The sequence below is a fragment of the Vigna unguiculata genome, chromosome 11, assembly GCF_004118075.2.
Source record: "Vigna unguiculata cultivar IT97K-499-35 chromosome 11, ASM411807v1, whole genome shotgun sequence".
NCBI lineage: Eukaryota > Viridiplantae > Streptophyta > Magnoliopsida > Fabales > Fabaceae > Vigna > Vigna unguiculata.
The window spans coordinates 20,671,023-20,743,111 of NC_040289.1; the positions used below are offsets into that span (position 1 = coordinate 20,671,023).

Consider the following 72,089-nt stretch of genomic DNA (forward strand, 5'->3'; position numbering starts at 1 on the left):
TATATATATATATATATATATATATATATATATATATATATATATATATATATATATATATATATATATATATATATATATATATATATATATATATATATATATATTCTTTTACTCTCTTACGTTCTTAGGGAGTCTCATTGCTGCTCTTGATTTATGCTTGCACATCATAGCAAAGAGTAAAATTATGTACAACAACATAAATTAGAGATGTTAAAATGACCACTTAGTCCGATTTGACTCATCACAGGTTGACTATTTAATGATCCAATTCAATTCGACTCACTTATTAGCGAGTCAAAAAACTTTGAATCTGGTTCGATCCACCATGGATTGGTAGTTTAAATGTATTGACTTACTGACTCAATTAAAAAAATACAATTTCTTTTTCTTCCATCCCAAAAAACTAAATTATAATTTGTATTAGAATTTGAATAAACTTCAATACAATCGAAAAGGATGTTAAACTCCTAATACAAACCGATATCACAAAAATACAAATTATCAATGTGTTTGTTAAAAAAAACAACTCGACCAAATGAAAAACACTTGTGTAACCCTTTATCTACGGGTTGACTCACTAACTCGGCTTACTACGGATTCAACTCGGGTGAGTCGGGTTTTTGATGGGTCGGGTCAAAAATTAACTCACAATGAAATTTGTCAAAAAAAAAATTAACCCAATCCGGTTTAAACCCGTAGTGGGTTGGGTTGGCTCACAGGTTCTAACCCATTTTGACAACTCTAACATAAATAGATGAGCTAAAGTCATTTAAAACATTACTAAGGTTTAGGTATTATGACCATAATAAAGAGTTTTTCATATAACTATATAGATTTGAACATTATCGTCGCAACCAGGGTCACGACGGGATGACGAAAAAATTATTTTAAAATACAAAGGAGTCACCATCATAGTTTATTAAGGAAAACTATAAAAAAACCTTAAAGATTTTAGTCTTTGAAACCAAGTTTAGGTTCGGGAGTCGGTTATGTGTGGGGAAGAGATTAACACCCCACAACGTCCGTCCAAAAATGGTTCCCTTTAATTAAGTGTGCAAAATTAATGTAATTTTAAAAATATTAGATTTCCCCCAAAAAAGTCAAACGGACAAACAAATACAAATTGGTAAAATAATATTGTTGAAAATGTTAGTTGGGCCCGACAAGGATTGGCTTTGCTCATACGTGTCTCCATTTGCAATGGAGAATCAGGGTTACGTAGTTCTTAAAAACTATTTGGAAAAAGATTGTAAAAGCATTTCAAATTTTTGGGAGGTGAACCCGACAAGGACTTGGCCTCGCTACTACATATTTCCATTCATAATGGAAAATCATGGATCACGTAGTTCTAGATGAAAAAAATTATTGTAAAAGATATGATTTTTGGAAGGTGAACCCGACAAGGATTGACCTTGCCCCTACGTATTTCCAATCAGAATGGAGAATCAAGGATTACGTAGTTCTAGAATAAAATATTGTTTGAAAAAGATGGAAGGGTTTGTATACTCAAATTGTTTTAGAGAAGTTTTGTATGTTGTAAAAAATAGTTATCAAGCAAGTCCGAGACCCAAAAAGATACTTAAAAAGTATAAAAGCTAATGATTATCAAGTCAGTACGAGACTCGACATGATAATTAATGTTATGAAAAATAATCATTATCAAGTGAGTTTGAAACTCCACATGATAATTAATGTTATGTATGAAAATAATGGTTATCAAGCGAGTTCGGGAGTTGACATGATAATTAAAGTTATGAAAATTAATTATTATCAAGCAAGTTCAGGACTCGACATGATAATTATAATTATGAAAATAATGATTATCAATCGAGTCCGAAACTCGATATTATAATTAATGTTATGAAAATAATTATTAAGATTGTTTTCTATATATCAATGGATTTCCAAAATATTGCAATTTTTTTTTAAATTAAAATAAACATTTAAAGAAAAAAGAAAAAAGTGGCACTATTAGGCATTAACATAGCAATATTAAGGTTTTTATAACAGCATACTAAGCATTGGGATAATAATAATAATAATAATAATAATAATAATAAAAAATTATTATAACAAAACCTAAAGTTAATTAATGCTTATGCTAATAGGAAAAAACGTTTTCTAAATCTTCCGACAATAAAAATTGATTGGTGTGAAACGAATAAGGGGAAAGGGAAAAAGTGTCCCAGTGAAACCAACAATTGCATGTCATCTCATCATGACGGAACTCCAAATGCATGCATTAAGCTAAAAAGCTAAAAACTTAGGAAGAGAAATATACCTTTAAAGCGTTGCGCCATTTTTTATTATGCATTATTTAACACATCTTCTAATATGAATGGAATGATTCTTTGAAACCAAATCTATTTTGCTTAAATACTAAATGCACGAAACATACATCAATGCAAAATTAAAACCACCATGCAAAAGAAAGGTCACTCATTGACGACATGCATATACAAGTACCATACTGAAAATGAGAAACATCAATGGCAGAGAAAATAATGTAGTTGTGGACAAACACAAAAGTGATAATAACCTCTGCTCCTGAAGCCAATGCTTTTAATGAAGCCAAAACCAAAGTACCACAACCGAGGAATCCTATGAGTGCTTCTTGATTATTTTCTTTTATTGTTTTGACTGTTTTTCCTTTTGGTGCATAGTCTCTATTTTTCGCCCTCTTCCTTTTCTTGACGGGTTTCACTTTCCAATAAATGCTTGTAGGTGCCTTTGGGTTTCAGTATCATTCCTTTCTCCCTTAGTATGAGTTGTTCCGGCAATGTTGAGCAGACTCATGAGAGGCAAGGACAAATAATTTGAAGAAGGAAACGTCGATATTGCCAGCAATGGTTTTAGCCAATGACGTCCCCACATTCTAGCAACATCAAGTGGAAGCCATTCATTGCGAGGAGGATCTGACAGCATTTTAAATTGCCTCCACAAGCAGCATAATGCAATGGAGTGCTTCCAGCTGACACATTTAATGCAGCCATATGAAGGGCAGTGATACCAGCATCAGCTGTTTTATTTACAACCCTCGACAACACACTTTGTTCATGTGTGTTTTTCACATTTGATCCATCACCTTCCACATCCATGCCAGCATGTAAAGATTCAAAAGGAGCACTTGGAACAAAATCTGCAACAACAAGTCTGATGCATCTTGGAAACTTTGCCTTTGGATTGGGTGGAGAAGCTGTGTGGTGACGTGGCAACCTTTTGTCTCTCTTTCTCTCTCTGTTTATCTAATAACTGTATGAAACAGAGAAGGGTAAAACAAAAAGAAAGGAAAAAGCAAAGGTTGAAGGTGGTAGATAGGAATGTGCTTGAAGTCGGTGTTAATGGTGGTGTGGTGTTGTGGTGTTGTGTGAGAAACCTCTTTAATGAAGTGGAGAAAGAAAAAAAGAACTAGAGGAAGGAGGTCAGAGACTATGAAATCATGACATCTTCTTTTATTTTTTTTAGCATAGTCTAAGATATTAGTTGTGTGCAGCGGGGAGAGAATCTAGATCGTGGAAGTACAAGGAGAATGTAGTGGAGTAACGATAACATATAATTTATGATGCACCGATACTTCAACTTAGGTCACGTATCCGTATCCGATACGAATCTGTATCCGATACTGTAGGATACTTTATCGATAGTTATAAATGAAATATCTAATTTATAAAGTCGTAATACACTATAAGAAAATTTTAGTGACAAAAAATAATTACTCACTATATATATATATATATATATATATATATATATATATATATAGAGGTACCAATTTAAAAAATAAAAATTATTGGCAACTAAAATAGTTTCAAAAAAATATAATTGGTCTCTAAATTGATAATTTAAATAGTTTATATTATGAATTAGTTTCTAAATTTGTCACTAACATTAGCTACCAAGGTTTTGACTATTAAAATAATTTATTTCTAAATTGGTCATTAACATTAGTCACCAAGGTCTTGGCTACCTAAATATTAGTCTCTAAGTAGAAAATTGTTGTCTAACATATTTTTTAGGATAATGATATTTCAACAAAAGTTTTTGACAAGTATTTGACAAAGGTGACGTGGCAGCGATTTTTTTTAAATTTTAATTACGAAATGGTTAGTTCACATGTGTAGCGGAAAGAGAAACCAAAATAAAATTAAATGTAAGTTAGAGAGAGAAAGTAAAGAGAGAAAAGGGGGAAAGTGAGGCAGGGGGTTGCGAAGTGAGAAAGTGAAGAGAGAAAAGGGGGAAAGTGAGCCCGTCGGAGTTTGTGGTTTAGTGAAAGTGAGATTTCAACAACCATTTCGCCGGGTGGGGGGGTGGAGGATAGTTATCAGTGAAAGCGAGAAAGATAGAGAGCAAGAGGGATAAAGCGAGAACGAGAATGAGAGAGTGATCGGAGTTAAGCATTGCAGATTAGTGGTGGATAATTGCAGTCATTGACGCCGTTTGGGTGGGTTACCAGAGGCAGGTCGTAGAAGAAGTCGTCGACGACAAGGAATTCGTCATCCCGAGCGTACACAACTGTATAAACAGCTGACGCCGATGTGGGTAGTAAGGACGCTGTATGTGGGGAGTTGAAGCAAAGTTTTTTGAACAAAACTGCAGGACAAACCAATAAACCTAATTAAAATGTGGTAAATACGTTATTCTTATTTCATTACTTAAGAAAAATATTCGTATGCATAACCCAATTCCAATTCAAATAATTAAGTGGGAGTAGTAGCCTCACAGGACCCTAAGTATAAACCTGATAGAAAAGCGGGGAGTACACATGAACTTTTGCAATACTGCTTCAACATTGAATAAACATTATTCTTAAGTTGCCTTTTTCGACCATTGACCATCAAGTAACTCAATCACGAGGTCTAATGGACCAATTAAAATTGAATTAACGGAAGTATGTGGATTTAATATGTGCACACAATTGTATAAATAGTTGACGCCGATGTGGGGAGTAAGGACGCTATATGTGGGGAGTTGAAGCAAATTTTTTTGAACAAAATTGCAAGACAAACCAATAAACCTAATTAAAATGTGGTAAATACATTATTCTTATTTCATGACTTAAGAAAAATATTCGTATGCATAACCCAATTCTAATTCAATTAATTTAGTGGGAGTGTACCCTCACAGAACCCCAACTATAAACGTGATAGAAAAGCGGGGAGTAACTCGCAACTATGTGGGGAGTACACATGAACTTTTGCAATACTGCTTCAACATTGAACTAACACTATTCTTAAGTCGCCTTTTTCGAGCATTGACCATCAAGTAACTCAATCACGAAGTCTAATGGACCAATTAAATTTGAATTAAGTGAAGTATGTGGATTTAATATGTGCACACAATTTTATAAACAGCTCACGCAGATGTGGGTAGTAAGGACGCTGTTTGTGGGGAGTTGCACCGAAGTTTTTTGAACAAAGCTGCAAGACAAACCAATAAACTTATTTAAAATTTGGTAAATACATTATTCGTATTTCATTCGTTAAGAAACATATTCGTTTGCATAACCCAATTCCAATTCAATTAATTTAGTGGGAGTGTAGCCTCAGAGGACCCCAAGTAAAAACCTGTTACAAAAAAGGGGAGTTACTCGCCCCTATGTGGGGAGTACAATCGGACTTTTTCAATACTGCTTCCACGTTGAATAAAAACTCTTCCTAAATCGCCTTATTCGAGTAATGGCCATGATGTAACTCAATGACGAAGTCAATCACGAAGTCCAGTACACCAATTAACATTGCATTCGCTAAATTTTGTGCTTTTTCAACTACACAAACCAGTAAAAAATATTTGATGCAGATATGAGGACTTATGCATACATATGTGGGGCGTAAAGGCAAACTTTTTTAACAAAACTGCAGAAAAAGCAAACACAATTAATATAATGTGTAAACACATCATTTGTGTTTGATTCAGCCCAACAAATATTCCTTTCCATTATCCAATCCCAATTCAAGTAATTTGGTGGGAGTGTAGACTTACTAGAGGCCAAATTCAAACCTGTAATGGTAAGTGGGGAGTTAAGTACAACTACTTGGGGAGTGGAGTTCAACTTAATCAGTACTGCTTGCATATTGTACACAACTTTATTTAAATCTCCTTATTGGAGCATAAACAATTATGCAAATTATTGACGAAGTCCAGACCTCCAATTAACACTACTTTCACTGAATTTTGTGCTTTTTAAACTCCACAATCATGTGTAAAACATGTCACGCAGATGTGGGAGTTATGCAGATATGTTTAGGGAGTTTGGGCAAACTTTACTAAGAAAGCTGCAAAAAAAACCCAATACAATGATTTTAAATTTAGTAAATACATCAATAATATTCGATTCAGTCAGACATATATTGCTTACAATTACCACATTTTAATTAGGTTTATTGGTTTATCCTACAGTTTTGTTCAAAAAACTTTGCTTCAACTCCCCACATACAGCGTCCTTACTACCCACATCGGTGTCAGCTGTTTATACAGTTGTGTACGCTCGGGATGACAAATTCCTTGTCGTCGATGACTTCTTCTACGACTTGCCTCCGGTAACCCACCCAAACGGCGTCAATGACTGCAATTATCCACCACTAATCTGCAATGCTTAACTCCGATCACTCTTTCATTCTCGTTCTCGCTTTATCCCTCTTGCTCTCTATCTTTCTCGCTTTCACTGATAACTATCCTCCACCCCCCCCCCCGGCGAAATGGTTGCCGGAATCTCACTTTCACTGAACCACAAACTCCAGCGGGCTCACTTTCTCCCTTTTCTCTCTTCACTTTCTCACTTCGCAACCCTCTGCCTCACTTTCCCCCTTTTCTCTTTTCACTTTCTCTCTCTAACTGACATTTAATTTCATTTTGGTTTCTCTTTCCGCTGCACGTGTGAACTAACCATTTCGTAATTAAAATTTAAAAAAAATCGTTGCCACGTCACCTTTGTCAACTACTTGTCAAAAGCTTTTGTTGAAATATCATTATCCTATTTTTTATTACTAAAATTGGTCATTTTCTTGTAGTCGTAATTTTATGATGACCATAATTTATATTTGTTATGTTAACAACTTTAGTACACATAATTTTAATTTAGATTCACACAATAATAATTATATATTCGTTATATTTTTAAGAATTGCTATACACTTTTCATTATTCATATAGCATGTATCCATCAGGTATCATATCTTATTATTTTCAAAAATAAACGTATCGATGTATCGGATACGTGCTGTATCTGATACACGTATCGTATTCGTGCATCATAGCATATAACAATTTATTTTGAAAAAAACTTTCCTTACTTTTTGTAATTTTAATATTATTTCTTTACCGTTATCTTTGTTCATTTTTTTACAAATTAAAATATATTTTATAAAACTATTTTGATTATTTAAAAACTATTTTTTTCTATTTTCAATTTATTATTATTTTTTATTATAAAAATCTTTTTTTTAATTCTTATTCTAAATCATTAGTTTTATTTTTTTTTTGTGTTTGTCTTTTAAAAACTTATTTTCATTATAAAACTTATTTTCATTATAAAAGTTATTTTTCTTATTTTTTCTATTTAGTTTATTTTTCTATTTTTTTTAAAAAAAAGTTTAGTTATGTTATATTATATATTTAAATTAGTTGTCTAGGAAATAAGAAAAATAAGATTATTATTACTAAATTTTTTTTATTTTTTTTATTATTTAGTCATCTGGACGAAATTGGATGTTGACAATTATGGTCATAATAAAATATCTACCTTACAATCTTATAATATCTTTCATTTAACAATCAATAACTTATTCCATCACAAGCAATTTACATCACATATACTCAGCCTTTCATAGACATCCCAACTGAACAAGACCTCTGGAGGACTCAGTGTATTGATTAGACTTTAGGACCATGCACATATTATACTTACCTCCCTTTTCAAACCCTTTCCTTACCATCCCATGGCTATACTTCAATTTGAATAGTCTAACAGGGTAAATCATTAATATGTAAGTTCAATTACAAAGTTGAACTTACACACAATGATCTCCCTCAACTCTCACTCTAAGTATTTTTCTCTATATGAGTCCAACACTTAGTTGAGTGAGGATAATCCTAATACAAGTCATTCCATCAATACACTTCATATATTACTCAAACATTTACATCACCACCATTGAGATTTCTATCTCGTACTTAGAATCAAAATTCATGTAACATCATCAAATCAATCAAAAAAACACATCAGGGCATTGCCCAACGACATCATCCCAACTCCAACATCATCAGGCCACTAATTTCAAGAATCCTAAGTAATGTCCAACTACACTTCCAGGGGCCCAACGCCAACGACCCTTGATGTTCTATGTCAAGATGGCGTTACAATGGTGTTGGAGTGGCGCCTCGCATTACCTCCATTGAAGCTCTCTAACTTGGGATTTTAGAACCAGTGCCTAATGGTACTTGTTTGGTGCCTAACTGTTGAAGTAGAAACATATAACCTGATTTTTCTACATTAAGATATTCTAATTAATTTGTCTAATTGCTGCCACTCTTTTTATACTAAAACATCATTTTATAACCTAAATCATCTAATTTAAACAAAAGTTTTAGAGTATCACAATATAGAGAAATCTTTGCACATAAAGATTCATAGAATTAGATAATCAATTCACACATTTCACCATTCAATGTAACCATACATCTGATAGACTAAAATTAAACAATTTATCAAATTTAGTAAGCATGACAATATATTTCTTCAAAATCTTATACTTCAAATCCAACCATAAGACAATTTGATACAACATTTTTAACTGTAAAAATTTTCCCACTATAGTCCACTTGTCACGCGACTCTATGTACACGAAAATAACTTCAATTCAATTATATGTCCTTTCTACAAGAAGCACCAATACTCAAAAGACTCGGATAGAAGAAGATGGAACCACATGTAGCTTGTCAAGCTTACGTGCATGGACAGAAGAAATCAAATTTTAAGAGAGGGTAAATGAATAACTTACTCTAATTGATATTTTAATCAAATGGATGTGTAGAGTCCTTCGTCGTGAGTTCAAAGGTGGTCTCTAATTGAAAAACAAATAAGAGATGGGTGAGGAAGCTTAGAGAGAAGTTAGAGATGATATAGAGGAAATATTTTAGGAGGGATAAACAATATCTCCATATAAACTCTATATAATAAAAATCTATTTATAGCTTAGCATTTTTAATAATAAGTTATACATATATCATGTTATTAAACCTTCTATGATTTTATAATTATTCATTTTCTAGGTCTTCAGTTGTACATATAATTGTACAAAACAAATTTCATACAAATTAATTTGTACAAAATTTATTCTAATGTTTTTCCAATTTGTACAAAATTTTATAATCTATTTATAGCTTACAAAATTTATTCTTCACAAATAACATTTGTATGTGAAATATTTTTAAAAAAAAAATATTTATTAAAATTTATAAAATTAAATAATTATTAAAAATATTTTAAGGCTTATATGTAAAATATTTGTCTATTGAAAAATATTTAAAGAAAAAATTCATTGTAGATGATTTGTTGCTATTAATGTATATTTTAATAATTAAATTTTAATTTTACAATTTTCTATAATAAAAGTTTAGTCTGAATATTTGTTGAAAATGCCCATGAGTTAAGGACTCATTTTAAGTTAATCACTTTATATATTTTATAAAATGAAGATTGTTATTCTAAAACTTGATTTTGTAAGGGTGTTAATGTGCAATGATAGAAACTTTGTAAATGTGGTAAAAACATAGTTGTTGTAACTTGACTTTTCATATTTTAATCCTTATTTTTGAAAATAGTTTTTATAAATAAAGGGAGGAAGCCTATTTTGAAAAATACAATAGTTAAACAAGTTGAGTACCGAAAAACTCTATGTGGAAAAATTTTGAAAACAGTGATGTGGGTAGAGCGATTAAATTTCACTAAGTGTGTTCTTAGGTGATTAGTTGTTGTTGGTGTAACTAGATAAAGTTATTCATCTTTTGTGTTACTCAAATGAGGTATTGATCCTTTGTGGTAATCAAGGGAGGTGTCTTTCATCTTTTGTGGTTTTAAGAGATGTGTTTTGTATCCTAAAATATGCTTACTTGATTGTAATATTCAGTTTATTTTAATGTTTGGTTAATCTCTCTTTTAAGAGTGATTAAAAAGTAGACGTAGGATCTTTTGATCTGAATAACTATACAATAGTTTGTGCAAATTTTCTCTTTCATTGCTCTCTTTAATTAACTATTGTTCTTATAAAGAAAAATATTTGATTGTAACTCTTATTTTAAAAGGAAACTTTAAAGCATACGTTTTTATCACGAAACCAATTTATCCCTCCCTATGAGTTTTTGTCCAAAGTAAATATTTCGTTGTGCAATGATTATAAAAGGTTAGACTAAACTTAGTAAGAAACTTAAAGCAAAACTCTGTATATTTCCAACTAGGTATCTAAAATGTAAACTAAACTAGAATCAAACTAGGTTAACATGAAAAGAAGCTAGAATTTACTACTATAAACCAAAGGTGTTTAAGATTTACACTAAAAATGACTTATAAAAGAGCTAATTAAGCTAATTTTACAAAATTCAATTAAAAGACTCTCTAATCTAATTAACTAAAAACCAAATTAACTACAGACTCTCTAAACAAGAAAATTTTGAAGACTTACGAACTTATCAGATAGCCTCGAAAAATATTTTGTAATTCATTCAATTATAATCCATATTAAACTTATTTTTTCCTATGGAAGAAGATAGAAGGAATACAATCATAGATCTTTAAAATAAATAAATAAAGCACACAAAAAGAATATAGAGCATATATGGAAGAAGTTATATATTATGTATGTGTTTTTTCTATACTTATATGTGCAGACCGTAGAAGATAAATGGTTTGTTTAGTTGGCAATTGGAAAGATAAGATGAATGGTTGATATCAATAAAGAGGATCACTTATTTAAGTAATAGACAACAAAATAACATCAAACTCCATTAACATGTAATGAATGCACATTTATGAGTACAAATTAAATAACCATTATTTAGTTTAATGTTATTTAGATTATTGTTTAGTTGCAAATAACTTGTTTTCTATATTGAATGATTTTATTCTTGAACAATTATTAACTATACACAAAAGATTATTAAAAGAAATAGACAGAACTTGTTTAGTCAACCATGGTGCATTAATGTCTTTTTTCCTTAATTTTTGTAAGGACATAAAAACTAGCTAACAGTAAAAGTGATCTTTAAAATATGGAGTTTTATTAATAGAAGTCAAGCTTTTAAATAGAAAAATCAATTAATCCAATTTCATTTTATAAAGCCCATTATCTTTTTAAAATTATTTCTTTTTCTTCTTTTGACTGTTCTTTCTAAGATTCTCAAAGATTTGTTCATCTGTTTGAAGATCGGAATACACTATAGGAGCCTTAGAGTAGAGGAAACAATCCTATTTGATCATAATTTTCCGAGTAAGTTCACTTTTTATCCGTTTCTTGTGTCATTTTAGAAATTTGCTTACAAGGGTGGGTAAAGTGCTTGCATGTGACTCTTTTGTTTTCAAAATGAATCTCTTGTTGTTTGTGATCATTAGAATGTGTTTAAATCATTATTTACAATTTTCTTGGTACAAGTACAATATCTTGTATGGGATAAAGTTTGTGGAGTTTAGTTAAGATAAAAGCTCAAGTTTAGATAAGGAAAGCTTAATTCTTGAGTTACATTTACTAATTGACTTGGGTGAATGAGGATTTGATGAAATGTGTATAGTAGAGATGATTTTTTTTTTCGTTGAATAATGATTGAGATGTTTGTAGTATGGATGTTGATTGAGATTTATTGTTGAATCTAATGTATGTGATGTTGATTGTTTTGTTGATCGGTTGGTTAATGAGATGAAGTGGGCGATTATAGGTTATTGAGGAATTTTTATTGATTTATAATTTAAGCGATTTTTTAGATGTTGTGAGTATATAGATTTTTGAGATATATCAACCAAGTCAATTAGTTCCAATTGAGATAAAAATTTTAACAGAATATAACTATTTTGACAATAAAAATGAGAAAAGAATGCTCATTAGATCAAAGGACTAGTTGATAAATTTGGGAGGTTCTACAATTATGTAGAGAGAACTCTAGAAGATATGATATATAAGTGAGTTTGAAATTATTTGACTTAAGGTAACCTATTTTAGAATTGGATTATACCTTTTGTGACATGTATAATGGAGAAAAACATAATGGAAGCAAATAATACCAAATTAATATACTTATTTGTTTCCTAAGTTGATTTGACAATAGTTGCCAAATTACTGGTCGAGCCACAACTAGTTGAGTGAGAACGAGAAATTTAAAATTTATAGAATGCTCCATATGATATACTCGTTGGGTGAGTCATTATCGTTGGGCAAGCTTAGTGGATTTGCTTTCAGGAGTTTGGGTCGTTGAACGAGTGACATTATCGTTAGGCGAAAAATATTTGTAAAAAAACAAAGATTTTAGGGTGGTTGGGTCGCTGAATAAGGTGTGGATTTACTGGGTGAATTTTGTTGGATTTCTGTTCCAGGGCTTGATCGCTAGGCAAGTGATATTATCACTAAATGAAAATATATTTTGTATAATTCTAAGAGCTTAAGGGGGTTGGATTTTTAAGTGAGTTCTGGTTTTGTTGAGTGAGTAAGAGGAAAAATCTTTAAAATAAATTATGTTTAAAATATTAAGAGCTTCCATATGATATGCGGGACCGAGTAAAGTCATGACTTATGTCATAATCTGTAGAGAGGTATGTGGGCTTCAATAGAGCCAAGACTTACACCATAATCTATTGAGAGGTATGTAGAACTCAGTAGAGCCAAGGCTTATGCCATAGTTGTTGTTGATTATATATATGCATGTAATGTGGATGTAGTTATTTCCTAGGAGGAAATACTATGTTGTGTGATTTATAATATGTGTATTGAATAATGATGTTGAAGCATATTATCCTAACTTTATTAATTATCGAACTCGCATAGATAAAGATAATTAGCTTGTTAGAATTAATGGAGGTTTTATAATTTATAGAGGTGATATAAAAAAAAAGATTGTGTCTCACAAATAGAAGGAACTTATCCTATCATATGGAAAGGATATAATTTGTGATATAAGGTTGAGTAGAAAAGATCATATTCTACCAAGAGGTCATATGACAAGTGCAAAAGTACAACATGTTGACAATGGTGATTATTATTGTGTTGAATGATCTTTTGTGTGGTTGTTATATGAGGTTCAACAATGTTTTATTTTTAGGAAGGATGTTTTACCAAAATATGGTAGCTTACCCTAGTTTATGGTTTAGGTTTCCACTTTAATGATTGTGTGCTACACAAGAGCAAAACATATTGCAGGTGGAAGTACTCAACAATGAGGAGTTGAGAAAGGTTTTGTGATGTAGATATTTTATATATGTATATATTTATAGTGTGTGTTTCAAATGATATGTAAAAATATTTTGAAAATTTTTAATAAGAGGAGGATTGTAAACATATTATACGTATATGAATTATTTGAAGAAATGTAAGATGTTTAGTAAAGTTATTAATGGTAATATAACTTCGGGTTAAATATGTATTTAATCCTTGAAGTTACATGTGAAATTTGAATTTGTCCATCACTCAAAATTTGAAACATTTTGGTTCCTAACCTTTAAAAATGAATGAATATGGGTCTTTTAACTTAATGGTATTAATATTTTTGGGATTGTTAAATAATATTTTAGGCTGACATTTGGGCTGAAACATGTCAAAATAGTGAAAACAACTTAAACATTATCCTAAAATGGGTTTAACATGTCAAAAAGCTAAAATGCGTTTAAGATGTCAAAAAGATTTAATGAAGTTAGGTTAGGAGGACTATATCCATTCATTTTTTTAAGTTTGGTGATCAAAATGTATAAAGTTTAAGACATGGACTAATTTCAATTTCGTATGTAAGTTTAGAGATTAAAAACATACTTAACGATATAAATTGAAAGTATAAGTGTTACAATTTTTGTATTCTATGTTTTATCCATTGTTCTCTTAACTTTTTCTTTTTCTTTTCTTTTTCACCAAATCATGTTAAAAGTGTTTTAAAATGTTAGATATATCAATAAAAGAAAAGGTATAATTAATCTCTATTTCTTATATTTATAAAAACTAAATAGAAAAATTGTTAAAAAAATATTTAAAGAAAATAAATTAAGTAAATGTTGTTATTAATAAATGGATTAAATGTTTTTGGTCCTTTAACTTTCAGTGAAAATTGAAATTAGTCCATCTTCAAAACTTTGGCTTAATTTAATCCCCCAACTTCAGAAATGCGTGTCAAATGTGTTTCATGATAACATATGAGATGTTGTGAGTATATAGATCTTTGAGATATATTAACCAAGTCAATTGGTTCCAATTGAGATAAAATTTTTAACATAATATAACTATTTTGACAATAAAAAATTAGAAAAAAGATGCTCATTAGATCAAAGGGACTAGTTGATAAGTTTGGGAGGTTCTACAATTATGTAGAGAGAACTCTAGCAGATATGATTTATAAGTGAGTTTGAAATTATTTGACTTAAATAACCTATTTTATAATTAGATTATACCTTTTGTGACATGTAAAATGGAGAAAAACGTAATGGAAGCAAATAATACCAAATTAATTTACTTATTTGTTTTTTTAGTTGATCTGACGATAGTTGCCAAAAAAAAATATTTACTGCTCAAGCCACAACTAATTGAGTGAGAACGAGAAATTTAAAATTTATAGAATGCTCCATATGATATACTCGTTGGGTGAGCCATAATCGTTGGGCAAGCTTAGTGGGTTTGGCTTTCAGGAGTTTGGATCGTTGAACGAGTGACATTATCGTTAGGCAAAAAAATATTTTGTAAGAAAACAAAGATTACAGGGTGGTTGGGTTGCTAAACAAGGTGTGGATTTACTGGGTGAATTTTGTTGGATTTTTTTTTCAGGGCTTGGCAAGTTATATTGTCACTAAGTGAAAATATATTTTGAATAATTCTAAGAGCTGAAGGTGGTTGGATTTTTAAGCGAGTTCTGGTTTTGTTAAGCGAGTGAGAGGAAAAATCTTTAAAATAAATTATGTTTAAAATATTAAGAGCTTCCATGTGATATGTGATATGTGATATGTGGGGCTGAGTAAAGTCATGACTTATGCCATAATCTATAGAGAGGTATGTGGGCTTCAATAGAGGCAAGACTTACGCCATAATCTATTAAGAGGTATGTAGAATTATATATATATATATATATATATATATATATATATATATATATATATATATATATATATATATATATATATATATATGTGTGTGTGTGTGTGTGTGTAAATAATGATGTTGAATGTAACGTCCCATTTAATTTATAAACGCAATTAAAGGAAACGCCACACATAAGATAGAATAAAAACGTAGTCCTGGGGTTCTCAACATCACCCCCACAAAATTAGGCACACCACGATGCCAACAAAAGCAGGATAACGGTCTAACTAAAAGCTTACAATGTAATAACCACGAATACAGGGGTCATAGCCCTAAAGAAAACATGACAGAAAGAAGTATAAGGTACAGCCCAGATGGCTAGGTAGCGGAATCGCCGTTCCCTTGTTGACCATGAGAACCTCGCCCATCTGCTCCCATCAACCAAGTTGATGATCATCGCAAGGAAGAACAGCCACATACAACACAACCATGCAACAAAACGGGTAAGCTAGAGCCAACACATATTCATCATGAAGTTAAATATATTTTCATCATCTCATATCCATATAACAACCAAACATGTTATGACTCTTCATTCAATACCCTACGACTCGACTCGACTCATCCGGATACGTATAACTTAGTCGGATTCAGCGGATGCTTGCACTTGTGGTGGATACCTCTGCTCGAACCTGAGTTGCTCATCCCCGAGCTATGTGTTACAAGTGTTACGATGAATCAAATCTCCCTTACCACAAGGTTAGCCCTTAATGAATTTCAGGCCTCCTGCTACTCTCACCACAGGAGTCAGTCCGCTCTAAGTGAGACTAATTGGCCCCTTAGAGTGTCAGGATACAGTCCTTACCTTGAATCCTTACTTAGTTATACAGATGGGACACCACCATGGACACCCACTAACAGGGGCCATGAAATTACGTCCCGACCACTGAAGCGCGATCCCAGAGGTCTCACCTAGAGACCCCAAGGAATTTATGCGCTGACACGGACCAACATTCATAGCTCAGAAATAAATGAACGTAAAATCATATTTACATTTCCATGCCAACCCCTGAGATTAATTCCTCATACGCATCATATTTCGAATCCATACCTCTGATCATCACCACCCCATGAATCTAGGGTCTCATCTCATATTAATCACGTGTTCCTTTAGTTCCAAACCACTCATTCATTTCACATGCCAATATCATACCCAACCCGTCATACGCAATTCATGAATCATGCCAAACATACCTCATACTCCATTATATACATATCACTCATCATACAATCATACTCAACCAAAACAGATCGTTCAGGAACAAACAGACATTCAATCACAGCACTGTCTCGCCCAGCATCTCGCTCAGGCTGAGGGGTCTCGCTCAGGCGAGGCGAGCTCGCTCAAGCGAACCCCCCCTTCGCCTAGGCGAGGGCCCGAAAGGGCATCCAGAAACCAATGCGGGATCTCGCTTAGGCGAGACCCCTCTCGCCTGGGCGAGATGTCTGCTCGCTCAAAATTCGAGCGGGTCACTTGGCCGACCCTTCGCGCAAACTGGTTTGGGTGAATCCCTGTTTGTCTCGCTTAGGCGAGACTAGCTCGCTTGGGCGAGATTAACAGGTCTCGCCACTGTTTCACCTGCAACAGCCATTACTTTTCGAACCAACCAAGCATACAAAGCATTCAATCACAACAAATCGAAGGTTTTATCCATGCAATCAGTGAATAACTCAGGAACAGCCAAAACAACACCAAAAGACTGGAACCCTAACTTCCCGTACCTGGAAGTCAAGTTAGCGGGACGCTCCGACACGCACACAGGAAACCAAACGGTCCTTAGGGTGGTCAGCAGCTGGAACGGACGGTAAAACAGAAGAAAGAAGGCGGGTTATTACTAAACCCTAACAATAACAGCAAACATAGACCATGAAAATAGAAGCATGAGCCAAGGGACGACTTACGTGAGTAGGACTGAGTTTGAGCTTGAAGGAAGGGGACCTTAGGGTAAACCCTAGCAGAGCTTTTCGTGAGAGGGAGAGAGGGTTGACGGCTAGATCTGTGAGAATGAAAGTGAGTGTGGGATTAGGGCAACATGAAAGCTTTTATCCTATGGGTCGGCCTTTAGGCCCAATACTGTAGGACAGCCCACTAACTTTAGGGCAGAAAATAAAAAGGGGCCTTACATTGAAGCAGATTATCCTAACTTTATTAATTATCAAACTCGTATAGATAAAGATAATTAGTTTGTTAGAATTAATGGAGGTTTTGTAATTTATAGAGGTCATATGAAAAAAAAAATGTGTCTCACAAATAGAAGGAACTTATCCTATCATATGGAAAGGATATAATTTGTGATATAAGGCGTAGAGCAAGAGCTTAGGTCATAATCTCTGAAGAGGTCATATGACAAGTGCAAAAGTATAACATGTTGACAATGATGATTATTATTGTGTTGAATGATCTTTTGTATGGTTGTTATATGAGGTTCAAAAATGTTTTATTTTTAGGAATGATGTTTTACCAAAATATGGTAGCTTACCCTAGTTTATGGTTTAGGTTTCCACTTCTATGATTGTGTGCTACACAAGAGCAAAACATATTGCAGGTGGAAGTACTCAACAATGAGGAGTTGAGAAAGGTTTTGTGACGTAGATATATTATACATGTATATATTTATAGTGTGTGTGTGTGTGTGTGTGTGTATGGTCTTTCAAATGACATGTTAAAATATTTTGAAAATTTGTAATAAGAGGAGGATTGTAAACATATTATAAGTATATGAATTATTTGAAAAAAATGTGAGATGTTTAGTAAAGTTACTAATGGTAATATAACTCCGGGTTAAATATGTATTTAGTCCTTGAAGTTACATGTGAAATTTGAATTTGTCCATTGCTCAAAATTTGAAACATTTTGGTTCCTAACCTTTAAAATTGAATGGATATGGGTCTTTTAACTTAATGATATTAATATTTTTGAGTTTCTTAAATAATGTTTTAGGCTGACATTTGAGCTGAAACGTGTCAAAATAGTGAAAACAACTTAAACATCATTCTAAAATGCGTTTAACATGTCAAAAGAATTTAATGAACTTAGGTTTGGAGGACGACATCCATTCATTTTTTAAGTTTGGTGATCAACATGTATCAAAGTTTAAGACATGGACTAATTTCAATTTCGTATGTAAGTTTAGAGACTAAAACATACTTAACGATATAACTTGAAAGTATGAGTGTTACAATTTTTGTATTCTATGTTTTATCCATTGTTCTCTTAACTTTTTCTTTTTCTTTTCTTTTTCACCAAATCATGTTAAAAGTGTTTTAAAATGTTAGATATATCAATAAAAAAGGTATAATTAATCTCTATTTCTTATATTTATAAAAACTAAATAGAAAAATTGTTAAAAAAATTGTAAAGAAAATAAATTAAGTAAATGTTGTTATTAATAAATGGATTAAATGTTTTTGGTCTTTTAACTATCAGTGAAAATTGAAATTAGTCCATTTTCGAAACTTTGACTTAATTTAATCTCCCAACTTTAGAAATGTGTGGATTTAATCCTTTTAACCAAATTTTGTTCAGTTTATTTTACATTTCAAATGTGTTTTATGATAATATTTGAGTTGTTTACCCTGTCTGACACTTTCATCTTTAATGTTAGCTACGAAACTATCATGAAACACGTTTAAAATGTCAAATAAACTTAACAAAATTTGACAAAAATGACTAAATTAACATATTTCTAAAGTTGAGAGATTAAATTAGGCCAAAATTTTGAAGAAAGACTAATTCTAGTTCTTACTAGAAGTTAAACAACCAAAATATATTTAACCCTTAGTAAATTAAGCACGGAGTACACTAAAAAATTATTTTCATACTCTTTCAATCACCTAACCAAATTTCATCTCTTAAAGCAAATAAAAATGTTATCCTTTTCTAGTTGACCCTATAGGAATAATTTATAAAATAAATAAAAAAATAATTGGCATAGTAAATTATACATACCTTATTAGAATGTAATCATAAATAGCAACTAATTATTCTTGTAGTTCTCACGAAAGTAATAATACTAATGTAGTTTGAAGAACAAAGAGAGTAGACTATTGTTTTTGCCTTTTTTTTTTAATGAAAAGGAGCTAAATTTATTCAAGCCTTATCAGAATTACAATACTTGATTGGAAAATGCTCTAAATTATCAAGGACGAGAAAGGAATACTGGAGAAGAGAAAAGGAGTCCCATGCAGAGAAACAGAAGTAGAGAAACAAAACCAGAGTTCTGGATTAATTTGGGTAATCAAACAAAACTTTAAAACACCAGTAAACCATACTAATACTTGAATTTGAAAACACTGATTAAGTAAGCTGATACAATTCTGAACATCCACACACTAGACTGCCATGGTCTTTTCACATTCTTATAGGTTTCTCACAACTCTTTCGTAATTAACTCTTAACAATGCTGATGACAAAAACCGTAGCAATTCAAGACAAGAGAAGATTAGACAAACTTCAGCACCAAACTGAGATGACGTAAAAACAAGTTTTATATTTTCTGCATTAGAAAAGGATGAAAAACCAAATTCTATACATTATAAATTTCTTGAAAATTTGAAATTCTAAATAAGGATTGTTTTTCATATTCACTGATAGTCTCATCTGCTGTAACAGGGAAGAATATATTAGTGTGAGGGAGTTTGCTAAAATAGACTGCCACATGTCTAATCCAGACCAGAAGCTAATACAAATTTGGACGTACAAATTTTGTTTAAAATTATTTATAGTGCACCCTACAAAAATTCAAGCAGCAAAATGGTTGCTAGAGGTCAAAAGTATTGGCATCTTCATGCCCTAATCCATTCCATGCTAGAAAATTGAGAAAGAGGTTATTGTTGGTTCAGTAATCAGTAATGTACATGATGTCTTCCTCTGCAATCTGCATTGACCCTCGATCCCTTCTGCTACCCTGTTGGCTTTTGTCAGGTTGACCTCGCTGTGTCATTACATCAATAACCCCATTTCAGCTTTTTCTTTATTACCACAAATATAATCTTTTTTTGTTATTTTCTTTTAGTCCTATTATATATATATTTTGCATTTTACTCCTTATAATGTGTTGTTCCTTTTGACAATATTACAATAATACTAAAGAAACAAAATCAATATATATATATATATATATATATTAATAAAAGGGTTAAATATCTTTTTCGACCACAAATTATTTAAACCTATTTCATCTCTACACACTTTATTAAAGCAATGTAAAACATTCTCTCAACAAACTCCACATGGAATGTTTCATGTAACAAGGAATTCCTCAACCTCCATGTCGTTTGATAGAAACGATGTTTAACATGATTTTCATATAATGTAAGGACGAAATGAATATATAGTTTAGTTTAGAGATGAAACACAACTTTCAAAAATAGTTAGAGGATAGAAAACATATTTAACCTTTAGTAGAAAAGCCTAAAAAAACAAACCAGAACGTAAATCAAGAATTTTATAAGGGCTAAGAGTCAACAAAATTTAGGAATCAAAAAGCCAAATAAAAGCACTTGACATGAAAATGGTGGCACTATTATCAACATGCAAAATTTTAGTATTCTCAGTACTTGTAGTTTATCCTTTTTTATGTATAAACCACAAGTATCTTATCTTTCACTCAAGGCAATTTTGTTCAAATCAAACAAGAACGCTAGAGACATATTAATTTCGAGCATTTAACATAAAGAAATGAAATAAAGCAAAATAAAGAAACAGGAAATTATTTTAGCATTTGTTTTGGATGAAAAGAAGAATGAAAATAAATAAATTATATAAAACTCTAATACTAATTAAAAATAAATATATAAATAAATTATATAAAACTCTTATACTAATTAAAAATAAATAATTTAACCAAAAACATTCTCTTTACTATAACTTTTTCTTCTTACTTCTTATTTCTACTCTTTAAACAAGTTATGAAAATTTGGTATTTCTATCCTATCTTAGTTATCACACTTCCTTTCTGGAAGATAAAGGAGGATTGAAGTTTTTCTTTCTAAGAGGCAGCTCAAGTGCTTGCTACTTACCTTTCTCAATACAAATGACATGTATAAATATGCTGCCTCCCATTCATCAGCTGAGAGTGTACCTGAAATAGAAGTATGCACAAGTACTAAATTACTAGGATTACCACGAACCACAACACCTAAAAATAGGATTTCACATAAAAAAGACTGGGAAACGCATTGGTCAATGAAGTTAAATGGAAATTGAAATGGCTTACTATTATCTTGGTTTCCATCTCCCAATGCACCTAATCTTCGCATGAGCTCCACAAATTCCGGTTTTTTCATATATTCGTGCACAAATTCGTGCGAGTTCTTTGCGAAAACAAGCTCAAAGTCATACTGTAAATGATAAGTTTAAATAAGTAGTCTACGAAAACAAGTCATTGTAATCAACACTTACCTCAGAAGAGCTAGAAATTTGGCAGAGTATCACAGACAGTGTGCTACATACCTCTTCAGCTAACGACTTGAATATGTGGAAGGGAACAATCCATTCAGGACAATCAACAGCATCCTGAAACAAGACATTATGTCTTAAAATGGCGGGATAGAAATTAAAAGTATGGAAATTTAAAGTGAACTAAATAAGAGACATTGTCTTTGAATGATAAAATCATAATACTTGTTACACAAAGGTTCTCCATTTATGCATGCATAAAGTCATATATCGCATTGTAATTTGACAAGGAAACTGCAAACCAGACTTGTGTGATGAGAAAACAGCTACTTGATATTAAGAAAAGGAAGATTAGAAAGAAAGTATACCTCCAAATGGAACGTGTACTTTATTCCAAAGGGGCTGGAAGATTTAAATTTCTGAAAAACAGAAGGATAATTTCAAGTAAGTAGAATTCACAAAATCATTTCCATAATTAGAGGTTTCTGGCCTTAAAGATGACGCAAGGATCACGAGGACAAACTTACCTTGTCAGAAAATTCTTCATCAAAACGCACCCAATAGACACTGTTACCGAAAGTTAATCCTTCAGCTGCAAATCACAGTGAAAATAGCATCTCCAATCAAAATGAGGAAATAGATTGCCATACCCAACAAAATCCCCCACTTATACGCAAGAAAGGATCAAAGCGTGTTATTGGTGAAGCACATGTCGTGCAAAATAATTTATCAGTTCAATTCCAAATAGGAAATGTCGCAAGCAGAGAAGAAACACCAGAAGTGCAAAACTCTACTGGGGAAATGATCGTTTCTGTTCTTGTTGATAACATAAACATGTCAAAGGATGAAGATTTTAATATGCATTGAGACATTTTAAATGACAAAGGACCAAATTCCAACACATACTATTGTTTTAATTAAAACTATTAACATAAACATTAAACATACCAACAAGTCAATGTGAACTGTTTTAATAAATGTTATGAATCTCTATCAACTTTTTTAAAATAACAGTTATGATTTCTTATTTCACTACATGAGGTCAGTCACATGAGACAAAGGATGTCAAAGTACTTCATTAACTACTAAATTTATTTTAAAAGAATAATAATAGTTGAACATGCAAGAAAAACCTTCTCTAAGCTTCTTGACAATCACATTCGCATCAGGCATAGTTCCAATGAAAATGCCTCCTGGGCGAAGTAAAGCTGATACATTAGCTAATGCTTGCCGGGCACGGGCTTCTGTAGACCATGAGTAATGTAATGCAAACTGCACATTTAAAATGTTTATCAGACTAAATCCAACATTCGCTCTTAAAATGTAAAGTTCATAATTTATTGAGACAAAACAGTACGATGGTTTTGTTTATTAAAAGAAGAAAGGAAGGAGTAATCAAGAATATTTACAGTTGACACATAATTTAATTACATTTTTATTTTTTGTATCAGAGAAACTGCAGCAGAACAAGGGCTTTGCAAGAACAAAATTAGATGCCAAATAAATATTTTTAAATGCAATAAAAGAAAAACGAAAGGTAAGGATACAAAACAAGAACATATGGATCAAAACTCAAAGCAGAAAACATGGTAGTTACTGGAAGAGGCCACTTCTAAGGGTACTAGGTTTTGTGGCAGCACACACAAATTTCTCTTTCTGCATAAACTCAACAACTATATATAATTATTTTAAGAGTATCATTTACCTGGCAACTACAAATATCAAAAGGAGCATCATCCGCAAGAACTTTGTCCAAGCGAACCTGCAATTGCAAATAATATGAACAACTAGACCTTCTTTGAACATCTAAACAAAATTCAGAACTTGGTATTGAAGTTGAAGATCGCAATATCACTTTCTCTGAAGAAAATTTAGTGTTTAATTGTGTTTTGTTTTTTAGTTTTTGAAAAGTCTTTTATGATATATAACAATTTTAAAAAGATAATCTTTAAAAAATAGAAGTGGGAGAGGAAGACGAAATAATAAAAGAACACGAGCAATAGAAAACTGAAAACATAAAATCAAAACAACTTACAGATGTTATCAGGTCTATTATTTATAAAACTGAAAAAAAAGGTATTACTTTTTTAAAAAAGACAGATTTAAGAAGTTGTTTGCTTTTTCATTTCATTTAAGAAAAAAAAAACTTTCAAAAACAGGAAACAAAGACACTCTAAAAATTTAATCTACTTGATTAATAACTATTCTATCAGATTCCTATCTACCTAGGCAATTCAGTAAACAACTAGTCAACTACTGCGGAAAACATGTTACTTTACAATTTGAAAATGAGACAAAACATAACTGGAAGTAATTGTACTAAAGTTCCGAACCCATTGAAATTGAATTATAGTATGCTGAATACTTTTGCAGATAGAACAAAAACAAAACAAAATGAGAGGAAAAAAAAAAGGTTACTGACAACAAGAAATTATCAACAGATCAAAATCTTCTGCTTAAACTTTGTTTAGTTTGATTTTGAGGGAAGGAATCTGAAGGAAGAAAATTTAAAATTGTGGAATCCTAAAAGACCGAGACATAGTTGTCGTAGAAGTAGATCATTTTTAAAAACCTTGTGAATATCCCTCTAGTTCTGCCGATGTCAGTTCTTGACATATTCAAGATTTGCCTTTAGTTCTGCCGATGTCAGTTCTTGCTCACTAACCAATCTCTCTAAAGTTCCCACCCAATTCTCCATCATAATCAAATCCAGCAGGTCAGATCGATTGTTAGGAACCAAGAATCGAAAATCCTAATACACAACACCTACTCTGCTACAAAAACTAACAGAAAGAGTTGTATTCACGACACACACACACAGGTAAACAAAATTAACCCCAAAAGAGACACTCTCCTTAGAAAACACCAGTATATCAATCTAAAAAATAAGCTGAAAAACCCCCAACTACAACAGAGAGCCTATTTATTAGGCCAAACCACATACTAACTACCCAGTTACAACCAATTACAACTAAACCCCTTTTAAGTTTCTATTCATCTATAATAGACCTGTCAAGGTTATTCACACTTCCTTTCGGTTTTGTCACCATTTTTAACACGAATAAATAGACATGAAATGTGAAGTACAAATCAAAAATTTAGTAATTTAAATCTTACTTTTGGGATCTAATGAAGTAATCAATAAAAAATCATAGAACTTTATTTTAAAAGCATAGAAATGATAATCACCTCATAACAATCTCCACATATAAGGCGAGCAGGAAATGTAAACTTTTTACGTCGCTGATGATGGTCAGCATCACCATTGTAACGTGTTCGACAGTCTTTGATCTGGAAAGATTGTTGAATTCAATGAGAAAATAGTGAGGACACATACATCATAATAACAATAGTTTGACAAGATAAGGTATACAGTGTTTCACCATGTAATGGGCATGGATTTGAGCAATAAAATATAATTATAAGTTATCACCAAAAGTTGGGGAAATACATAACCAAAATTAAAAATTTACTACCACTTGCAAAGGGATGATCTTAGGATCTAACTGCAAGGTCCAACTAGTGGACTACATGAGGAAGTATTGGAGTTTGATGTGTGGCTTATGAGCTCTTGAGCTCTCCAAACTACAATGAATAGCTTTTGTCTATGAATGAAAGAAATGGGAATAATATCAATCTCACACCACCTTCTTGAGCATCATCCATAAAGAGCACAACTTCCATTTTTGGTTAATCAAAAGACAATACTTCTATGTTTCTTATTCAAGCTTCTATATCTCATATTTGGCTACAGTTTTTAATAACTATTTCTTTGGATACATCATCGATACATACTAATGTAGTATTGGAGAGCATAGTTATAAATCTCAGATGGCAGTGGTAAACTCTGAAAGTGTTATGTCAAGAGGCAGGATGACTTTATTTTAAATAGTAGAAAAAAACTTAAGAATTCATACTAAACATGATAACACTAAAAAAAGGAAAACCAAAATTAAAGAAATTCGTGATAAATAATAGGTGACAAGTTTTATACACAATTACCACCAATCTTTAAGCAATAAAAGAACATAGTGATGAGATTAAAAACAATGAAAGATGATGGTGAAATTAAAAAAAAAACATAATAAGAGAGATAAAACTAGTAGAATGTGAATTGGGAAATCTAAAGCAAGAGAAAAAATGTAACGGAATACATTAAAAGAAATGGGTTTTTGATGCCTATATCATGGTAGCGCCAGCATAGCAAGTGAAATAGCCACGAATCCAATCCACTACAGCTCCAATATACAACGCTATTGACAACCATGTTAGACACTATTGGCATTGGATACACTAAGAAAATGCAAATATTGGTGTTTAATCTGCAAGAGGTGTACCCCTAATTCATCCCTATAAATGATATGATTTGGGGGAAGTCAATATGGAAGCATGATAAGAACACCAGTGCAAAATAATACTCACCGAACCTTCGGCAATGTCAATACCAACATAGTATCCAATTTTGGCCTTGTCCCATTTGATAAGATCACCACCCTGATAAACATTCATGAAACAAAAAAGGATGCTTGGCTAAGAAACTGGGAATGACTAGTGGCATTTAAACACAACTGAAAGCCCATTAACACCTTGCCACAGGCTAGATCAAGTACTGCATCTCCTCGACGGGCATAAAGCTGAATTAAGACGCTCTTAATCTGCTAAATGACAAAGAAATTAATTTGCAATCATGTAGTAATCTGTGGGTAACACATCATACATTACAGAACACAATACATACCCAGTTATTGAGTTTCTTTAAATGAATTATTGGACTGGCCTCCCGTTCTTCCAAAGTCTGGTTAGATCTTGCACTATAATGATCAGCTACTTTCCGAGCAAAAATCTTCGTGCTTTCATCCTCAAGAAAATTTGCACCACCTAAACACAACGCATCAAACGATAATTAACCCTAGAACCACAACCCCATATAAACCTGTTACAAGAAAAGCATCCGCACTGACGTTTGCAGTTTCATCACGATTCTTGATATTATAGAAAATTCTTAGCAGCTGATGCAGTCGCAATTGTGGTTGTGAACTAATTTCCAGAACCTTCCAACAAGTGGAAAACAAAGCCTCTAATGCCCACAATTGAATCATACAAACTCTTTACACAATGAAACTTCGCACCACAAATTACTATGAAGTTCATTTATATTTAATTAAGCAAGTCCATTGCAATATTGCTTCTATCAAACATGCCAGTAACTTTGGTTGAGCAATATGCAGTTAACAACCAGAAAAACCTCTACTTTTAACCACAATTCCCAAACTGCAACCCAATATTTCAAAACCAGGGGTGCACTTTAATTTCATACAATTGTCAATTGTTAACTCCGTATTTCAGACCAAACCCAATACAAAAGCCACAAACATTCCTTTAACCCCATTCCTCCACTTGGAAATTCAACCAACCTACAGTGTCAAACCCAATCAACTCCAGATCCACAAACCCTTCAAAACGGTGAAATAAAGATGAAAAAACAAATGGGCTAGAGCCAAAACACTAAAATATTTACCTTGAGGATCATGCCTAGCTTTGGATTGAGGTGGACCTACCGAGGTCGAAGGAGATTCCTGGTACCCACGTTTCATTGGGAACAATAAATTGAAGAAGAATGAACTCACTCACTCTGCGTGCCGGAAGATGCTGCAATAATCGTTAAAGGATATCAGAACAACAATCAAAACTGTTCCCAAGTGCTTCTTTTTTCTTTTTTTTTTGCCGAAACTGAGGGAGTATTGGTGTGGCTTTTGCGTAGGGTTGTGTTCGTGTAGGGTATGTTCGATTTGAAGAGAGAATAGTGGAAGTGAAAGTAAAAGATACGCAAAAAGCAATAAAATTTCTGGTCTGTGGAAGGATATATAGCGGTATGTTAATGGTGGTGCTAAAGGAAGCTGGGTTCTTTCCTTCCCAACAATGGTATTCAATTTATGAATAAATTAATTAGAACCAAACCCTCATATAAAGAAGCCAATTAAATAAAGATTAGTAGTGTAAACAATACCTAAATAACACAATTTATTAATTTTCTTATTTCTGAGATTTATCATTTCTTTTTTGCTAAAATAGTTTTATTTTATTTAAATTATTAAAATAGGTAAATTTTAAAAGAAAATACAATTGGTAAACTATGTTTGGTAAAATACATGAGAAAACTAAAGTTGAGTTGTTAGGGAAACACGACTCTAATTTCACTATTTCTCTAAATAAAAATGATATGGAGACAAATTATTTGACTTTAAAGAAATATGACTTCAATTTTGTTATAATAATATTATAATATTATTACTAATTATAATAATATTAATATTAATTATAAAAATATTATCAATTATAATATCAATAATAATAAATATTAGTAATAATTAGTAACAATATTCATAATAATCTAATTATTATAAAAAAATTTATTATGTTTAACTATAACTACATATAGAAGTTCATTTTAGATTTTACTTTCTGATATAGAAAAATTACATTATATATTTTTTCTTATTCTCTATTAAATAAGTTTAAAACTGAATCTTTCTGTTGACTATTTAATTTTATTTTATCACTTTCGAATTTTTCTATTTTCTCACATTCAAATTATTTTCTTTCATGGTTTCAAATTTTTCTAATTTTAAATTTAAATTGTTTAAATAATATCTTAAAATTAAATAAAGCAATATAAAAGTACATATATTACATAAATAGAAATATTAAATTTAAAATTAAAATATACATTAATATGTAAAAATAATTATTATAAATTATTAAATTTTGACTCAATAAAAATAGCACTATATTATATATGCGCATATGCCTAAATATCTTTATCTTTCTTTTCACTAGTTTATTAAGAAACGAATAGTATTATCAATATTTTCTGTAATTAATAATAAAATATTACCATAATAATTAACCCGTGAGAACGAATGTGTATTTATTTATTTATTATAACCAAAATTAATAAATTTTTTATTATTATAATTATAAAAATAAATATAAATAAATTTTACAATTTTATATAAACAATTATTTTAATTTAAAAAATAATTAAATTTTAAAAAATAAAGAAAAAAATATCAATCTTAAAAATAGATCACTTAAAGGATTATCAACACCCAATTTTATCCGGGTGAATAAATTTATTTTCAAAAAAAAATAAAAAATAAAAAGTAAAAGTTTTTAGTTAATGGAAAATAATAAAAAATGTGAAACAAAATTTTCTTCAAAACTTTACTTTTAGAAAAAAAAAGAAAAAAAGAAAGATGAAAAAAAGAAAAAAAAAGAAAAAAAAGGAAGAGTCTAATTTGTTATTAATTATCACACTCCTTTTCATGAGCCGAACAACTCAACTCAAATAGTTTATATCCTTTGTTTCTGAGAGAGAAATTAGTGATATGATTGTAATGATTAGAAGCAATATATCTTAAAATGGTAAGAATCAATATTACTATTTGGGATTGATTTTGTTCTATGATTTATTGATAGTTACAATCAACATTATTGATTTATTGATCTTGATTGATTCTGTGTTCTGATTTGCTGCGATTTGATTTCCATAATGTGTTGCTATCATGATCAACTCCTTCCTTATATTGTTCATTACAATTAAGACTCAGATTGCATTGATATTGCAAGGTGTGAGTATAAATACGCACTCTGTCTACGGAAAGGAGAACCGAGAAAAACATCCTCTACACTTCTCTCATTCTTTCTCATCACCACTCCCACATACACACCTCTTTTTTTTTATCTCTCTTTAAAAAAATATATATATTGAAGGAGGTAGAAAAAAGAGAGAAGAAAACATCCTCTACACTCTCTCTTACTCTCATTGCCACCCACACAGACACCTCTCATTCTTATTTTTATTCGAAAAAACAAACACAAAAATATTAGAAAAGGAAACAAGAAAAAAAAAAAAAAGAGAAAAGATGATGAGATGTTGAAAATTTTTTAAGGTATATCACTCTCAGTTCTTTCATTTTTTGATTTAGTTTTTCCAATTTTCATCTTTTTTAATCATAAAAAAAATATTTTTCCTCTTTTTTTAGTATCTGTCCGGCCGTTCGCGTCGCATGACATCCAATTTAACTTTTGGTTTTTTTCTAAAATATATATATATATATATATATATATATATATGATATAAATATAAAAAATATTTTTCTTTGTTTACTTTTTGATATGGAGATACATAGGAGCGAGGATTAATCCTTCTCGGGTCCAAAAAATCAAAAAAATATTTTAGTTCTTTTTCTTACATTCTTTTATTACTATTTTTGGGGTAAAATTAAATATTTTGAAAAAAATACATAAATTTTTCACAGTTAATTAAAGGTACCGTCTTAGGACGGGCGTTGTGGGGTGCTAATACCTTCCCCACGCGTAACCGACTCCCAGACCCAAAATTTGTTTTTTCGCAGACGTTGCTCCCTTTTATGGTTTTCCATAGTTTCCTATAATAATTATGGTGGCAACCCCAAACTCTATTTATTCAAATTTTAATTTTTGGTTCGTCGTCCAGTAACGATTTCGGTTGTGACAAGGATAAAATTGACAAAATAATTATTTTAATTTAAAAAAAATTAAAAGATAAATACGAAAAATGAATATATACACCAAAATAAATAGTATAGATAGTATTATTATAATAATAATAATAATAATCATAAAACATAAATTTTATGAAGATTTTAGTTAAATCGAAATCCTATTTGCCATGACTTCATATTAGTTTAAAAAAATTATAGAAAAATAATTTACATTTGGTAAAATAATTATTAATTTAAATAATAATTTAAAATATAAATTGTATTGGATTAATTTTAAAAAGTTAACATTTTTCAATATATATAACTTTATGAAATATAAAAAAAAAATCAAATTTCTAAACATATCAAATATAGATGTATAAATTAATTTCAATAACATTTTTATATACTATATGAAATTTCTTAAAAATAATCAAGGAAAAGACAATTGAATCCTTCATAAAATTGTTGTAGTCCATGAAACATTTTTAAATTAAAATAATAAGGTTTAAATACATGATTGGTCCCAATTTTCAAAAATTTTGTTTACTTTAATTTTCATTTTTGTAATATTCAAAATGGTCCTAATTTTTTTAATTTGTGCTCAATTTGGTCATTTTTCTTGAAGCCATTTAAATCAGTAATAGAGCATTGTACATGTTGGCACTGTTTGCATTACGTCTTTGATTTGTTATTATGTGGCTTGTTTGTGTACTATGTGAGGTGGATTTACATGTATTTTAGATGGATATCATGGCCTGAAGAAAGTTTTAGAGTACTCTTTCCTCCATCCTCAATCCCCCTTGGTGCCTTCATTAGATAGGTATGCCGTGCTGCCAATCTTCTTCCTTTAGCTGTAATAGTTGGGGCCAACGTTGTTTTAGGACTTCATGCCATGGTGGAGGATCAATGAGAATGGGTTTAACCCACATTTGTAATTGTGGAGAGCTGGCAACTTTGAGAATAACAAGAACTCCTAAGAACATTTGTAGACAATTTTGGGGTTATCCCAATTACAAGGCGAGCTTAATACTACTAAATGTTTATTATTTTTATGTAATAAATTTTTGTTGTGTTATTTTTGGTTCGTTGATTGACAAAGTGGTTCTTCTGATGTTGTCTGGTGTAAGTTCTTCAAATAGTGCTATGTAGAAGATGTTGACGAAAGGGATGCTATCATCATTAGGAAAAAGAGGAAAATAAATGATATGGACATTTCACTTAAGTTTTATAAGAAAAGGATGCAATTAGTAGTAGGATTTAGTTGTGTTATGATTGTATTTAACATAGTGTTGTTGTTTGTAGTATTGTAAAGTTGAGGTATTTAGGTTTGCATTATGTGTTGTGGTTTGCAATGTTGAATTTGTTTTGTAATGTTCTAAATTGAGTAAATGAAATAATGTTTTTGTTATGATCATATTAATTCCAAATTTTGTAAAAAATTGTCAATGTAGTCCTAACAAATGTCCACATCACGAAAATTAAAAATTTACGAACATTGGATAAAATTCAATACATTGCACAATACCACAATATGATTAATGTTTGGCAAACCAAGTCAACTTGCTAAATTTGATAGATGTCTGGTAATAGTGTCTTTCACCACATTTAGGTACCTTAAATTAGTCAATACAAAACAAAAATATTAATCTTCACCAACTAAGTTTGTCAAAAAGTACAGTACAAAGGACAAAAAACATAAAGACAGTCATGGGCATGGCCTCATAAATTGCAATTTCATCCTCCTTGAAGTTGTTGATGGCTTTGAATGTTGAGAATGCTGGTCTGGTGTTGCTATGTGACTTTTGTCCAGTGGTGGTTGACTTGTTAATGGTGGTGGTGGTTGTGTTTCTTGTGAGGATTGTTGCATTGTTGTTGGTGGTGGTTGTGTTTCTTGTGATGATTGTTACGTTGTTGTTAGTGGTGGGTCAGTAGGGTTTGTAGATTCCTGAGTTGATTCTGGTGCAGTATCTAATTCATCTACAAGTCGAAGTTAGCAATTATTCTTGTTATGCCCAACAAGACAACATATGCTACACTTTTTTTTGTGACCACCTTTACTATTTGGGTGTCATCCTTCCTTAACTTTCATTCTTCCAACCTTCTATTTTTCTTAGGTCTTTCTGGTAATCTTCTTTTGGGTCTTCCCACACCTTCCACTTCTCCACTTGCACCCTCCACTTCGTGACCAAACCCTCCACTTCTTGACATTGACCCTCCACTTCATCAACTAGACCTACCACAACTTCCTCATAGTGACTTCCAACATCAACATGTAGTGCATCACAAATGTAAAGAACCTCTACTTCATCCATAACATGTATTATCTCTACTTCATCCACACCACTTACTACCTCTACTTTATCCACACCATGTACTACATCTGCTTCATCTACATCATGAACCACAAACAAATGAACTTGCCCAAAATGCTTGGCTACATTCATCATATTAATTGCACCATCGTTATCTGACAATAAGTGCAACATTTTTTCAACAACATACCACATCCCCTTAATGTTAACATACCTGATTTCCTTAACTGCATTTAAAACTTCAAAGTAACTCCACATATGAGGGTCGCATGACCAAGTTGTTTTTTCCCTATTGATATAATGGAAACCTACATTATGTACAAAAATATCTTCATTATTGTTAGAGCAATAATATCTTTCATTCCATGAAACAACTTATTCATTATATATTTCTCAATATTAGATATTTCATCAACTTGATTCAGCATTTGAATTTTTAGAGCTCAAACTTGATTCAAAAACTTTCTATTTCCAAAATGATAATATTCATTGTAATACATATCATTGAATCTCTATTTTAAAAACTTGTATCAATATGTTAATTCACATGAATAATCAAAGATAAAAAACCTGTTTCAAACCATCAAAGCACATTATAAAGGTTTCAACATTAAAGGTTATCTGACACTTAGGTCGTCTAATGACATAAGTTGTTTTAGGTCGTATAATACCTTGGTTTTTCGAATCTTAGGTCGTCTAATGACTTAAATTGTCTTAAGTTATCTAATCCTTTGAGTCATCTAATACCTTGGTGGTCTAATTACTTGAATTTCCTTGGGTCATCTAACCCTTGGTCAACTAATGTCTTAGTCATCTAACACCTTAGTCATCTAACATGGTGACTAAGGTTGTCTAGAGACTTATGTTGTCTAACGCATTCACTTGATTATTTCTACTATTAGATTCGTCTAACACCTTGACTCGGATAATCCTTAGACTCGTCTAATGCTCAAATTTTTCCTTTGCATTAACTAGATTTATTCCTTTTGTTGACACATACATTGTACAAAAATAATCATTTAGCACATGCAAGTAACAATATACATAATATATTTTGATCTTCGAACAACATTGATCAATTTCTCATTCTTTCTATTTCCATTAAACACTCTCTCTTAGTCATCTAATCATAATTTCACTTCTTACCAAAAACTTACTCATCTAGTAGAGTATTTATTTATCATCAAGACTTTATTGATTGTTGGGGATCATCTACTTTTGCCTAAGTCCTTCAACATATAAAACATTTTTAATTGATACAAGAGAAGAAATACCTATGGAACCAACACTTGAGATTTTCCCTTGTCAATGCCTTCAAAAGGAACATTGCCTCCACATGTTTCCTAAGATTAAAGAATGCAGACTTTATGCTTTCCATGTGTCTTAACCTAGGACTAAGGAACCAACTTAGTCCTTGACCTTTTCCACAAAAGAAATCTTCAATAATAATTATGAGTTACTTTGGTAGCCAAACTCTTTTGGTTCAATTTCTACTAGTTTTAAGAGGTTTTCTCTTAAGTTTGCATTTGACACTAGTGTGTCCAGACTTAGTATAGTCAAAGCAAGCACATTATCTTTTTCAAAAAAAGCTTTGCTATGATTTTTCTTACTATTCAGATCATACTCAAGACTAGACTAGTCATATGACTGACTATATTTTTAAAATATAAAGTTTAGAGCCTTAAAGATCTCAAGAAAGTTTTTCAAAATTAACATGTGATTTTTTCTTCCAAACACTTAATTTTCTTAATGTTTAACAATTGAGTCTACTCTAAGGTTGTCACTTATTCATCAACTGCAAGTTTATCTTTCTGGAGCTTTTCATTTTCTATAAACAATATTTTAAATCTTTGCTTAAGTTTTAAGAACCGCTCAACGATAAAGTTGTAGCTATGAAAAAGATCCCCATAAGAGAAATAAACTTGTACCTCTCCTTTTACATCTGCCATCACACCTAAGTTTGCTTGTTACATGACATTGAGTCCAATCTCGAGTCTAAGTCTTCCTAACTAAACTTGGGGTTTCTCTTTAGCTTGGGACATTTAGTTCACATGTGCCTAGATATTTCACATTCATAGCAGATGATATCTTGTAATTCTTCATCATTTCTTTGTCAAATGAAACCTTCCTTTATCTTTTGATAAACCTTTGGTTTCATTATCCTCTTCACTTAAGCATATGCTCAAACTTTCAAGACATGAATGATATTTCCTCATTGGTTGAGCTTTCAGACTCAACCTTAAACACTTCCACATCTTCCTCTAGAGTTTTAAGGCTTCTAGTCTTCTTTCTTCTATGAGTTAGTAAATTCACTTTAGCTTGACGACCTATGTTTGATGAAGTTGATGCTTCGTTTTCACTTTAGTCTTGTAGGTGCACTTCATAAGATTCCCAAAAGCTCATCCTAAGTGAGTTTCCTTACAACTCAGGCCTCTTTGATGGTTGTTGTTTTAAATTACCACACCTTAGTTATGTTATCTAGCATCTTTTGTTGATTTAAGCTGGTAGCATCTGCTGGTGTGCCAGAGGTGTTAAAGGTCAGGTTGGGGGTTCGATTCCCACTGGCAACAACCCACCCAGTATGAATGGACGGAGAAGGGTGAGGGGTTGGGGTGCATTGGGCTGTAGTAACCTGACAGCCTCTGGGCCCGGTATGAATGGACGGAGAAGGGTAGCCAGGGATGTTGCAGCACAACTGGTAGCATCTGCTGGTGTGCCAGAGGTGTTAAAGGTCAGGTTGGGGGTTCGATTCCCACTGGCAACAACCCACCCAGTATGAATGGACGGAGAAGGGTGAGGGGTTGGGGTGCATTGGGCTGTAGTAACCTGACAGCCTCTGGGCCCGGTATGAATGGACGGAGAAGGGTAGCCAGGGATGTTACAGTGCGGGACGTGCCGCCAAGCGGTAGAGTCAAAAACCAGTGACAGTGGTCACAGCGGGAGCAGGGTGCCTGGCGACGGGTGATGGCTGCGCCAGGCAGTGACGGCGGAGTAGGGCGCCTAGCGGTGCGGTGGTGCCCGCCAGGCGATAGCGGTACAATGAGGGTGTTGCAGGCGCATGGCGCCTAGCGGTGTGTGATGCCCGCCAGGCGGTCTGGAACTAAGTTCCGCCTAGCGGCGTGAGATGCGTGCCAGGTGGTTTTGGTCCAGTGACGGTACGCGAGAAAAGTTTTCTACACCGCTTTAGAGGATGTTCATGATGCGATGCTTTGGGTCGGGGCCCAGTTACGAGTGCATCTTGTATTGGGGTAACACGTGACCACTCTAGGTTGTAGCCGGGTGGTTTAGGAAGTCTAGTGGAGTGTGCGGGTTGTGGCTCGTACGGCGAGGTTTCAGATGATTGCCCTCTTCAGTGGATTCTGATAGAGATTTGGTAGTCTAGGAACAACTACAAACTTATGTTTGTTTTGGGGAACTCCACTTGGTGTCACAGTGAGATGTTATGGCAAAGTTATTCCCACGTGTGGACTATCAGGTGGTGGCCTGTAGTCAGAGGGGCGAGTAGACACTCGTACAGCAAAGATCGATCATAGATCTCACCTAAAGGGTATAGAAATGATAGACGTCTAAAGGCAAGTGTTGAAAGTGAAGTAGAAAAAGAAAAGGGAGAAGAGTACTAACCAGGTTTAAATTTGTTAATATGGTATTGATTATTATATTGTTGTTTTAATTAAATGAGCTCACCCTATCTGTGTGTGTGTGGCGATGATCATGTAACTCGTTACATGGGAGTAGATGTTGATGCAGGTGAGCAAACCGATACTTAGAGACGGAGTGAGAATCTCTCAGGGATTTTTGTTACCACTAGTTTTCATGTTGGACTATGGTTTTATTGTAATCATTATATATACAATTTTATTTGTATTACTTATTGATACGACTTATTTTATTTATATTGGCGCGTTGAACATCGAAATTTAAGTTTTTCCGCGTTTTTTGGGAAATTGATGTTTAATAAATGAGGTTGTGATATATTTATTTATTTTTATTTATTTTAATAAGTAATTTTCGGCTAGAACGTTACAGATAGGTCCCTCTTAAATAAGCCAAGAGAGGAACCTCCTATCAATAATACAAAGTGTAGGGACTTCAACCAAAAAGCAAAAAGTATCTTTCTATGAACCTAATGATTAGTACTATCGAGAATATTCTCCCACTCATCACAAAAATTTTCAAAAATTGCATTCTCTCACTCCTATGTGTGTGGGTTGCCAAATCATAGCGGTCTCTACTTTAAGATGCTCTCTTCTCCACTTTCAAGGGTGTGGTGAGTACACTCCCTTAGGCTAGGTTCCTCCTAAGCCCTTCATTCCTCTAAAAGGTGACAATCTCAAAAGGCGATATACCATTAACAAACCTACAAAACACAAGACACAAATATGAGTCTATAATTTATTTAAAAACTCAATAAACTAAGAGAAGAAAGGTGAAGAACCCTAATCACGCTTAATTTCCCTAAGCACATCTCTCCATCTTTGGTAGGGGTTAGGGGCTCATCAACCTCATGCTAAGTCGAGTCAAACCCACCTCTTTCCAAGTCATATCATGCCCACCTTTGGTTGAGTCATGTTGTGCCCACCTCTGTCAAGTCAAGTTAGGTCTGCCTTAGGTTGAGTCAAGTTGGGCCCACCTTCGGCTGAGTTGAATTGGGTCCAAATCAAGCCTAAACGAGTCCATTTTGAGGCTAGTCGAGTTAAGCCTATGTTAGATCGATTAGAGTTATATCCATGTTAGGCCGGGTGATCGAGGTCGTACCCGATCAAATAAAAATGTAAATCTAATACTCAATATTTCAACCAAGTTCGTCTCTCAGTGACCAAACCTTTCATTCAAAGCTTGTTTTCCAGATGCAATTCAACACAAAAAGGGAGGGGGGTTGGCAAATTTGAATGTTAATCAACAAATTAAATGAAATGCAACAATGATTAAAAATGTACTGACTTCCTTGATTCAAACACAATTTCACTTATTATAGGCCACCAAATTGACACTTATGCCTACTCTCAATCCACTAGACTATAACCCACTAAGAGAAAGTTACAATCCAATTCAAGAGCAAAAGAGAATTATAAAGCTTTAATGGAACAAAAATGACTGCTATGATATAAAAACTGAAAACCCTATACATGTATGTTGTTCCAAGTCAATACAATCCACAAAATGAAATGCCCAAGCTAGCAAATGAGTTCAAAACGAAAAACTCACATTGGGTGTTATCAATGGTGCATAAAAACGTTAAAAACAAGTGCTAAAACATGAAAAACGAAAGATGCACCTCCATGGGTCACCAACCAAGCTCAAGAACATGAAAAATGGAGAATGGGGAAGAAGAAGTGGATGCCCCTGACAAAAATGACCTAAAACTCGTGGTCACATCACCATTCTGCCACTCATAATTACAAAAATGCCACTATGGGTTGAAAATGGTGGCCTAGTGACGTGGACAGGCTAATTGACATGTCACAAATGTGGCAATGATGTGGAAACTCTCTCTTCATTTTAAGATTAATGTTCAAGCTCCAAAATTTGATCCACAAAATACCTAAAAACAATTAGAAACAAAAATTAGACCAATTAATGCCAAATTACTCAAAATTTGGAATAATGACCCATGAAACCCAATTGAGGAGAATGCACTAACGAAAGACAATTAAGCACTAAAAAACCCTCAAGATGGACACAAAAAGGTAATGGAATAAGAGAAAAATAATGACCCGAGTATAGTCGGGCCAGGTCGAATCAAGTTGAGTAATGTTGAGGTTGGACCGAGTCTAGTTGGACCCACATCAGACTGAGTCAACTCAACTCACCATGGACTGACTTGAGTCAAACCAACCTTTGGTAGTCAAGTGGAATCCACCTTTGGTTGATTCATGTTATACCCATATTGAGTTGAGTTGAGTTAGGTCGATGTCAGGATGAGTCGAGTTAAACCCACATCAAGTCCATATTGGGCCAAGTTTAGATCATGCCATGCTAATTCATACTAAAACAAGGTCAACCATGTTCGGATTCATGTTGGACAATGTTGAGTCGTCTTGAACCCTAAGTTGAGTTAGGTTCTCCCAATCAGACAAAGTGGGTCGGACTCTAGCTTTTTTTTTTAAGTTGCAAATAGTAAACATTAATTAAGGAAGAATTAATTTGTAATTAATATAAAATATTTGATAATCAATTAACAATTTAAAATATTTAGGAGTTAATTAAAATATTGTAATAAGATTTAACCTACTTTAATTCTAAATCTAACCCACATTAAGTGGAGGCTTTTGGGGACCAGAGTTTTTTCAACAGACTCATTTAGAGAACCAATAAAAAAAATAAGTCAACTTATTTTGGAATGGATCGAAATTGACTCATGAATCATGGGACAAATTGGAAGCTTTACTTAGATAAGGCTTGAATCTTAAAAGTAGGAAGTCAAACACCTAGTTGCTTTGCATTATTTACTCTTTTTGCGTATGTCATTTTCATTCATTAATTTCCGATGAACTTTACAACTACAAAATGCTTTTTCATGTATAGTGACAACTATTCAAATTTCACTATCCCTTCTGTATCTATTTTGAGTATGTTTTTGAACCATTGCACTGAATCTTTTGGTATCCTAGTAAGATTGTTCTTGAAATCAACATAGTACAGTCCAAACCGTACAGTGTATCCCATGTTCCACTCCCAATTATCAAGCAATGACCATACAAAGTAACCTCGAACATTGCAATCATCTTCCCTGTATTGAATTCATATTATGTCAGAATTAAGATGGCTAACAAAATAGTGTTATAAACCCATAAGCACGAACTCAAAAACTTCCAATAATGTACCTTATAACAGTAGACAGATTTGAAAGATAGTCTCTGTGGTATCTTATCCTCTTGTCATCTTTTAAGGCCTTCTGTAAAGTCATAAAGGGTTTGCTTGGGTCATCCATTCCTGCCATCACAAACTAATAGGTATTAAAAATTTCATGATTATTGATAATTAAGATTAGATTAGTTAGATTTCATAAAAATATTAGAATATCTTATTATTGTTCTCTAAGATTATTTTTTTTGAGTTCACTTACCTAATTTCTTCTTCTCTTATCATAAGGATAGTACTATAGGTTCCATGAATATTCAAAGATACCGATATGTTATCAATTCAGTGATAAATTTTGTTTTATCCTTTCTTCTTCATCTGTCTAACTAAGTAATTTCGATAGTTTACCAACCATAAAACTACTAAGTACTCACCATTCTCTGTTATAATTACTGGTGTGTCCCCATATTTGTCTTTCACATGTTTCACCAACTTTCTAATGCCCCATGGGACAATGTGCAACCAACTTGAAGCTGCCTGAAAAAAAAAAAAAGGCTTTTTGGTTTAGCATGAAATGTTGAGTAAATGTATTTGGCTATATTTGGATTCATAGTAAGGAATAAAATGAAATGGAGTATAGTAAATAGACTTACGATTCCACTTGTTTGGATATTTTTTACGATAAAATGAAGAAAAAAAATGTGAATAACATTACCTTCAATTCAAGGCTTTTTACTTCCCGTACTTCCACAATGTTTACACGCACCCCCAACTTTTCAAAATAACATTTTACGTTCTAAAAACGAGATTTTAGAAATAAGTTCTAGAAACTTTCCAGAACAAGCTTTCCATAACTTCTGAAATAAGATTTTGAGAACTAGATTTCTGGAACAAAAATTTCGCAGTCAAATTTTCAGAATAAAATTTTCTTAGTCAGATTTTCGAAATATAATTTTTGTAATCAGATTTTCGGAATAGAACTTGAATGTGTGAAATGCATTCCAGAACAAGTTTTTCAGGATTTTATGAATGAACTTTTTGACACGCATATAATGTCTTTTAGAATGATTTTTTTGGAACATTCCTACGTGATCTAAAATGAATTTTTCAAAACACATAAAATATGTTTCGGAAATTTCTGGAAAAGTTTTTCTCGCATTTTCTCTCTTCTTCCTTTGCAGTATTTTCCCCCGTGACGGTGGAAGTGGCTAAAATGCTGACTACAGAAGTAGTGATGCGATACAGAGGTGAAATGCGTTTAAGTCTTCTTTTATTATTGTGGGGTGCAAGAAGCAATAACTTCAATTCAACTCTGTCATAATTTACACTACCAAAAACAATAGAGGTGGTATCAATGCATTATATTTTAGTCCATTTTATCTTTTTCCAATAACAAAACACTGCAGTCTGAGCATACCTTTTCTCCAATTGCAGCCCCTCTTCGGTATGCTAGGACGAAAAACAAGAACAGATATCAGAAACTTCCAATGAACTTCAGTTATATTATTCTTGTCTTAGGCAAAGAAGACAAAAGAAATTCAAGTTAAAAAATGGGGTCACAATTAGCATTAATAGCTTACCGGTTGTAATAACTGCAGCATCAGAAATAGCATCTTGCATAACCAGTTTATGAATCCTAGTCCTGTCGTTACGAGTATATACTGAGGTGTAGTGGTTTATGCCAATAAAATCCAAAGATCCCACAAGGAACTTTGAGGTTGCAGAAGAAATCTCTGGTAATCTCCCACCTACAAGTTTCTTCATCCAGAGAGGGTATTTTCCAAAGAAAAGTGGATCAAGGAACCTGATTCACATTGGTGTTTGTGGAAGATGAGTTCTTAGTTGTTTTCACTAAGCTATAAATTTTTCTGAGAATCATTATACCACACGAAAGATTACCATCCAAGTGAGAAATCCATAGCTCTTGATGCTGCATCTTTGTCTTCATCAAGTTCTGTTATTGGTTCATACCATATAACATCCAGTGCTATTCCTATTTGACCTCCTTGTTCTTCCTGAATGCTCCATCCAAATAAAAGAGAAAATTATTATTGATACTTTTAGCTTTTCTGTAGTAGACTTTTTAATGATAGTTTGATCAAGTAAACCTGCACCCTGATATGTAAATCTCAATCATATGTAACTAGTAAAGATTGCACTTATCTCTAATGATGATATATTGATGATATTTACATCCTCTAATTTTAAAATAAACATCTATATTTATTATATTCATAATGAAATAATATTTACATTTTTCTAATTTTTAAATAAACACTTATATCCTTGTGTTTTAATACAGGATATCCATTATTTTATTTAAAAACGTCATATTAGCTAAAGCTTAAATGAAAAAGTATGAAAATTAAAAGCTAAAATATAAAAATAGAAAAAGTAAGTTCTTTTAATAGAAAATTCCTTTTTATGAAGAAAACAATTGAGTTGAATGGCATTTATTTAAAACATGAAAAAAGTGAATGTCCATTTAAAAATGATAAGAAATGCAATTATTCAAAAACATACATGAAACAAGCATCTAAAAGTTTCATTTATGATAACATCAAAAGAGATATATAGAATTTATCCCAAATCCTTAAAATTCAAAACTTTCCCTTTAATCTTTGATTTTTCCTCATGTTCCAAAATATAATTTATTTGCATGGTTAGTACCACTTGAAAAAATGTGGTGAAAAGCAAATAAAATCTGGTAAAGCTAGCTATTAAAGTGAAAGTTGTGCAAAATTAAGGACTAAAAAAACCTAACTATTACAATCTCAAGAATCTAAGAAGAGTTTTAGTTTATTTCAGTGTGAGAAGGGTGGTTTGGAACCTTGAAATTTAGTTGGTAGGTTCTGTAGGCAGCAGCATGAGATAAGAGAATGTTGTGAGCAACAATGTATGGCTCAGTGGATGATTTTCCCTTCTTACATAGAAGACGACCCAACAGAGAACATCTTCCTGGTGCTTGAATTCCTAAATCATAACCATGAAGTGCAAAGTTATGAGGCTCATTGAAGGTAATCCAGTGCTTAACTCTGTCTCCAAAAGCTTTGAAGCATGTATATGCATAATGCTCAAAATCTTTTCTGCAAGTCAATATGAAATTCAACCACACATTTCAAAACATCAAAAACAACAATAGGTATAAATAAATTGTTCTTACATGATTTGTGTGCTTAACCATCCTTCATATTCATCTTCAAGCGTTTGTGGAAGATCCCAATGATAAAGTGTAACAAAAGGCTGAATTCCTGATTGAAAAAAGGAGCTAAAACTTCAATGCTATTTTCTTTTATATGTTTGAAGATCAAATGCCTGAATAAATTCCTCAGTAACCTTTTTCAAGCAAAGCATCAATGAGGCTGTTGTAATATTTTATTCCATCTTTGTTGGGTTCCCCTGTTCCTTCTGTTCACAAATTTAGTTAGCTTTTGAACCAAACCACACAAAAACTAAATGGTTTTGAAAACAAAAAAAAAACTTACTTGGGAAAATCCTCGTCCATGATATGGAAAATCTGTAAGAATCCATTCCCAAATCCTTCATCAAATTTACATCATTCTGTATGAAATGGAATTTGTGCAACCATCAGTGTGAAAGTTTCTTTCTGTTTTACTTTTGAGTATAGTTATTCGAAATTATTAAACAAAAGAAAAACAACAGTTTGATTTTATTTCTTACAGTCTTGATATAAAAAGGAAAAAAAAATGACACCATTGACAACTTTTTTAGAAAAAAATGGTCTAAATAAAAATTAACTTATGTATTTCTAAAAAAAGAGAAATTGAATACTAATAAAGGATACTGTTAAATTAAATGATAATAAAAGACATTGGGATGTCAAAATAACAGTTTTTCCATAAAAAATTTCATAGCCAATAAAGGTCTATAATTTATCAAAAATTGTTACAAAACTTGGTGAATGGTCTTCACCAATAACATGATATAAGAGTATATAATTTTACGATATATATGATATAATCAATGAGGATATAGTATCATATTATCATACATTTGAACAAAATTTAAAAGAAAAGAAATAAAAGCAGAAGTCACATCAACATGGATAACAGTTTTATGAAAGAATAAGTGGATTAAGAGAGTAGTTGTGTGTTTTATATTAATAAATGTATTAATATATAGTAAAAAGATCTTTTGCAACACTTTACACGCTTTGGAACTTTATGTCATGTGTTACATTTACGCTGATTCTCTATTCCGCGAGGTTGGTGAAACGTTGTCATCGTCATAAACATGGCGGTGATCGTTCGAATTGTTTACCATTTATACAATATTCTAATCCTAGGCATTTCAACATGGATAATGACCACATGCACCAAAAGGGGTAGAGAAAGAAAAATTGAAGCAACTAATGTGGGTAGAGTGAAGTTGAAGTCAACAAATGTTACTTCTTAGTTCACCTGAAATCGGTGGTATTGATCCACTGCCATGTCTGCATTACTGAAATCCACGATTCTCCCTATCATCATAATGCAGAACAAGAGAAATCAGAAACTTCCCTTTTACTGATTTTGATTTTGGTGTTTTCTTATTTTCTGCAGTTTGAAATTTCATCACTACCTGGTATCCTTGAGAAAGTATCCCATATGCTATCTCCTTTGTTTCCTTCATCTGCAGCTCCCTCAAACTGTGACAGAAAACGTTTACCTTCTTTGTTAAACTGTCATTTCAATCAGAATTTGAAGTAAAAGTTTGTATTAAGGTTTAACATGAATTATGCAGATGAAACTAGAATTTTGGAAAACAGATAAATGAAAATGAAGAAGGTTTGTGAGCTGAATAACAGAAGGAAACCTGGAATGCATACCTGGTGAGCTGAAGAAGCAGTTCCAAATATAAACCCTTTTGGAAAATCTGCTCTGCTTATTGATTCTGCTTTCTCAATTGTTATGAGGACAAGAGTTAGAGAGAAAACAATAAGCCTCATGATGGTTGTTGATGTAAAATGAATCTTTGGTGGTTAGAGTCTAAAATGCGTTGGTTATATTTATATACAGAAAAAATGTAGCTATCTTTGTTGTAAAGGTGAAGGTTGTGGCAGAAGAAGAAATAGACTAATTAAACAGAGTGAGTTTCTTGAGCAATCTTTTGTTCTTGGTATTCAACTTCGCTGAGGGACCATGCTCATGAATCAGACACAGATGAATTTTGATGGCATCACTGGCATGTAATATTTGATTAGCAAGAGATCTTTCTATGTTCTTCTTATTTGAAAATTGTGTTTTGTGTGTGTAGGGAGATGAAAAAGGGTGTCTTCGGATAATATTGATGATGAGGAAACTTGAACCTGAGGGAATGGTGCAGTGTGCTTGAATAATAAGGTTACAGTTGCGGGGAAGAGATTATAACTTGTGTTGTTAGCTTAATGCCACACTCAATGTGCCTTTCCGCTTTTATACTTCTCCATTTCTTCAGTATGTTTATGTTATTCGGGTGAGTGGGTAAGTATTTCAACCAGAACATTGAATTAGGCCATAATTATCTTAATACATTTGCTTGTAGTCAAGTTCATCTTCTTTTTCTCTCTAATCCCCTTTTCTCTTCACGCAATGATATAAAATTAAATTGCAAAAAAATTGTTCAAACTTCTTAGTGCTAAGTGGTCTTAGTGGATCACAATTTTTATATAAGTTGAATAATGATTTGAACATTTCTGTCACACTTTATGATGTTTATGTACTCAAATTTTCCATTTCTCGTATGGTGTTTCGACATTCCAACGTTCTTTATATGTTTGTGTAAAACTCTCCAATTTTTTTATATTTCTTTTCCTGTTACATTACATTCCCTATTGTAATTATATTTTAATTTTTTTTAGTTCTTTCTCTTTATTGGAATTAAATAGGTTGTTAGGTGCTGAACAATATTTTTTTTCTTCAAAAATTTAGTGTACGACAATATTTTGTATAAAAAAAGACAAACCATTGAAAATTCTAATTGTTAAAATTTAAATATATGCATATACTATTTTCATTTCCAAAAATGAAAACAACACTCTGGCCTACTTAATTTGTAGGTTCTTTTTAAGTCAGCTGGATTTGAAATTAGAAGAATTATGGTAAAAGATGATTGATCATTGACACGTATATTCTTGTCAATTAGATAAACAACACAATTGCATAAAAGAGACCAATTACGTTACGTGGTAGACAGAAACAAATCACAACGTTTGATTTATGTAAACTTACTCAAATAAATTATTACAAAATTGCACAAGTAGTCCCTTATTAATATCAAACAAATCCCTAAGTTAATACGAGACCATGAATAATAATAATAATAATAATAATAATAATAATAATAATAATAATAATAATAATAATAATAATAATGGAGAATTATTTTATTTATCTAAAACTATATATAAAATGATTTTTCATTTTAATTTATAAGAAACTACTTTTTTTATTTCATTATGTTTCATCATCTTTCTATATAATCTCTAAAAAAGAATTCTTCTTATTGTTCAATCATATTCCATTTTGCTTTCTATAATTTTCAAGTAATTTTAGATAGTATTTATCTTAAATATATAAATTATTTTAGAGGTATTATGATTGACATTTTACTATTGACCAAGTGAATATTATTCAATATGATTATTCAATATTTCGCTAATCACATAAATTATTATGGGTTAGATAATTTTTTATAAATTATTTTAAAAAAATGTGTTTTATTTTGAAATTATATATATATATATAAAGTACTTCATTCCTACATTTTATAAAGTTATGTATAACATTATTTTTAGCAAACATTATACATTAAAAAAAATATTTTACATAACAAGAACAAGATAGAAATATAACTTAATTTAAAAACAAAATAGTTTTTAAAATAATTTAAAAACAAGAGACATATTTAACTTATTATTATTAGCTAATATTTAAGTAGAACTTTTATTTTCTTTAAAAATAAAAAGTATTAAAAAACTAAAATAAAAAGAGTCATAGTTTAGCCACAACTAAAATAATATTTAGAAGCAACGAGCTTCAAAATTTTGGGAGGAGCCAAGGTTCTGAACGTCAACTAGATCCGTTTTTTACTTTATTTTAGTCTTAGATGAGATATAAATAAAAAAATGAACCTTACGTGGAAAGCATCCAAATGATTAGAGCAACAAAGACGTATGAGAAATATTTTATGTATAAATAAACTTAAAGATAAGAATAACAATTAGCCATTGAGTTTGGCAACTTCGTGATAAACTTCACAACCTACTTTCCCATTCTACTTTCTAAACAAACCCAAGAACTTTGGTTGGGTTCAAACTCCAAACTATTTTCAAACACATGACTCAGTGTTTTGGATAAACTTTTGGAGTTTTCTGTGTTTGATCATCAAATAATTTAACTTCAAGATACCTCGTGGAATCTCTTCCACCATGAATTTTTTTATATTCTTTATTGCTTATTGATGAATTCAATCATAACTAGTAGCTTGTTTGTTTAAGATTTAAGAAAGAAAAAAAACTATTTTCTTCCCATCTTTATATACTATAATGGATAGACATTCACTTTCCTTTTCCATTTTATTATATTTCTAATTTCATCTTCTTTTTAATGTGTGTTTCACTCATTACTGTTATAATTAAAGAATTCTCCTTCAACCACCTCCTTTTATATTTCCATTGGTTTATATGTGCCTAATATTTAACCACCTACTTTTTAATATATTCTTAAAATTTAATCAATTTTAAAATTTAACTATTTGGAAATATTATATTATAATTAAAAAATAATTCACGGTAGAGTTAACCTTTTACATGTTTAGATGATGGTTTTTCTCCAAACAAACTTGAATTTAATGTGAGAAATGAATGGCATGTACCGAATCTTTAGATATTCGATCAGATTTACTATGAATTCATATATATATATATATATATATATATATATATATATATATATATATATATATATATATATATAAACCAAATTTTGAATTCAGATTCACTTTTTTTTTTTAAATAGCAATTTGGATATTTTAAAATCTAAATCTAAATATTAGAATCAAATTAGATATCTATATTAAATATTTGGATTAAAAAATATAGATCTATTCTAAATTCATTTTTAATGAAACTTAATTTTTTATAAATTTAATTTTAAATTTATATTTATATTTTAAAAATGAAATAATTATTTCATCCAATATATAAAATCTTATAAATTTAATAGTATTAAAGATTAAGATAATATATAATTTAAATTCTTAACATAAAAAAAATGACAGTTCATCTAAAAAAAAGCAAAATCGATAGATCACGTGTAAATATACTATAATACTTAAATCTTCTTTTGTTTTTGCCCTTTAACTAAATATTATGTCAAAGTAGTATGTAAGGACTTGAACATAACTCATTTGCAATAATTTGGGAATCAAATCAAAACTCAAGAAAGAATAAAAAAAAATCAAAAAAAGGAAATTGCTCTAAAATCATTCTTTAGGTCAAGAGGACTCTTTGGTTTATCAGAGTGAGCAATATTTAGAAAATAGAGCTTCTTTGAGACCACAAATGCTGTATTATCCACCTTGTATTCAAATTCATAAATTTGCAACCCTTCCTCTCCTAATCTTTCTGCTACTATAATCAATTCAACCTCCTTTGTATATTCCTGAATGCCAAGGCAATAACAACAAAAGTTAATGCATCACTCAATCATTTTATCACTACCCACCAATTCTAATAAAACTTACACATTTCTTTTGACTTATAAATGTTGTTCCCATCAAAGTGTCATGTCAAAATACAACTTAAGGTTTTAAGAAAATCACTAAACAATAGAATACAAAGAAAGAAAAGTTATTCACATGAAAAGGGAAGTCCATTCATTACTTACTGATTGCAAGAGGCATGGGGCGTGAGCTTTAACTAAAATAAATTATATTGTGGTCAACATCTTGTTGAGAAACCAACTCTTTAAGAAATGAAAAAAAATATCATTAGTTAATACATATTTAATTATAATATTATTACATAATTTAAACATCAACATACATTGGTCAACAGATTGAAGCTCTCGTGCTATGTTTGACAAGATTGGAAATCTACATGAATTCATTTTCCACCAATCAAGAATGTTCAAAATTGTTTCACCAAGCTCTTCCTCTAAATACTTTTGAAGTTCATATTTGTTTAAAGAGGTTAATCCTGTTGTTTGTAAAAACTGATTCCTACCATATGGATCATGCTTATAATTGGGTACATCCAGATGTGTTTGTTATGTGTTAGTTTTAGCTCCCCGGTTTCGACTTTTATATTCATTAAAGAACAACTTTAAGGAAGTATCAAGTTGTGACTTTAACACCCATCCATCATTTTTCTTTTCGGGATCAAAAAGTTGATCAATTGCCCAATTCATATAACTCATCTTGTATCTAGGATCTAAGACAACAACAATTAACAACAATATATTGAACTTGTTAGGTTCACCCCAATATTTCTCATATTTTTTTCCCATTTTTTCAACCATCTTATATGTAGCACTGCTTGTAGCATTGGACTTGAGGAGATGATTGATCCCATTACAAATTACTACCACTTCTAACATGTAGATATTACTACTAACATAAGAGTTACTTGAGATGCGCAAAGTAGCTTCATAAAAAATGCTCAAGAAAGGTAGAATATACTCAACATACTCCCAATCTTCATAAGAAGGCAATCCAATCCCCTTTCCTAACTCATTAATATATTTTGTATCATAAAACTCAAGCTCAAAAAATGTCATTTTATGCTTGAAAGTAGCATCTAACATCAAATATGTTGAATTCCACCTTGTTTCAACATCCAAGCAAATATGACCTTTATATTCAATCTGTTGTCTTTCAACACACTCTTTGAATTTCATAAATCTAGAAGGAGATGATCTAATATATTTCACTACAGCACGAATTCTTAAAACAGATTTATCAATCCCTTTTAGACCACTACTCACAATTAAGTTTAAAATATGTGCACAACAACGCATATGAGTATAGTTACCTTTCAAAACTGAATTATTCCAAGACAATAGTCTTTTCTTCAAGTGTTGAACTCCCATGTCATTTGATATAGCATTATCTACTATCAAGGTCAAAACACGGCTCAACCCTCATTCATGCAAGCATGGCTCAACAAATTTAGCCATGACCTCTCCAATATGACTTATTACTTGACAAAAATTCAAAATCCTTTTATGCAAACTCCAATCATTGTCGATGAAGTGGGTTGCTAAAAACATATAACTTTGATTTTGAGGTGAAGTCCATGCATCAGTAGTAAGACAAACTCTTTGACAATGTTGAGAAAAGAAATCCTTCAAATATATCTTTTTTGCATTCCATAATGTCACAATATTCTATGATATGGTATAACGTGATTGGATCTTAAATCTTGGTTGCAAAGCATTTGAATACCTCCTAAAAGCAACATGCTCTACAAATCGAAAGGGGAATTCAGCTTCCACAAACATTTTTACCAGTTCTTCTTGACAAAGTTCTTGGTCATATCTACCATAAGAAGGAGAGTTAATATTTCCATCAACTGTTGAAGATGAACCTACTTTTTGTCTCTTGTTCACTTCTTTATTGGGCTTATTTGGACATCTCAACACATGATTACGCATTGTAGTTATTCCTTTCTCATATCGAATAAGGATATCACAATACTTGCATTGAGCCCTCTTATCCGATTTTGGTTCTAGTTGAATGAAATTATTCCAAGCTTTTGATCGATTTTTCCGTCCCTCATGAGAAGGGGTTCCCATATTTGTAGAGCCACTGGCAATTGATGGAGTAGAAAGTGCATGCTCAATATGTTTTGAGACGAGACAATCATCTTCATGTATTAATGATATTTTTAGAACAATGTTACAATATTGACTAACTAAGAACACAACTTGGAAGATATCATATCAAATCAAATACGGTATTCATGTTAGTTGAGAGGCTATAACAGCCCACCTGTGAATTGGTTCATTTGTTGAAAATTGTACCATAAATAGTTTGCAACAGTTATGATATCCATCGATATCTATAATAGTTTCTAAACAAGAATGTATAACTAGAGATATGTGATAACCTTATATAATAATTTCTCTTAAATAAGTACATGTAATTGTTATTAAAATAGCCTGTAATTATGGTTACTATTGCTCATATTCATGAAAATAGTTTTAATAAAGGACAACTAGTAAGTAATGAAATTAGTATATTGTTTTTGTTTATACTAATATTTAGTTTCTAGTTTCAAACAAGCTCAATAAGTACATAAGAGTTTATCATTTTATTTTTATCTAAACATAGCAGCATGAAATTTGGATATTTTTAAGAACTTTTTGGTATAAGAGAAAGACACTAAGATTCAGTAACATCAATTTGTCACTTAAATCTTGTGTGTTTCAATCCTCATTTCACAATGCAGAGAGAGCAACATAGCATTTTAAACACAACATGTTAAAACATTCAATTCCAAAAATCTCCCACTAATTGAGATTTGGTCTGAATATACACTTCTTTAAGGAAGTCAGTTTAACTAAAAAGCAAACAAAGTTAAGAATGTAATTTTTGTGTCTGATTTAGTGAGCATTAAGTACCTATTTCCAAGGATACTATGAAGCTATATGAGAGTTTTTCTTCCTCAAGAAGACTTGAAAAAAGGAGAGTTAGAAGGCAAGTTATGTGACCAATTATTCTTTTTTTTACAATATTCTAAGCAAATTCAAAACAAATTTGCATGTAAAGAAAAGCCTCCAAATGCACGGGTGAATTGGCACTTGCCTACATCAGTGTAACAAACCTTGTAAAAATGAAGACCAAGTTTTAAGTTAAGAACACAAAAAGAACAAGAGAAAATCAACAAATAAGTATTAGGAAAGAAAATGGCCATTAATATGCATTTTACAACTAATTAAACTTGACTTGAATACATGCATACTTAAGTCATTTTCAATTCTTAAAAGCATTTCTATTTAAGAGGAAAGTAAAAAAAAAATTAAGCACCGTAAACAATATGACATGATAAAAGGGAAAAAAACAAAGAAAAATAGTAGATATTAATATATACTTTTATATTACTTTTCATACTTTTATATTACAAATATGCACCACTGTTACTTTATGATTATTAGGAACGTTTAATTATACTATATATATGTATAATAATGATTTTATAGGACACCGAAAGTGGCATTCTTGAATCATTTGTAAATTTTCGATGTACATATGCGTATACGAAGCACATTAATACTCTGGCACACCAATTCACGATCTCTTAAATACCACTACAAGAAATTTTGTATTTTGCTAGAGAAATTAGCTAGGGAAATTTTTTATAGCTAATTCCTCACTAATTTGCGAGAAAATAGCGAAAAAATAAAATTATAGCTGATTCGTAGCAAATTAGCTACAGATTTACCAAAACATATATTTGTAGCTAATTTTTTACTAATTTGCGAGAAAATAACGAAGGAATAAAATTGTAGCTAATTCATAGCAAAATAGCTACAAATTTATCATAACATATATTTGTAACTAATACCTAGCTAATTTGCGAGAAAATAACGAAGAAAAAAAATTTGTAGCTTGTTCGTAGCAAAATAGCTACAAATTTACCATAATATATATTTGAGCTATTCCTTCTCAATTAAAATTATATTAAATTCAAAAATAAAAACAATTTTTAATTTAAATATATATTTTTTTAAAATTTAAATATTTTAAAATTACTATTAATTTAAATATTTAAATTATTATTTTTAAATATAATTGTATATATTAAAATATAAAATATCAATATCAATAAATAAATTATAATATATTTTTTATTTAAATTTGGCAATTTAGGAATTTTATTTTTATTTTTTAATCAGTAAAGTAAAATATTATTAGTTACCTTTGTAACTATCTTTTAAACACTGAAATATTATAAATTTGAAAGAAATAATTATTATTTTTAATAATTTTTAATTTAAACATCAACTTTTTAAAATTTAAACATGTTAAAATTATTGTTAATTTAAATATTCTAAAATTAATTTTAATTTAAATATTTAAAATTATTATTTTAAAATATAATTGTATATATTGAAATATAAAATATCAATATCAATATTAATAAATAAATTAAAACATATTATCATATAAAAATATAAAAAATTTCATGATATTCAAGCTATAATAAATATACAGCAATATAACAAAGGTTTTAATTAAAAATAAGCAATAATATATATAAACATTAATTTTAATAAAAGAATTATAAGTTTAAGAAAGATAATTTTATAAAATTATTAAAATTTTGCTATTTTTTTATTTAGATTTGGCTATTTAGGAAAAATATATTAATTAGTTCACTAAAAAATCCTAGAAAAAAAATTATGCTGGATATTAAACACTTTGCGAGGGAAAAAATATGTTTCCTTTCGTCTTTGTACACGATCTCAACATTTATTTCGTTACTATTCAGTCTTTTTCTAGTCTTCCTCTTTATCAACGGTTTCCTCTTTCTCCATTGTTAAGCTTTGCTCTAAATTTAATAGTCTCTTTCATTCTCCATCCTTTATTGTGCTTTTGGAATCTTAACCTCTCACGTTGTGTTGCTTTTGAAATGCTACATTCGTCGGCGTTGGTTTTCTTCTCTTCCTGTCACAGTCGTTCACCGTTGAGAAGCCTCCACACCACACGCCGCTGCTGTGCGGAGGAGGTGCCGCCCCAACGTAACCATCAATTCCTCGTCCACCGGTATTTCCCCAGCTTGGCAGCGCACGAAGGCTTCACACTCCAATTTCTCTCTGTTTTCTTTTTCTTCCTTTTCCCAATTTCGGCGATTTCAAACCAATCCTCATCCTTAGGTCAGTTTCCATTGCATTAGTTTCTTTCGTCATGTTGATTTCTCCGTTTGCTTTTTCCCTATTTCTTCTTTAATGTTTGCATGTTGTAGTGCTTTACTTTCATTTCATTATTACCAAAACTAACCCTAAACAGAAATAGCTCCTCAACAGAACTTCTTCATGCTTTTCTTCTTCTCTTAAAAGGTTTACTTTGTTGTTATAGGATGTAAACTTGTATTTTTGTAACTTTAATTTATTTGATGATTGATGGGATGAATATCATTATCCTGGCTTTGGTTTGTAAGTTTAGCATCAGATGCAAATAATTTAGCACCACAATTCTGTTTAATCATTATTTCTTTAATGACATTTTAGGTGGCTCATTAGTGTTTTAGCTTTACAATTTTAAAAAATATTTAGTTGGAGGTTGCAAAGCTTCACAAATCATGGGGTTGGTGGAAGGGAATAAAATGGATAGGTGCTCATCAATTATCAACCTGGTTATCCAATATCTAGGCAAAAGGTGCTCATCAATTATCTTTTGTTCTTCTATTTGTATATAGCTCTGATCTTTTACATATTTATGAAGGGATGTGCATATTATGGTAAGACGTTTTTGTGCACTAAGCTCACATGTTTAGTTTATGAATTGTTACATGTTTTTTCATTAATGAGTTCTCTCAACTCAACTTAACTATCAACGATGAAGTCTTTTTATAATTGGGATATTTGAGCTTATCTTCAACGAAAGAGTCATTTCAGTTCATCTTGCTGGTTAACTAACATGATTTGTGACTGATAATGAATTAGAATATTGAACTCTTATTGGTTAGAAAGTTATGACTTCTAATTATATATCGTGCTCATCTTTTTAATCTTCGTTTGAGAAAATGATAGCAGAAATGTTATGTCAAGTCCTTACTGTGATTCAGGTATCATTCAATTTGGTAGAGCAAATTAATATGTCATTGAATTTTTTTTATCATTATATATAGAAATGGATGCTTGGTATTAATTAATTTGCATGTATACTTCTTTTTAATGTGTATTTTCATGCTAATAATTTTTACTTTATGTCCTGCTCATGTTGGCTGCTTCAGATTTGAACTTTTGCATTGTTTACTTGACAGCCAGAGTTTCATAGTATTGAAACTGCTTTTGTTGCTGCAATGAATGCATGCCTCTCAGCCAAAAATACAAGCACTGTTGAATCTGGTTTTTCTAATGCTTTATTCATTTATTACATTATTCTTGCTATTTTTTTATTATTTGTTAATGGAATGTAAGATCACGTTTTTAATCATTATTCATAAATGATAATGGATTGATTTTGGACTTGTTATCCTGTAAATTCGTAATTAATTGTCATCATTATGGAAATATTTAAATGGTATGATTAAATATTTAAGGAACTCGTTGGCATCATGACAGTGTGACCCACTTAAAATTTAATTAAAACTTATATATATTACTTGACAACTCTTTTTAGACAACTTTTTAATAAATAAAAAATAACGTATTAATTTATTTAATTAAATAAATTATTGAATATCTTATCACTATTGAAATTAAATAACTACTTTTAAAATAACATATACACAATTTTTAAAATTATATACATTTTAGATAACATTATTGTATTATTTTTAATTAATTACTCATAAAATAACAAAATAACTTATTCTTTAATAAAATAAGAATATGAATATAGATAGGTGTATATGATTGTGATAAATTAGCTATGGATTAGCGAAAACAAAATTGTGAGGAATTAGCTACGGATTAGTAAGAATAAAGTTGCGAGAGATTAGCTACGAATTAGTGAGAACAAAGTTGCGAGAGATTAGCTACGGTTTAGCGAGAACAAAGTTGCGAGAGATTAGCTACGAATTAGCGAGAACAAAGTTGCGAGAGATTAGCTACGGATTAGCGAGAACAAAGTTGCGAGAGATTAGCTACGAATTAGCGAGAACAAAGTTGCGAGAGATTAGCTACGGATTAGTGAGAGAATTTGCTACAGAATAGCGATGAAATATATCTCTCTCTAATTAGCTACCTGGATTTAGCTACGAAATATTCTCTAGCAATTTTGTAGTTAATCTGTAGCAAAACTAATTAGCGAGGGATTAGCTACGAAATAGCTACGAAATTTTCTGTAGCTAATATGTAATTTTTTTGTAGTGTACAGATTAGTTAACTTCTAACAAAGTTAATGCAGACACAACCTGTATTATTGTTTCGTAGTGATTTTTTTAGCAAATTGGGCCATGACTATTAGTTTTTTAGCCAAGTTTTTAAAAAACAAATGTGAAACATACCAATGAAAAGCACACAAGATGGAAATATATTCTCATCTTTATTTCAAAGTTTGATTCTGCTGGATTACATTGCTAAGTGCTTTCTCACTCTATGTGTGAGTGCCTCACAGCTTGAGTCGTGAAAGTGCAGAAAGAAAGGAAGAGAGAACATGTGGTAGAAGAATTTGTACAAGAAAGTAAAACATATGAAACATATAAACAATTTATCAAACAGTTCAGCTTCATTGGAAAACTACACATTCATCAGAAGTAAATACACATTCAAAAAATAAAGGAGAGAAGAAAAACGAAAATAGACATGGGGCCAACTGTAAGACCCAAGAAATTTAAATAATTAAGTAAATAATTATTTAATAAATGCGGGTAGTGAGAGCTTTTATGACATTTAATACTGACATGTATGACGTGGAAAAGTACTAGCTCAAATGATTGAAAGTACTTGGTTGTGTGAGACGACTTGGGTTCAAGTCCCATGTATGCCATTTATGTGTTAATTAATTGATTATTTTTCGTACTTTTCACACAACAGGAACCATCGGGCATTGGTTTTATACCGCCAGGGGCCATGGTCCATAAGATGTAGTTCTTCACCTTGAACGGTGGAGATTTGATTTGGAGGTCACTAGCCAGAGATATATGATTGAGTTATGTTGTAAGTCTCTATGAATTTGAATGTTAATATAAATTAACTTGTTGCATAGGAGAAATGCTAGCATGGATTTAAAGGGTGGAATATATATATATATATATATATATATATATATGATTGTTTAATTGTTAGCTCATCCTTTCTACTTGTGTTTGACGATGTTGTAGGTGGATTTGGTGAGGCATAGAGCCGGAGCGGGGCTAGTATGGGAGAAAAGAGTTTTCTGAGTTTTATGTTTTATATTTCTAAATAAATTGTAATATTTTATATTACTAGACTTTGATGATTGTAATGAAGCTTATAATTATGGTTTTAAAGTTTATTCTATGATGAATGAAAGTTTTAAATTTTCCACGTTTTGGGGAATTACAATTATATTAAATAAGGTTTTAATATTATTTTATTATATTTTATTTAAAATTCGTAATATCCGGGCGGGATGTTACATTAGGTATCAAAGCAATGGTTTTCAAAAGATTTTTGGGCCTTGGGGAGTGAGCTTGACGCGTTTCAGTTGTAACTTATGTGTTGTGGTTAAGTTTTAATGCTTAACTCTATATGTCTAAGCTTAGTAACAATGTCCTTGCCGGTTTTGTTGAGTAGGCAAGGAATGTTGCTTGTGCGGGTTAGGAAAAAGTGACGCTTTTACCGAGTTTTGGTGAACAGGTAAGGGTGAGGCTCTTATCGGGTTTTGTTGAACAGACAAGAGTTGTGTTTGTGAGGCTCAAGGAAAACAACACTCTTATCGGGTTTTGATGAGCAGGTAAGGGGTGCGCTCTTGCTGGGTTTTGGTGAGCAAGCAATGGTTGTTGTTTGTGAGTCTCAAGATAGGCAACGCTCTTACCGGGTTTTGGTGAGCAGGTAAGGGTGATACTCTTGCTGGGTTTTGATGAGCAAGCAAAAGTTGTTGCTTACGGGTCTTAGTAGAAGCAACGCTCTTACCGGGTTTTGGTGAGCAGGCAAGAATGATACTTTTACTGAGTTTTAGTGAGCAAGCAAGGATAGTTACTTATAAGACCTAAGGAAAGTAATGCTCTTATCGGGTTTTGGCAAGCAGGTAAGGGGTATTACTTGTCTTTCCTGATGCGTTGGTGCGCAAGGGGAGAGGTTCTTTCCAAGAAGCATTGGTGTGCAGGAAAGGAACTTATGAATTGGAAGTATTAAGAACAGAAAATGTCTTGGTAGAGTGATGAGGGTGCACACTCATGACTATATCTGAGATAGTTTCATTTCTTAATTCTAAAGGTTTTGGTAAAAGAGAGAAAGGTGATAGGTTGAGTTTGTCTCCTATACCTTTCTTGTTATATTTGCATTTTTTACTTTTGTGATATGTGTGTGTTATCTGTAGTGGCTGACTACAGAATCAAGGTCAAACTTGATCTGTTTGTTTTGCAAAAATTGGGTAGGGCCTTTGAGAAAATCTCTTGATCGAAAATGCGAGTACACATAAGGATATCTCGGTAGGCAAGGAAAGCTAAGTTGGTTTGATTAACCTAAGAGCGACGTTAGAACCTAGAAGCAACGCGTTAGGCAAGGAGATCTTCAAGAATGAGTTCTTGGAACTAATACCACAAGTTTTGCGAGAGGAATTGAATTCAAAGGTTAGAATAAGGAGAGGTGTTCAAATGTCTACTGATGTCGCGAAGTTGGGAAGTTAAATTGGTACTACATCCTATCATAGGTCTAAAGTCGAAGGTAGAAAGTGGTGGAACGTATGAAGCGAAGGTTAAAACAAAATGGTAGAGACAAGGAAGGAATAATCTCAAGTTAAAGGTAAGTTGAGACAGAGCTCGGATGATTAAATCGATAAGGCAGTGTTCTAAGAAAAAAAAAGGAAAACCAATCTGGTGGTGAGAATACAATGTGTTCAAGGTTTTATACCCAAGTAACTCATAGGAGGTAGTTGAAACTTGCCAACAAGGATCGCGATTAAGGTTAAGAGTAGAAAGGGCGTCATAAGTGGGGTGGCTCGCAAGAGAGACAAGTTTGATTTGGGACATGAGATGAACAGATTGTCATATCAGAAGAAGAGCTACAACGTAGGTCGTTCTTATGGGGAAGTGGTATTATAGATGGTGATGGACTGATTGAAGCAAACAATCACATTCAAGGATACAAGGTATGAAAGTAGTGTCTGAGATGTGAATTTTGTGTTAATGGAGATCATATACCTTGGGTTTTGTTCGTAAAGGAGTTGGGTTCTGATAGTCTACAAGAGGGAGTTGGTAGTGAGAGGTTGGTTTTTCGGCTACAGTTACGGCCAAGGGAGAAGTATTCTCGTATGGTGGTCTATTGGGGATCAAAGGATTCAACCTTGATATTAATTGGAATCGATTCCTTTGTAAGATTGGGGTAGAAACGCAAGGAAAATGTGTTATTCCCTACTTTCATTCTTGAGCGAGGGGATACCAACAAAGTGGCGTCGATGGCATAAAGGAGATAAATCAACCATGGAGTACAATTTATTGATCAAGAGGAAAGGAGGGGGCAGAACGTTATGGCAATTCGAGTCGACTAACAAGGATGGAAGAAATATAAAGGCAAGGGATTGTAGTTGTGAAATATCTCTTAGACACGTTTCCGTAGCAGGTGCTTGATACTGTTAATTTTTACCATTATCCAAGCTATATTTCATTAGCAAAATCATCTCTTCCAAAGCTTTTAACCTACTTAATCCTCAATTTTACCTTACTTTTGTAAATAAATACATTGTGGGTTACATTGATCTAAATATACCACTAATCCCCATTTTTGTGTCCTTTTTGTAGATGGAAAGCTTTGTTCCAAAAATCCAGACTAATGAGTGACCCGGAATAGCAAAGAGAGAAGAAAAATGTCAACAGGAAGCGCCTGGCGACGAGAAGCCAGCGCCAGGCGAAACAGACCGCCAGCCACGCGTCAGCCAAGCGCCAGACAGGCGCTATTGTTAGTCACCGCCTGGCGGCACTTGGTCACCGCCGGGCGGTAGCGGGAAGACTTGCCCCCTGTTTGGTGGCTTGCGCCTGGCGGTGAGACCCTTTCGCCAGGCGCCTGTTTTCGCTGATGTGTCAAGTGACCCTTTTTCTTCTATTTTCGCGGAGGGAAACTTATCTTTGGCATTTTGGAGGCACGAAAAACACATTTGGAGAGCTTGGAGGAGTGCTAGGGCTTGTGGGAACAGCTCCATCTTCCTCTTTGTATCTCTTTCTCTTTCATCTCTTCCATTTTTAAGCTTGAGCTCTCCATGGCAATGGAGAGCTAAACCCATTTTTGTTGGGGTTAGATGTAGCCACGAAACTCTTGTGTAAATGCAAATGTTTTGATTATATATATGACTCTTTCATTAATTGCTAGTCTTCTTATTTCTTCACTTAAAGCTTGCATTGATTTAGCCATCTCTTGCATGATTTTTGGTTCATTGGGTGTGGAAATATCTTTTTAAACCTAGATTCGGAATAAGAAAACTCAATGGAGCTTGTACCTAGGAATGGGGCTTGACCCATTGGTTGTCTTAAACCTTTGTGCATAAAGCAAATTTGCTTATTAAGAGTTCAAGGAATTGATTTTTAATAAGGAAATTTAGGCTCAATCTATTAAGGAATTAGGGTTTGAGTAATATTGTGGGTTGGCATTAACATATTAATGAAGAGGATGTTAAATTGTAGTTGCATGAGAGCATAGTTGGTGAATTCTAACCCCGGCAATATCAAGTCATATCATTTCTAATCTTTTCCATTCACTAAGTGCCTTTAACTTCCAAAGTTCAATTTTAATTATTTATGCAAAGTTTAATTTCATACATTGAAACTCAAAATATGGATTTATTCATTAGTTTAAATTAGTCACTAATTACGCAAATATTTAGTATACACGAGTCTCTTGGGAAACGATATCCCGGTCTTACCGGTTACTACTTGCGCGACTTGGTACACTTGTCAAAGTCATAACAGTGCTAGAATTTCCATATAAGAGAGATGAGGTTCACTACGACGTTGATGTGTGAAGTAGAACCAAGAGAAATTGTCTTTAATGGGATAGTTTCTACTAAGGGTGTAAAATTAAAGAAGCAGCTGGAGGAGTTATAGGAGAGGTAGCGGTGTAGACTGACCCGCCAAGCGACACATATGCTTGAACCTAATTTTCTGGGTTTTGTTCCCGCCAAGCGACGTGAGCTAGACTACCAAGTTCATGGTTTTTTATGGTTCTTGTGATGTCTGGGAGGCTTAAATTGACTATAAATGTATAACTGTGTGGAATTTTAATGTGATTGAAGGCATGAAATTATGTTTTATATGAAATTGACATGAGTCTTTATCTAACTGGGGGCTAGGGTTTATGTTAGGATTGGGGATGAAGAAATATGATCTCTGGCTATGATTGGTGTGTTGTTTTTAGGAAAATGATCTTAAATGGAATAAACATGAACTCTATAATTTAGGTGAACCCTAAAGATATGCCAAAACATGTGCTTGAATGGATGATCGGGGTTTAGAGTTCGCGCAAGTGCTAGAAAAATCTGGGATTTTTCTTAGAATTGCACGCACCGCTCAGTGGTACATGAACTGGCACCATGCGACCCGTCAATGTAGTGGGCATTGTGATTTTGCTTCGCGTTGGGTATCTTTGGGTGGGTTATCTAGTAATATTGTGCAAAAATTCATTAATTGGGTAGAGGGTGTGGGAAGGAAATATATGCATGTAAGATAATTAAATAATTACGTGATGGCTGGCAATAAATGTGTGTGAAAGTAAGCTTTTGGCCCCAACTATGATATTGTTTAGTGCCTATTTTGGAGACTATCATTATGTGCAAAATGTGATGTTGGTTGAAATGCAGTGTGGTCTTTTTAATTTGGTAAAAGAATACGTGTATAGTGAATTTTATCAATAATTGAGTAAAGACATGATCTTAACTGTGAAAAGTTTGGTAAATGAATGTGTTGAATTGTTACTTAGTCATATGATTATGACTGGATAACTATAGTTGAAATAATGAATTTTGTGATGAGTGCTTGGTGTTCTTTGAAACCAGTCCAAAATGCCAAAATACTTGTAGCAATGACGCTATTGGTGTGGAGCCTGGCGGCGTAGGGCGAGCCGCAAGGCGATAAAGGGAAAACAGTAAAGTCTGGAATGTGCAGCGCTTGGCGACGCAAAGGTTTCTGCCAGATGACAACGACCAAACCGAGGCCACTGGAATTCGCACAGTGCCTGATGATAGGGGTGGTTCTGTCAGGTGACTTCTGTCATAAAGGAGTTCTAGACGTGCATGGCGCCTGGCGGCGTGTGGTTTCTGCCAAGCGGTCTAGAACTAACTTTCGCCTAGAGACGGTGTGAAGCGTCAAGCAGTTACGGGTGTAGAGTTGGATTGCATGGAGGATCCTACACAACTTTGGATGGAGGTCTTGAGACGATGACTTGTTGGAGGCCTTTTATGAGTTGTAGCTCGTACTAGGTAATACGTGACCACTTAAGGTTGTAGCCTGGTGGTTTTGGAAGTTTAGTGGAGCGTGCGAGATCATGGCTCGTACGGATGGGTCCTGGAAGATTACCCTCCTCAGTATTGTAACGTCCCTACTGGAAATTACTTAATTAATTTTAAATAAATAACTAATTTATTTAGTAAACTTATATTTTCATAATTCCCAAACGCGAGAAAATTCAAAACCAACTACCGAGGTACCATAATTCAAACCAATATTAATGTAATAACTTATTACAAATTCCAAAAAACATATTCTGAGAAGGTAAAAGAAAGACATAATAATTTTCCTAGCTCCAACCCAAGCTATCCCCTCTCTCTGTCTCATGCATTAGTAGTATCACCTGTATCATCAACTGCTCCCGTGTAAAGAATTACATGATCATCGCCAAGCATAAACAGAAAGGGTGAGCTCAGTAATATAAGAAATCACATGAAATTAAATAATATATAAACACCCAGTTATATTATCATAATTAGACCTTGGCCAAGACATTTAACCCTAAGGCCTTTCAACCTTCACAACACACAACATAAGTAGCCATGGACTCAGGATTCATGATGCTCATACGAACCTGCTCGCTCGTGGTCCTGCCTCTACGAACCTCCCCGTTCGTAGTCCTGCTCTACGAACCTGCCCGCCCGTAGTCCAACACATGTGATCCACCAGCCACGTACCTCCCCGCACGCAACATCTCTCAAATGTGAGCACGGAACATACAAACCTACCTCGCTCGTATCCTCACATGAGAGTAACTAGGTATGAACCTTCCCTCTCATACCATCACATGTCAACCACCATCCATGAACCTACCCGCTCATGGCACAACATCTCCTGATCCACGTTCGTTTCAATGTGTACCACACATATAAACTGCATTAAACTCGCCTGGGCTAGAAGACTTAGCTTGAGCGACCAGGCCTATCTCGCTTAAGCCAATTCTTCCCGCCTGAGCGAGCGTGCTACAACAGCTCACTTGCGAAGTCTCGCTTAGGCGAGCCTATCTCGCTTGGGCGAGCTTATCCTTCGCCTAGAGCATCACTCTCGCCTAGGTGGCGAGTTAAACATCACACAAAACAATCACGAGTTCTCGCTTAAGCGAGAACCTCTCGCCTGAGCGAGATGCCCAAAACCCAAGTCTCACAACCCTCGATTTCTCGCTTAAGCGAGATACACTCGCCTGAGCGAGATAACATGTCGCCCAAAACCCTAGGTCTTCGCCCAAGCGAGTGGCTCGAGCAGAATCAGGGTCACCACTTTACAACTCTCGCCTGAGCGAGCCTGGCTCGCTTGAGCGAGCCTGGCTCGCTTGAGCGAAATTAGCAGATAGGTTCCCTGTTTACGCACACCCAAACACATAAACAATGCCCAAAATCACATTCAACATTACCTAAACAATTCATCACATAACACCAGCATTAGGAACCTGATTCAGACTCCAACTTGACCCTTAAATTCGAATTTTAACCATAATCTCACATACAATATAGCAAACCTCATTATTTGCATATATTCGCATAAAGGATTACCCATACAACATCAAAACCATAAAAACCCCAATTTCACATCATATTGACTACGAAAATCTCATGGCAATTATACAATTTATTCATGCCTAACACAGAATGCACAAGATTGTCACCAAAATACATATAGATATGAAAAAGAGCTCCCCTAACCTGGAATTTCTCGCTCCAATTGGGTCTTCTAACCTTAGCTTTGCAATACCCCCAATAACTCCCCTTTGCTCTTCAAAACTTAGATTTCTTGATTCTCTCTTACTCCCCTTTTCACCCAAAACTCGTGCTCCCCTTTCACTCTAGGTTTCATACTTCACAAAACCCTCATAATTAGCCAAATTTCCCTTTTTATATGGTTATTTAATTATGGTAAATGGTAAAAACGAAATTTTGATTTTTAAGTGTCTCTAAATGCATTTTAAGGACCATTATGGGTTGTTTTTCCCAACTCCCTTGGTTGCCCATTGCCCCTAGGGTTTTCCCACCCTTTCACATTCAGACCACTATTATAATAGCAAAAATAAAGAGATCAATTTCATTCTAAGCAGGATTTGAACACACACCCTTGGAATTCCAAGGTTAAGGCACAACTAATTCAACCAAGTCATGTTTGTGTTAATTCCTCTAATTTTATAATTATGTTATCACCCAACATAATCATGCATATTATTAAAATTAATAATAAATCAAATAACACATACATGACATACATAAGACTCGAACCCAAGTCCTTTCACACAATCAAAGTACTCTCAATCACATGAATTAGTACTTTTCCACGTCACAACAATTAACATTAAATGCCATAAAGGCTTTTACTACCACCATTTATTAAATAATTATTTATTTAATTATTTAATTTTCTCGGGTCTTACAAGTATTATCCGATGAGTTTGGTAGTGTTGGGACAAATATGGACTGCCAGTCATATTGGGGAACTCCATTTGGTGTTGCGCATTGTAGTCCATAACAAGATCATTCCACGTGTAGACTACAGGTGGTGGCCTATAGTCGGAGGGGCGAGTAGACACTCGTGGTAGCAAGTATCAACTAAAGTAATCATAAAAGAGTGTAGAATCAAGAGGCGTCCAAAGGAAGAGGTGAAAACTTGGGTCAAAGGTTTGGGGTTATTAGAAGTGTTAGGGGTGTTAAATTGTTATTTTATTGTATATGGTAATACATTTCTATTGTTTTTAGCTCACCCTATATGTGTATGTTTGTGGATGATCATGTAACTCGTTACATGGGAGCAGATGATGTTGCAAGAAGTGTTGGTGAGACTTGGCGTCGAAGCGGGGCAGCTTGGGGATTTCATTTCTATAATTTATTTCTACTATTTTTGTAACTCCAATAAATTATGGATTTGGAGATGTAAAATTTTGAGTTTAATTTATGTTTTCGACATTTTGGCGCTTATAATAAAGTTAGTTTTTTTTCCCGCGTTTAGGGAAATTATGTTCTATAATATCCGACTAGGATGTTACATGACCCACCTTCTATAGATGATTCCAACTCTTATTGAGCATATTTGGCCATGGCTAGAGGGTATGCCATCATAAAGTCGCTTTTTATAGTATAATACGTTTTTAGAACTGTTATGCATTACATACAAAATACGACATTTTTAAACGACACACTAGTATTGAAAAACATGTCATTTAGAAATTTCAATTTTAATAATTTTTTTTAATTTTGAAATATTTTCTTGATTTTTATTTTGGTCTTCCTTTTTCCTTTTTTGTGAGCATAGACTCCCTCCATTTTCCAAAATCACTCTTCCCAGCACATTCACTTCACTTCGGAACCCCTTCTACAAATTCACCTCCCAACACATTCGAAATTCACTTTACTCCGAAGACGAACCACTTTGATTCATTCACTCCAAAATCGTCGTCCACTTCTATTTTCATATGTTCCCTAGTCATTCCCTAAATTTTTTTGTTCCCCAACCGATTTCTAATTCATGGCGTCGACCCAAATCGTTCCCGTCGATTTTGTTGAAGGTAAGTTCTTCACTCAAGGTAAGATAGACTAGGTTATAATGTTGTCGTTAACACGATCAAATTAATATTACTTATCTATAACAACTTCAGTATTGCTAAGAAAGTAGCCAACAAAATAGATAGGGTAAAGTAACCCAAATTTGTCTCCCAACGAACATGAAAGTAATTTCTAACAAATTAGTACTTAACAAAATTTTGTTAAAAGGACTAAATTCATGTATTTCTAAATATGGGAGACTAAATTAGTCTAAAGTTTCGAAGAGGGAGTAATTTCAATACTCACCGAAAGTTAAGAAATAAAAACATATTTAACCTTTTTCAAAATAACAAACTTGTTTTAACCCTTTTATTAAAAGTCTTTGTAAAATAATAAACCTTTTAACAATATACTTTTTGAAATGTTAATTTTTTAACACTTCTGAGTTTTCTAAATGTGAATTGTTTAATTCTTCCAAAAAATTAATTTTTAGAATTTTAAATTGTTTTATATTTAGAAAAAAAGTTCTTTCTTGAAAAAAATAAAATAAAACTAGGTTAAAGTGCACAAGTTTAAACAAAAGAGAATTTCTTGAGCACCTTATGTTTTCTTCCACTAATCTTGTAGTATTAGTAAACTGACTTACTTACCCTTTATTAAAAAGTTTTACCACCATGTTGTTTTTCAAATTTGCATTACGAACTATACAATTCGAAATGCAAATTTGCATTATAGATTGTACACTCTAGAACGTAAATCTGCATTACGGATTTTACAATCCAGGATATATTTTGCATACTAGATGGTCTTGTAAATTTACAATATGGATTGTATTATCTGGAATGTAATTTTACACCCCAGAATATACAATAATTTGGAATGTATTTTCCATTTCAGATTGTCTTAAAAAAATTTCATTACAAATTGTACAATCTAGAATGTAATTTCTATTTCGAATTGTCTTCCAAATTTGTATTACGGATTGTACCATCAAGAATATAAATTTATATTACGAATTGTACAATCTGAAATGTAATTTGTATTTCAGATTATCTTCCAAATTTTAATTTTGGATTATTCAATATGGAATGCAAATTTGTATTCTAAATTATTTTCCAAATTTGCATCACAAATTGTATAATTTAAAATATAAATTTGGATTATGTATTGTACAATTTGGAATCAATTCAAAAATATAACAGTGGCACAATTGGTAATTAAAAAGTATGGGGTGCACGAGAAAAACATGGGATGCAGAAAGAAATTCCCATCCAAAGGTCTATAAATGCTAAACTTAGAACCAAAACCAATTTCATTTGTACTATATACACTTCCCTGTTTTCCTAATACACTCCCATTCCTCTCCACAATTATCACGTCTCTTATATACGTTTCATCTTCTTCCTTTTGGAATCCTCACTCCTACCATAAAATATTATATAATTATGTGAGTTAAGGATCATAATTACACTTTTCACACGTTATGATCCATTAAATGGTGAAGTAATTGAATATTTATGTCCTTGTCTTTTTGTCTATGGTTGATTTTTAGTTGAGAAAATTGGAAATGCTTCCATAGTGTATTTCATGTGGTTGATTTTCAAACATGACAATGAAATCTATAACAATACACCAAAGACAGTTAAGAAAAAATGTTGAATGAAATCTATAACAACACACCAGAGACAGATAAGAAAAACGTTGAAGTTACATATGGAAGTGAAGAAAGGAGTTTACTTTCTACTAGGGTGTTTATGGAAATAATACTAAGACTTATGAGATAAATACTAAAACTTAATTAGTTTTTAGTAAGTGATAAATATACGTATTTTTAATTGAGTTTTTATTAATTTTTTTTGATATATTAAATTTTTAAAATTTATAATGGGTTAAATATATTTTTTTCTCAAATTATTTTAGAAACTTGTATTTCATCATTAAACTAACTTATATATTATTTTGTCCTAGCATGGTACGAAAGTCATGTAAAATATTTCTTCATAATATGTGTTCTTTATCATATGATAAACAAAATTTCACATTGAACCTTCACATGTCCTTTGCTTGAGGTGGATGTTTTGTGTGACTTTTATAAATTATAAGGACGAATTATGTATATAACATAATTTTGGAACAAAACAATTTTTTAAAATAGTATAAAAACATAAAACATATTTAATCATTTTTCAATTTAGTCTTTACCATTTTAATGTTTGTGTTTTCATGTGACTATAATTTTATTTTTCATCTTACTTATTTTCATGTGTTAAAAAATAAAATTTTATTATTAATATGAAAATAGTATTATGATTAATATAAAGATATTAATAACATTTAAACGTCTGGAATAATACAATGAGGTTGCATACTTATTAGTAACTTCTACATCATGACGAAGAAATATCGAAAAATTTGCTGAGTCACCACTACTCATGAATTTGTTCTTATTAAGTTAATCGAAAACAACAAAAATTAGTTTACATTAACCACGCCATAGAAAATATTAAATAGTAGAAATTAAATTACAAAATATAATACAAGTTTTTTGAATGATCAATATATCAAAATAATTAATTAAAGCCTCGACGGAGTAGAAGAATACGGAGTGCACACAGCAATTCCCTCATACCTATTTTTCTATAAATATAAATAAAAGTCTGAGTCACTGTTACTCGTGAAGTTGTTCTTATTATTAACATTCATTGATAAATATAAAAATTAGTTTGCATTAACAACGTCATACAAAATATTAAATAGTAGAAATTCAATTTTAAAGTCTCAACGAAGTGAAAATACGGGAGTGCAGATAGCAATTCCATCATAACTATTTTTCTTATAAATAAAAGCCTTGGCTCCACCCTACTCACACTACGTTCTCTCTCTATCTCTCACCAGGGTTTTACTTTTAAGCTTAAACCCGCGGCCATGGCGACGAGGGCAGCAGTGGCGGCGCCACGCGTTTTGCGACGCTTTTTCTGCTCAAACTCTGCTTCTTCTACTTTCCCTTTCGTTCCTACGCCGCCTGCGGGCGCTGTCCCCACTCCCGCACGGCCCACGGCGGAGCCCAACACCAATCTCTTTGTCTCTGGTCTGTCTCTCAAATTTCCTTTACTTTTATTTATATTTAGTTCATGTTTTTTATTGTTATTGTTATCGGTTATTGATTTGACTGCGGCAGAAAGTTCTAGAGTCCTTCGTTGCTAAATAATTTGATGTAGTGTGAATTTTGAATTGGATGTACGTGTTTTGATGTAGCTTTGGGAGTTTTAGGTTTTGACGTGGTTAAAGGTTTATTCTTTGTTGTGTTCGTTGGTTTTGTTTTCGTATGTGCGATTTTGAATTTCCAATGATAATATAGACTCCGTATTAGGAGTTAGATTTTTGTGCTTTTCAAATCTTGTGTATTTGGTAAATGTGATTTAGGAGTACCGCGTCCATTAGTAATATGGCCAAACAGATCTATATTAGGGTGTTGGATATCTCACATTGAATAGTTATATGATCAAATTAGAAGGATACAAGTGGATCCGGTTTTGTAAGATTAAGTATTATGCTTTCTGAATATCTTTTCCTTTATTATTGCTATTTTAGAAGCCTTATTGCGGGTGAGTTGCTGTCTTGCTGCATTTGGTTTGTATGCCTTTTCTTGTTCTTATAACATTGTGGTGAACTCTTTCTATCCCCTTACATACAAGACCCGGGGACTGGAAGTTTAGTAAGCTTACCTTCTGTTTTCTGATAGATACTCTGTAAGAAAGGAAGAAGCAGAGAAAAGAGAAGAGAGAGCTATATTGATTGAACAATAATCTGTTTTACAAAAGATAAGGAAAAACGTAATTATATTGGAAAAACCAAAGATATAATATTGACTGATAAAACAATCAGTTAATCTTGTGATGTGTTATCATATTGTCATATATGAACCGATTTTGGTCAAGGAAGAATGCTAGGCGTATCATTATATCAATCTGAAAAAAAATGCAATTTTTATTTAGTAATCTTTTCAACCACCGAATAAATTAATTTACCTTGGAAAGAGCTTCTCCCCTAATGTGTTTGTGAGGAAGAAAAATTAGGTATTTAGAATAGTGAGAAACTGGATGAATGTTTAGAAACAAAGGGAGTTGAAATACTCTTATAGTTCATTAACTGATGGGGATAAGTAGTAACTTGAAGGGCCGAACTTCTTTAACTTTTAATTGTCATCAGTGAGTTGTGTAGATATTAGAGAGATGATATAAGCTAGACAAAGCCTCTTGGAAAGGAACTTCCATTATACCCGCTCAGTCTTTTACTCGGAACTTATTGAGTACCATTAACCAACCCAAATCAAAGAAACGTATCCCATAGTATCCCATACAAACAAACACTACCAGCACTGAAGGAGTGTCATTGGTTGCTGTGATTAGAGATGTCAAAATGGGTTTCAACCCGTGAGCCAACCCGGCTCACCACGGGTTCGAGCCGGGTTGGGTTGAGAAAAATTCAACTTTTTCAAAAGTGGGTTGAACTCAACCCGGCTCACTTAACCCACGGGTTAAACGGGTTCGAGCCGGGTTGAAGGTGGGTTGGCCCACTTAACCCACCAACATTTTTTTACAATTTTTTTTTTATTTTTTTTAAATTTTCTTTTAATTTTTTTTTTAATTATTTACTACTCCAATTATATTTGTTCACAATTTCATATTTTTAAATGCTAGAATGTTGCTTAATTATATTTGAATTATTTGAATGTTTAATTAATTTGATTGTCAAGTTATATATATGTTGATACTTTAATCTTTAACTATAATCTTTATAGTAAATTACTCAAGTAACCGTCTTATAAACAATTTTTTCTAAATTAGCATGAAAAAAATGTATAGTTTTTTTTATTTATATTTTGTTGAATAGCATGACAGAAAATTTGTAATATTAGTCATGCTTTCTTAGACTAATGGATACTTTCTTGGAAATAATTCTTCATATATTGGTGGTGAGCGTGATCAAAATATTGGTTCTTAATTTTACTATGATTGTCATCTCATGGGTTACTTAAAAATTTATTTAAATATTTGAATAATAAAAAAAATAAATAAATAATTTTTTTAGGTGGGTTGGTGAGCCAACCCACTTAACCCACCAACCCGTGGTGGGTTGAGCCGGGTTACAAAATTTCTGGCTCACCAGAAAGTGAGCCGGGTTGGGTTCACTCATTTTGAACCCGGCTCGTGGTGAGCCAACCCGTGTGAGCCGGGTTGGCTCACTTTGACATGTCTAGCTGTGATGCCATCCCCTACCTATTTTGATTTAACCTACACTTGCTCTAATTGTTTTGTTTTCTCTCTCAAATATAAAACGTAAAGCACAGCTAGTGTAAATCCAGCATGTCGTCATTGCTATTAAATTTTGATACACCATATTCCAGGACTAAAGGCCCCGTCATTTTTGCTCTTTCGAAATTCCATATATCTTAGAGTTGTATCTTTTAATTTTTATTCCCTTAAAATTGTTAGGTCAAAGCCTTTCTCCATGCAATGTGTCATAAGTTTGAATAACTCCCTGTTTCATGTAATATTTGGTTGACTATGTTGATTTTTAATGTATCTTACTTTTAGGGCTTAGCAAACGGACTACAACAGAAAAGCTTCGGGAAGAGTTTTCAAAGTTTGGTGAAGTCGTTCATGGTTTGTTCTGCCCCTCCTAGATATTTTAGTGCGGTTATATATTATGCTTTTATATTTTGTGATTATATCTTCAAAATGTACCTGAAACACAATGGTTTTCTGTTTTCAGCTAGGGTGGTAACTGATCGAGTCTCAGGCTACTCTAAGGGTTTTGGTTTTGTGCAATATGCAACAATAGAAGAGGCTGGAAAGGGCATTGAAGGAATGGATGGCAAGGTAAGCTAGATCTGTATGGGAGATCTAATTTCTTTCATAACATTGTTTGTCTTGAATTTGTGTTTGCTTGTGCTTGTTCATTCAAAATATGACTTGAATATATAAACTTTTGATAATTATGCTTCAATTCCAGTGCAACAGTATAGTCACACACATTAGAAGATAAAATGTTATTTTTTAATAGTGCTAACCGTGGTAGTCGAAATCACCTTTTGGAGTGTAAGATCGGAAATGTCTACAATTTTCTCCATTCTTAATTGCCTCTGGGTCATATTTTGGATGATAACAATGGATCAACGATAGATCCTCAAGGGCCAGTTTCTATGGGCCGAGCAGGTTGGGTTTGTGACCCAGTCTAAAGCTGAAGTGATTCAGTCCCTTAAAAGCCTAACTCTGATGGCCAAAACCTAGCTTACTTACTCCTTATGTTGTCTATTAGTCTAACCCCGTGTACTCCCTCTGTTGTCTAACCCCGTGCCTCTTTGGACCTTAAAAATGAAAGTCCCTACTCTTCATTTGTTAAATAACCGAAAGTTACGCTCCTTTTCTCACCTAAAATCACTGCTCTTCGTTTGGCAAAAGCAAAAAATAACTACCCTCCTTTTTATCTTTAAGAAAACCTTGACTGCACTTTTCTCTTTCTCCCATGAGACAAAGCCCTAGACACTCTTCATTGTTTTTATTTCTGTCTTCTCTCATATTTATGGTTCTGCCCCCTTCTCTGTTTTCACTGTGGTCTTCCCTCATCTATGTGATTCTGTCCCCAACACACTATCGTCATGATTCTTTTTCAGCACGCACACCTCTGTTCTACACCGTTATAATGACTTCCAACTTCACTGCCTTAGGAAAATTTGGACATTATTGATTTGAAATGTGAAACAAATGGAGTTGGTTATCTCATGGCTGGTGATGATTTCAACTTGCAAGGTTTTTAGTTTAGATAAGTTGAAGATCATACAAAGGAATTAAAAAATTGATTTGAGAGTGTATATTTCCCTCCCTTAGGGTTTCATACTTATAATCACTTTGGTTACATTATATTAGATACAATGCGAGAGGGAAGGCAAGAAAATTCAAAAAGA

At 32.4% G+C, this 72,089-nt stretch overlaps 3 protein-coding genes across 3 annotated transcripts in view; 1 reads left to right on the forward strand and 2 right to left on the reverse strand.

The window, feature by feature from the left end:
- Positions 1 to 19,865: 19,865 nt before the first annotated feature.
- On the reverse strand, positions 19,866 to 27,640 carry LOC114170737 (mRNA cap guanine-N7 methyltransferase 1). Its single transcript, XM_028056286.1, has 13 exons — positions 27,233 to 27,640; positions 26,453 to 26,592; positions 26,301 to 26,369; positions 26,137 to 26,208; positions 24,904 to 25,005; positions 23,420 to 23,476; positions 22,848 to 22,986; positions 22,242 to 22,306; positions 22,083 to 22,133; positions 21,769 to 21,831; positions 21,533 to 21,656; positions 21,336 to 21,397; positions 19,866 to 20,248 (listed from the first exon to the last, which is right to left on the reverse strand). The coding sequence occupies exons 1-13, from the start codon at positions 27,306 to 27,308 to the stop codon at positions 20,153 to 20,155; spliced, it is 1,116 nt and encodes a 371-aa protein (XP_027912087.1). The 5' UTR covers positions 27,309 to 27,640; the 3' UTR covers positions 19,866 to 20,152.
- An 11,264-nt stretch (positions 27,641 to 38,904) lies between these two features.
- Positions 38,905 to 44,806, reverse strand: LOC114169017 (putative beta-glucosidase 41). Its single transcript, XM_028054026.1, is given in 14 exon segments — positions 38,905 to 39,153; positions 39,155 to 39,284; positions 39,379 to 39,487; positions 39,790 to 39,892; positions 40,773 to 40,804; positions 40,936 to 41,159; positions 41,255 to 41,370; positions 42,186 to 42,441; positions 42,519 to 42,606; positions 42,692 to 42,763; positions 42,841 to 42,916; positions 43,777 to 43,835; positions 43,937 to 44,003; positions 44,184 to 44,806. Coding segments are annotated over 14 exon segments (1,491 nt in total). The 5' UTR covers positions 44,304 to 44,806; the 3' UTR covers positions 38,905 to 39,114.
- A 23,169-nt stretch (positions 44,807 to 67,975) lies between these two features.
- LOC114168479 (organelle RRM domain-containing protein 2, mitochondrial-like) overlaps positions 67,976 to 72,089 on the forward strand; it is a 5,223-nt gene continuing 1,109 nt past the window's right edge. Inside the window, exons 1-3 of the mRNA XM_028053316.1 lie at positions 67,976 to 68,210; positions 70,720 to 70,788; positions 70,898 to 71,004. Of these exons, the coding sequence (XP_027909117.1) occupies positions 68,048 to 68,210; positions 70,720 to 70,788; positions 70,898 to 71,004 (339 nt within the window). The 5' untranslated portion in view covers positions 67,976 to 68,047. The remainder of the gene's footprint in view (positions 68,211 to 70,719; positions 70,789 to 70,897; positions 71,005 to 72,089) is intronic.

Coding starts and splice junctions, on each gene's coding strand:
- LOC114170737 (XM_028056286.1), bottom strand. CDS start 27,308: ATGAAACGTGGGTACCAGGAATCTCCTTCGACCTCGGTAGGTCCACCT. Junction 26,370..26,452: donor TAAAGAAACTCAATAACTGG/GTATGTATTGTG, acceptor GTCATTTAGCAG/ATTAAGAGCGTCTTAATTCA. Junction 21,832..22,082: donor AGTACACGTTCCATTTGGAG/GTATACTTTCTT, acceptor GTCTTGTTTCAG/GATGCTGTTGATTGTCCTGA.